General features: G+C 39.5%; 2 protein-coding genes across 3 annotated transcripts; one reads left to right on the forward strand and one right to left on the reverse strand.

Moving 5' to 3' along the window:
• Positions 1-16,192: 16,192 nt before the first annotated feature.
• Positions 16,193-34,706, forward strand: LOC145768744 (heterogeneous nuclear ribonucleoprotein A/B-like). 2 transcript variants are annotated; one of them, XM_082580327.1, is made up of 10 exons: positions 16,193-16,507; positions 25,473-25,513; positions 25,720-25,847; positions 27,337-27,489; positions 28,549-28,680; positions 28,984-29,059; positions 31,295-31,327; positions 32,997-33,148; positions 33,718-33,849; positions 34,422-34,706. In XM_082580327.1, exons 1-9 carry the CDS (start codon positions 16,305-16,307, stop codon positions 33,838-33,840), a joined length of 1,041 nt encoding a protein of 346 aa, XP_082436453.1. In that variant the 5' UTR covers positions 16,193-16,304; the 3' UTR covers positions 33,841-33,849; positions 34,422-34,706. The 2 variants fall into 2 exon arrangements, with proteins under 2 accessions (XP_082436453.1, XP_082436454.1); XM_082580328.1 differs by having other exon boundaries at positions 32,997-33,134.
• Positions 34,707-35,845: 1,139 nt separating this feature from the next.
• LOC145768745 (dnaJ homolog subfamily C member 27-like) lies at positions 35,846-43,212 on the reverse strand. Its single transcript, XM_082580329.1, has 5 exons — positions 43,060-43,212; positions 42,077-42,219; positions 38,056-38,179; positions 36,887-36,972; positions 35,846-36,076 (listed from the first exon to the last, which is right to left on the reverse strand). Exons 1-5 carry the CDS (start codon positions 43,145-43,147, stop codon positions 35,903-35,905), a joined length of 615 nt encoding a protein of 204 aa, XP_082436455.1. The 5' UTR covers positions 43,148-43,212; the 3' UTR covers positions 35,846-35,902.
• Between the last annotated feature and the right edge of the window lie 10,427 nt (positions 43,213-53,639).

The following is a 53,639-nucleotide window of genomic DNA, read 5'->3' on the forward strand; positions in this document are numbered from 1 at the left end:
ATAATTCAGGATACAAAGCTGGTTTATGTGGCCAAAAGTGAAATCCAGTGCGGCGTGGCATCAGTAACAATAGCCTACAGTAGGTAGGCCCAGTGTAGCCTATTGTTACATCAATTAATAAAAATCTAAATTTGAAAAAATGCACTGCGGAGCTCTGCAAGACCAGTCTAACTTACACAGCGATATTATTATAGTTTTGCGTAAGTAGCCTACAATTCAAAGATTTTCTGACTTGTTTTTGTGGGGGGTTAAGCATGGGTCGTGTGAAATCGATTTTAAACATGAAGCCTCTGTAGACTCCATGGACACTGCCTTATAGCGCTATACGGTAAAATCATTTACTGAAATGTTTGTACTGTATAGTGCAGCAGCAGTAGATTACTATGCAGTAACGATCGGTGAGGGAAAGCAAGGAAAGCAGTGCTTACCTGAGCGAAAACTATGCAAAATATAATGACTGAATTCTAGGTTTAACTTCTATTTTTATCACGTCTATTTTAACTTGAAAATTACTGTATTCGTGACTAGAATTACTCGTAACGCTTGTGAGTAGTCTAAAGGTGCGTCTACACGAGAAAGTGTTCTTGCTTAGAAATTCTTGCTTAAGCTAGTGATTAAGGTCGTTTCGTCTACACTGGCAACCTCGACGAAGATTTTGCTCGCTTGAATCGCGGTCACGTGAGTATCTAATCCCCAATGACGTCACGTTTTAAAAAGTTCCCGCCAAAGCATAGCAGTTCGCGCTAAAGTACAGCAGAGTAGACCAAGCAACTGACTGTTCTTTAACCATTTGAAGTTGTTCAAGTTGTTGCAGTCTTTCAGTCATGGCTTCCCAGAAGTTGTGTAAAAAATGCTGCAAAAAGCGAAGGATGCAAACCCGCAATTTACTGCTTATTGAAGCATTCAGACACCTCAGTGAGGTTGAAATGTTGAAAACAGAATTTCGTGTCAGCGTGGGTGACTGGTAACAACCAGCAAGATCATTCCTCCGCTATTTTTATTACCCAGTGTACAATGGCAATGGTTTTCTGCTGAGATCCTGTTTTGGATTTGAAATTGGAAAATATTGTGCTTTCTATGGGCTATTTCGAGTACGGTTACCGCCAGTTCAGCCCACAACATTAATAAGAACGGGTTGGGATCAAAACTTAACGAAATCCTTTAACGATACCGCGCTGCCCTGTCTGGATACTGAGCTGAGAGGAGACCTGAGATTTTGGCGGGAAAAAACATTTCTAAGCAAGAGAACTCACTTAAGCGCCCAGTTTTTCGCTCTGGAGCGTATTTTTTCTCGACGGCTCGCTTACTCGCCCATTTTCTTAAAAGTAAGCGGCACAAACTGCGATTAACTTAAAGAAACAAGAAGTTTGGCTAGCTTAAGCAAGAAAACAGTCGTCGTGTAGACGCACCTTAAGTCCTCACCAAACCGCATGTCTTGCTTATAAATGCCAATTAACGCAAACGCTTCTGTCAGAAACAACCACTGAAGCTCCAGGGAAGCAACTATCAAAGTTGCTTTCCTAGGTTCAAAAATGTCAAAAAACTTCTTCGTTTTATCCAATCCTCACCCGTGTTGCAAAACGTCACCAGCTGCTTAGCCAATCAGATGTGTTAAGGTTAAAGTTGCTTACCCAGTGATGTCAATGCGTACATTCGCTAGAGCGGCTAGACTAACTCGTCAGAATGGTCTCTCGTCACGGTACACAGCACAGCATCATAATGCCAAAAAGCTTGTTGCTGTTTTTTGATGTCTCCTCGCCATGTACTTTAGCCTACTAGCTTTCATAGTCATGCCTTTGCCCTTTTTACAGCGTTGATATTGTTGATGACGTCATATCATTGCGCAACGCAGTATCTGTCTTGAGATCAGTCACTTCGCCTTTTTCTATTCTACGACCACTTGAGCTAATCCGTTACCGTTATTTTGTGACACGCATTCATTCTGTTACTGAAGTGCTTCGTACCAACAACGTTCGCAATAAAGCTCGAGACATAATAAACATGGTCGCTATCGGTGGAATAGACTCCCATTCGGTCTCAAAGTAAGCAGCGAAATTTTTCAAAAAAGATTAATAGAGGCGTTGCAAAACCTAAACGGTGTCTTCGCTGTCGCAGATGACATCATTGTTGTTGGTTGTGGGTCAAATGAAAACCAGGCCATCAATAACCATGACGATAACGATAACCTGAAAGCTTTGCGACAGCGCTGCAAAAATATACCAATTTTGCTCAATGATCAAAAGGCGATCATTAAGAAAACGGAAATCACGTTCATGGGCCACAAGGTAACGAAAAACGGGATCCAAGCCAATCCATCAAAGATAGAAGCAATAAGAAACATGCCCTCACCCACAGATATATCTGGCGTAAAACGATTCTGCGGCATGATTCAGTATCTATCGAGGTTCATGCCAAATCTGGCAAACGACCTCGAGCCCGTACGAAGACTGACCCGAAAAAACGTAGAGTGGGAATGGAGTGAGGAGTGTGAGCAGGCAATACAAAAGGTTAAAAAGAAAATCGAGCAACCCCCAATACCGGCCTATTTTGACGCGCAAAAGCCAGTGATTCTACAGGTGGACAGCAGCAAGGATGGACTTGGTGCTGTTCTCTTGCAGGACGATCAACCTGTCGAATATGCATCTCGCGCCCTCACAAAATCTGAGCGAAATTGGGCACAAATAGAGAAAGAGACATTAGCAGTCGTATTTGGTCTGGAGCGATTTAACCAATACACCTATGGCCGACAAATCACAATACACAACGACCACAAACTCATCGAAACCATACTTAAAAAACCACTAAGCCAGGCCCCCAAACGGATACAGAGCCTGCTGATGCGCATGAATAGATACGATGTTGATTTCAAATACATGCCTGGAGCCAGCCTTGTCATTGCCGACACCCTAAGTAGAGTCTTCCCTGAACTTACCGACTCAGAGAATCAACCGAATCACATAATGAACTTAAACGTCCTAGAGGACATACCAGACGAACGTCTAATTGCAGTAAAACAGGCCATGCAAAGCGATGACGAAGCAAAAACACTGTTGAGGATCATAACAGAAGGTTGGCCAGCTACCAAAAATGATCTCCCAAAAAACATCAAACCTTATTTTTCGCTTCGAGAGTGCCTGACGCAAGAAAAGAACTTAATACTAAAGGGAGAGCGCATATTTATCCCAAAAAATTTGCGCCGCGAGATCAAAGACAATTTACACCTTGCGCATTTAGGTTATGACAGCATGATGCGGCGAGCACGCGAGACCGTGTTTTGGATAGGATTACCAAAAGATCTAAAACAAATGACAGACAATTGTATAATCTGTCAACAAACAAAACCAAGCAACCAGAAAGAGACACTCAAACAACACAACCAGGCGCGGATTTATGGGGGGGCCCAGGGGGGCCGGGCCCCCCGAAATTTTGTGAAAAATTGTAGAAATTGTATGTTTCCGCATCAAATGGTTTGATAAGCTTCTAAACAGCTGATATTAGTCCCTCGGCATCACAATTGATGAAAATGGTTCTTTTAATGTCTATTTTATAGCATATCGTATATGTCGTAGTATCATTGTTCATATCTGTTTAGCCTTTTCTTTCTTTTTAATTGATTTTCAAATTTTCTGCCCCCCCCCCGAAAAAAACTCTTAGATTCGCGCCTGAACACAACGAAGGAACGGCGCCATGGGAAAAAATTGGTATTGATCTGTGTGAGTTTCAAGGAAAGAGTTATTTAATAACGGTTGACCAGTACTCTAATTTCATTGAAATTGACGTGATGACGTCAACCACCACCAGACAAGTTATAAGCTGCTTAAAAAAGCATTTTGCGCGATACGGCATTCCCAAATGTGTGGTATCAGACTGCGGTCCACAGTTTATGTCTGATGGCTTTAACGCATTTTGCAAAAAATGGCAGGTCACCCATACAACTTCCAGCCCAGGCCATCAACGAGAAAACGGGAAAGCAGAGTCAGCGGTTAAATGTGTAAAAACCATGCTTAAGCGCACATTTCTCAACCAAACCGACCAATACCAAGCCCTGCTGGAGATCAGGAACACGCTGCGCCAAGACGTAAACATCAGCCCAGCAGAGATCCTCTTTGGCATAAAACTTAGATCAGTGATACCTCTAATCACCAAACCTAGCAACACCATGCACGCCGAAAAAAGGCTTCATCGCAGAAATGCCACAAAAAAAAATTATGATAAAAACGCTCGTGATATGAGTCCATTTTCAATTGAACAACGAATTTATTTTCAAAGCCCACCCAGTACAAGCTGGGAACGAGGGAGAGTGACCGCAATACCTTCTTCGCGCACCTACATAATCGAGTTCGCTTCTGGCACAAGGTATAAAAGAAACAGGATCCACCTTCGTATCGACAAAAGCGACCTGCTCTTAGATATACCAAACAGTATAACCCCACTTGACAACCATGACGCACCCTCTGAAAGCTACCCCAGAAGTAGCTCTTCAGAACGACCAAAACGGATGCGTAGAGCCCCTGTGTGGTTGAATGATTACCATACTACGTAATTTTCTTAACCTACAACCTGATGACATTTGGCATTTGGGTATGAAGTTATATGTGATATATTTTAACTGCATTAGCCCAGATATCACTGATAACTTTTAGCAGTATGCTTGCATCTCCACCTCTTGAGCATTTACCCTTTCGCTCTAAATATAATTAACTTACCATATCGTAATCACATATGTTACAATACGTTTTGCATTGTGTGTATATCGTAACCATATGCCATATCGTAATCATATGTGTTACCATACGTTTTGTATTATGTAACCAGTGCCGGTCTTTGGGGTGTGCGAACCGTGCGATCGCACAGGGCCCGCAAATTAGGGGGCCCGCAATTTACTCAGAAAATGCAGTAATTTTTGTCATGTCCAATGGAAAAAATTCAATTCGATTCCCAAGCAAGTACCGGTATCCTTGAAGTCAGTTGCGGCTTTAGGGTGAGGCAAGTGCTGAGATTGTCGCGTCGGGCCAATTTTATATGCTTTTAGGCCCCCCCACGACATTTCACCATGTGCCAAATAGTTAACATTGCAGTGTGACAACAGAATTTCGTTTTGTGGCAATTGCATTTAAATAGAATACATGTTACTTTCTATACAAAACCATTGTTATTATGCCATATATATGATATGTAGTTTTTAAACTAATCACTTAAAGGTCCCGGATTTTTAAAACGCCATGTATCAAACCACTCAGGAAACTTCACTCTTGTGAAAATTTAAATGCATGTTACTTCCAGTATTAAACTATCATTATTATGCCTATGAATCCCTGATTATGCCCTATGCATGTAATTTTTAAAATCTAATATTGAGGGGCCCAGGTTTTTTGAAAACGCCATGTACCTAATGTTTGACATTGCTCAGTGACAACAGAAACCAAAATTTTCAATCTTGTGGCAACTGTGTTTAGATACATGTTACTTCCAGTCCAGTAGCCTACACTACTAAAATGTCATTGTTATTCCATGGGTTGAAAAATAACATTTAAGGGGCCCGGATCTTTTCAAATTGTTTCAAGTTGATTACTCTGTAGTACCCAACCTAAACAATTTTTAAATCTTAATATTCTTGTTATTGTATTTAGATATATACAGTTTGTGCAGTAGGCTACATTGTACACTTATTCATTGTTTGGATTTTTTTCATTGAATAGTAATATAATCCTGTGATTGATTGATGATATACCAATGTAATTTTTGTACCAGCAAAGGTTGTTGAACTCAACAATAGAGTTCCATTAGTGATTTATCCATTAGCTATACCTAATCATTGTAAAAGTGGGGCAAAGAAAAAAAGGATTTAAAAAAAGAGTTGTTGAGCAATTATACAAAGCATTCTTCAATTTCTAAGTTTTTAAAATATAACTTACTAGTTGCAGTAAATGCAGTAATGACACCAGTGAATCTACTTCTTTGACAACATCTTAAATGATGTCACTACTGGTGGTAACAGATTAATTCCACTAAATTCTGAGGTCAGCTTTGCCTTATTCAAACTCCATCTGCTTGCAATGATGTTAGATCAATAGCAGAAATGCTCGATTTCCTCTAAATGTGATGTGCTGGCTAATTTTTACCTAGCTGGTACTAATTGGTAAGTACTAATATAACTGGTAAGTACCGGTACTAATATATTTCCTGTTGCTGATTTTCCTGATATGATTTGTGCATTCATATACCTGCAGACAGGCTCCATTGTTTCAACTTCAAGGTCTATTGATCAGTGCACTAAGTCTATATAGGTATAATTTTAACCAGTAGCCTGCCATACTTATTATACAGAATATTGAAGTGGGGTTGTTTTTTATTTGTGGTGTGTAAAACAATATTTGTTACTCCTACCTACTATGCCAAAGTGCAGAAGCATCGAGCAATGCACATTGCACAAGCAAGGTATCTTCAAAGATGAATTCAGTTGTTCTATCTTGATTACTTTGGTAAGAAATTCTAGCTAGCTGGTGATCTTTTTATGTTAGTTTTTCATTGTTATCATGCACCGCATACCGTACATTATATTTGGGAAATTTCTATAAAAGCGTGCAGATTTGGGCAAATCTACGTTCTGCCCCCCCCCCCCCCCCAAAGTGGTTTGGTTTCATACGGCAATGTGTGAGAGTGAGAACTATGCTTCATGAAACTATGCTTTGTGATTGTGTTAGGCCTCGCTTATTCCCCTAGTGGTCCTTACTGTTGATATATATTCCGCAACTTAGTATTGTCAATTGTCACGGGGAGTTTGTAAATGTAACCTTACAGGTTGTTGTTACCCTGAGCTACTAGATGTGGCATGCAAATAGCAAGTGCAGTGGTTTTCATATTTTTATTATGTTATGATATATATTATACTTCATATTTAACTTATTGAGATAGACATCTCAATGTGCTTTTTTCCTTGGATTGAGTAGCTGTATTTATTTTTCAATATGTTTGTACTGTATATAACATGAGGTATTTCACCGCAAAGTATTAAGATGCATGATTGCATGGTTTACGTACTTGATGCATGATGTCTTCAATAATAACACCTTCACTCGTCTTCAAAATTTCCCCTTGTTGTTTTGCCTGTTGTGGCTTAGTTTCATGTACGAATCCATTTCTAGCCTGCTTAATTATGTTTTAACTTGCATTTGCAGGAATGAGGCAAACAATTTAATTAAATTCTGCTCTGCCACTGTATAGAAACTGACTCTGACAGAGAATATTGCCCATCTTCAGTTGCAGGGTTACTTTGAGTTTGGCAGCCAGCAGTTTTAGTAAAAACTTTTTCTAAAGTGAACCTGCTGGACATTTTGCAAGCATTTCAAACAATTTCAATCTAGGTACCTACTTCTGAGTTCAGATGGATTCCGACCAATTTAAGCATAATAAGGAGTCCTTGCTGGTTGCTGTACAGGTACATTTGGTTGGGCTTGTTTCTTTTGCATTGTTGTATTTCATGCTTAAATATTCCCATAAAACAATATGCACACATTTCTTGAAAGTTGAGCATTGTGTTTTTGATGTATTTTCATTCATGCTTTGTATGCATATTTATGCAACCAAGTAAAAGTAAACCGATTTTCTTAAAACAAATTGGATCAGTAGCGTAGCCATGTGAGGGTTTAGGATTTACAACCCCCCCCCCCTCCTCCTTGGAACGCGTGTAGTGTCACGATATTGAAAATTATGCTTTCAGTGTTTTGTGCTTTCTAATCAACACTAAATTAGTATGGTATAGATAGGATCTAGAATGCTCTACAACTGTTTAGTATCCATAGTAGTCTGCAGCTAACTCGTACAGTCCATGGAAACACTGCAATATCCACAGCTGTGAAAAATTGCACTGACCTTTTATATATAGCTGATTACAGTGGTTCGTTATACAAAACTTGAATATATCAGAAATTAAGTAAGTTCACTGTCTTAAAGCTTTTTGTCTGACACTCATCGAGATGTATGACGTCTATTTACATTTTCTAAACTTTGGGTTAACTTTAAAGCATAAAAGTTAGTGGCTTACCGGAATAAGATCGTTATTTGATCAACCAAGGACAAAATTAATCAATAATAAAACTGTAATAATCTGGCAAAAAAGCGATCAACCTATGTCTCTAAAACAAAGTTTGTCTAATTTCAAACGAAACTACATTAAAAGAGCTAGTTTTGCCAATACCAAACATTCAAATATCTCAGCCAGGAATTAGCAACAAGAAAACATAGAGACTTAGCTTTATTTCCGAAAAATGCCCAAGAAAACATGATGTTATCCTTTTGCTATGCCACCGGACAGCACCATTTTACAGTAATATTCATACCCATATTTTTGTTGAACATGCTCTCAGAATGCACCAAATTCAAAGTAATTTTTCAAAATTTTCTGGGGGAGGCCCCCCAGACCCCCCGCCGCTGGGTGTCGCCTTCGGCGAGCATACCGTCAGGCTTCGCCTGCCGGCCGTCAACACCCCCCACCCGTTTCTATATACGTTACTGAATTGGATCATTGTCCTTGGGGCCCGCAAAACATATTCCGCACAGGGCCCGAAAAACCCTAAGACCGGCACTGATGTAACCTAACCCCCAAATGATCTCTCCTTCATACTGTAGTAAACCTGCAATCCTATTCATAACGCCTTTCATTGAAAAGGGGATGTTGATGACGTCATATCATTGCGCAACGCAGTATCTGTCTTGAGATCTGTCACTTCGCCTTTTTCTATTCTACGACCACTTGAGCTAATCCGTTACCGCCATTTTGTGACACGCATTCATTCTGTTACTGAAGTGCTTCGTACCAACAACGTTCGCAATAAAGCTCGAGACATACATTACTTCGCCAATGAGCGTTCAGGTGCGGGTGCAATATTTAGTTTGTTAAGCTTCTATACGCAGGAGGCAAACTTATCCAGCTTTTTGTACAAATTGCTTGCGGTTGTAATGTTTAGGCCTAAGTGTTAGTTTTTGTAGTGTACGCCTAACTGAATATCTGAGATTGAGAATGAACATTCATGATGAATTAAACATTTAGACAACTATTATTCCATGTCTAACACAGGATTTTGGTCCTGCAACGTTAAAATTAAGATTGTTCATGACTTCTAAACATTAAATGGATGTATGATCACGACATTGGCGAAGCACAATTTGACAAATTTTTATTTTTGATTTGTTTTGGAAATGCTCTCAGAGCGCACCAAATTGGAAGCAACACGCCTTCGGGCTTCGCCCGACGGTTACGCCCTTCGTGCCTACTACCTTGCTGCAGCATATTTCCAAGTTGCTTTCCCAACGGTTTAAGCCACCGAACGTCACTGTTACTATGGTTAATCAGTATTCAGCAACGATGTGTAAAAACAAGGTAACTCCCTATTTTACTGAAAATGAAGAAATTTTATCAGCTAATAGTAGTGATACCCAATTACCAGTGTTGTACGCGTCAATGAAATCAATTGACAGCGTCAGCGCGAATTGCCTAAAAACTTTACGGCGTAAAGTATTGCGTAGGCTCTTAAAAAAATTGACGGCGTCAGCGTCAGCGCTAATTTCTAGCGCTATTTTAGCCAGGGTCTTACAAAACAGAAGTATTTCGACCAAGTTTAGACCAGTGGCGTATATTCAGGGTGTTCAAGGTGTGCACTGAACACCCCAAGAAATCCAGAAAAAAAGAAAACTTCCATCGGTTGTCGATGTTCTTTACTTTCATGATATTCTAACATCTTGCTGCATGCTGATTGCTTTCTTTTCAATTGCAAAACTCGTCCCCTTCTAATTTTAATACTCCAACGTGTGAGGTCATTGCCTTTAATTTTTTTCGGTCATTACCTTTAAGCTGGGTGTGCACTGAGGTAGGCACTTTAACATGCAGATATCCAATCCAGCACGAACCAATCAGATGTTACGTTGTCTGTCCAATTGTGACCATTCCAGCATTCAGCCAGAGACTTGAGTATTACTTTGAACTTTGTTCGGTAATTACAGAAGAAAAAAGAGTTATAACAGTGGTGGGAATCAAACCCACGTCAATGAAATGACTAGCCTACCACCGCCCTAACCCTCTGCGCCAAGCCAACCGATGGCGAAGCGATGACTTAATTTAGCTAGAATTTGCGTTTTTCCTTTGTTCCTTCTAAACGCAACCTTGATGACGTCATGAACAGCGTAGCTTCTGATTGGTTCGTGCTGGATTGGATATCTGCATGTTAAAGTGCCTACCGTGCACTGACAGCTTGGCGAGTGCTATTTAAAATAAACAATTAAAAAAAATGACGTCACAAGGCAGCGAAAACAGCAATGGTTTTAGGTAAGCCAGGCTGTGCACTCGCTGATCTGCACACCTTGGCGCGTCATTGGGGGAATCCCAGGCAATAGCAAGTTTTAGCTTGTTGGATTAGAGTTTGAGGTGATCAGAGTTGGAAACAAGATAAGATAAAATGTTTTTTATGTACCAAGTGCCAGTAAATTAGGACTAGCTTGTCTGAATCTGCAACAAAGCTTATGGCAACAGCCAATATCATTGATGCACCATTCTAAAACAACACATCTAATCGTTTTGTAATATTAGAGTGTTTGTATGTTACTGGTATTGTACCTTATTGCTGAAACACCTTAATTATGTAGCAGGTGCCAGCTGACTCAAAGTCGCTTTTTGTGTCTCCTGGTTTGTCTCACATTAATCGTTGCCTATGTTTGTTTCGTCTTGGGTGTACCACCGGTACGGTATATAATATAGCCTATATATTAAAATGTGAAGCTAATGAACAAAATGATACCGGTACTGATAATAAAAAAATTGGCTAGTGGCTAAAGCTGCGTTTAGACTACATCCGTTTTTACTACATGTTTGTTTTTAATTCGCTTGTACATTTCTCAAGGTGTTGCGACCGTGCCTAATCCTTGCATGAAGTAAATCATTTCCATTTCGAGCACGCTTTAACTTTCGCGTTTTTTCAGACTCCTGCTGTGTTATGGCAAGTAATATTGTTCGTTTTGATTGTCGGAAATAAAAAGTGAACTGAAGTATGTGACTTTAGAAATGCAACTTAATGTTTGATATTATTAAGTCTTTCATTCAATAGGCGCTGTCAAATAAATATCTATTTTGTATTCTTCTCCATTCCGACAACATTATTTTTGTCAGTTCTGTTCATGTTCAGAATTTATGCTGAAAATGCTCTCAGAACGCACCAAATTCAATGTTAATTTTAAAAATTTTCTGGGGGAGGCCGCCCAGACCCCCCGCTGTTGCTTTGCCATCACTGAACACCCTGTCAAAGTGGTCACGGTACGCCACTGGTTTAGACCAGTGCTACTCAAACGCCGGTACGCGAGCACTTGGCTGCTGGTACGCGGTCAGGTAGGAGAAATTGTAAATTGAGTAATTTGTTTTATGTTGATCAGAACGACTAATAATTTTTAGGCAACGATAATGTTCAATCTGCTTTCCCAGCTATAGACAGTTTGGTGGCCCACTACTACGACGACTTCCAGTTAGGTCACAAAGAAATGTTATTTCGTAATTGTTATCCATTAATTCAATGCAAGGAAAAAATGCTTCACTTTTTGCAACAGCAGATAAAATTGACGGCATGCAACGAAAGCTGAAAGCATGGAAGATTCGAGTCTCGAATAATTGTTACGACATGTTTCCTAAGTTAGCTACTGTTATTGACGATGCTGGAGACAATTTGGACGTAAAATGTGTTCAAGATACTGGCACAGAACATTTGTCGAATTTGGTGGAACGTATTCAACATTATTTTCCGGAACAAAAAGATCCACGAAGAGGAAATGAATAGATTCGAAACCCATTTGCACCAACTGTAAACGTAGAAGAGTTAAATATAAGTGTCGATTTAGAAGATAAATTAATTATTGGATCTATCTGCTGATGAATCTTTTGAATCAAACTCCCTTGCAAGCTTCTGGGTCCAAATAAAAGCAGAATATCCGAGACTGTGTACCATGGCTATTAAAACACTGCTTCCATTCCCTTCTACATAGCCTATCTATGTGAAGCAGGGAAAACACAGAAACGCGTTGGATATCCATGCTCCTCTTCGAGCAGCATTGTCTTCCATTGAACCGCAATTGGATAAGCTGGTTGCAAATAAGCAAGCGCACACTTCGCATCAAAATTTGAAAGATCATTAATAAAAAGTGTTTTTTACTTGTTTTTTTTTTGTGTATTTGCTACAAAAGTAATAATGGCTTTGCTCTTGTCTTTTTTTCGCAAATTGACCGGGACGCCAAGTGATGGAAAGTGCTCAGCCGGTACACGGCATAAAAAAGTTTGAGTAGCACTGGTTTAGACTAACAATAGCAATAAATAAAGAGCAGGTATTATGTTTTGACTTTTGAGGCTGTATTGTAATTGGCTGCTTAGCTTAATAGGTTTTGCTTTGTAGAAACACAAGCATTTTAAAATATTTGTCCGACAATCTGCTGCGTTTGGGACGCATAATGTCCTTTCCAAGTGAAAACATGCGTTCTACAGCAGCGCTGGATGGTAGGCTATATTGGTGTGTTGTATTTCAAAAACAAGCCTTGAAAACGTTTACTCGGAAAGGTATCACTGTTCCAAGCGTGCTGTGATGGTGTAGCCCAACGGTGGGCAAACTGCGGCTCGACAACATAAATTTTGTGGCTCTTGTATTGAATCGTAATATTACAAAAAACTTAAGATTATACTTTATAAATGTTATCTCGCGCTGTCAACCAAGCAGCGGCGTACCTAGGGTATGGTAGGCATGGCTCGAGCCATGGGCGCCACATTGATAGGGGCGCAAAAATCGGTTGGTAAAAATTAAAATTTGTGACACTTTATTCAAAATTTAATTTGCGCCTAATACAATACAAAAAAACAAAAAGGAGTCTTTCTTTTACTGTAGCCATTATTAATAGAATTGTGACGTTGCAAGTTTACAGGAGCTAAAGCCATGCATTGCATTCCTTGTAAATCCATTCATCATCATTTTATTTTTCGTCATTAACGAGTCCGGGACGAAAAAGACACTAACTACAAAAATCGATATAGACCTACCAGCACGTTCATGAATGGGAAAAAGTGGCAAAACCTTGAAAGGTTTAAAACGTGCGTGAATGGAAAATCATGTAGTAGGCTATATGTCAGTGGTCATTAGTTAGCACGGCCACAAAACTCAAAAAACAAATAGCAAAAAACTTCAACACTTTTTCCAAAAACATGTGTTTCTCGGCAGTCGAGTGTAGCAAGAACTCAGCGATAGACACGTGTTTCGCCCATGAGGCCGGGCTCATGTAGATGTTTTTGGGAAAAGTCTTGATGGTTAGTGTGGAGGCTACACCGGTATGGTTAGCGAAACAAAATGCTCGCTGTTCTATAGTGAGTATAGTCAGGTAGTGCTGACGCCAGGAAGATCGCTCCTTCTCAACAATCCATTCAACGTTAATATAATCAGGGATGGCTGAATTCGCCAACCTTTCGCCATTAACATGTCGAGAACTGACTGACATGCAAGAAAATGTGGTTCTAAAAAATTTCAGTCAGTGCCACTCCACTCTACCGTTGAGTTCTCTCACAGGTTCCAGAGAATAATTATCCAGAACTCAAAAATACCAGTGTACGACTCATTTCTGTTTTATCTACGACTTATTGTTGTAAATCTTTATTCTCTGTAGCCTAATGAACTTTGTAAAATCAAAACATCGTGCAACCTTGACAAATGAACACTTGGAAGAATTAAGTTGCACAGCATTAACAACTTATCGTCCAAATTCTGAGATTAGCGAATCAAGTACAACATTGATATGGATAAGCAATCATTGTGTTTTTATTGCTGATATGTCATTTTGTGTCGATTTTGGGGCTCGCTGGTGTTTATGGTTTATCCGCAAGCGGCTCTTTCTTTGAACAACTGTGTTAGCCTATATACCTGTTAGCCACCCCTGTTAGCCTATATAAATCTTTTAACGAGGTCCACTGTATGCCTACCAACATCGCTCTTTTCAGGGGCATAGCCTAGAGCTCTTGAAATAAAGTATCTTCAACCTCGCGATGACATTCATTGATTTTTCGCTTTCTCTCTCTGATCCCTCGTTCTCGATACCGCTCACGATATGAGTGATCACCATTTAGCGAGCTTCCTCCGCTTTTATTCCAGGTATCCATTCCAACCAACGCGAAAGGCAGTAATTCGGATGAGTCGCGCTGGCCAGAATGCATTGTGAAACTCGCATTGTGAAACTCGCATTGTGAAACGAGATTTTCCATGAAAGCAAAAAAATGACGCATAGCGCTTGACGCTCAAAATCGGCAAAATAGTTGACGGCGCTATCAGTTCCGTCAACTAAAAAATAAATTGACGGCGCTCGTAGACCTACCAATGGCAGCATCAAGATTATAATCAAAATCAGCTTTATATTTATTGAATTACTAGAGTAAATCGATTTCACTTAAATTGTTGGCAACATTCCATTATCAATTAGCCTACCAATAAACAACTTTATGAACATAATGTGCGATTACAGTAAACTTCATTCACTTATTCATTCAACAACAGCTACATATCCCTTCGGCTCTAATATTTTGTTGCAAGTGTTTTCCCTCTACTACAGCTGTAACGAAAATGCACGGCCGATATATAATTTCAATTTCATTAACGTGGAATTATTCTATGTTTTGAACGTTGCCATTCTGTTTGCTTTTATTTTTCTTGTAGGCTACTTTTGCATTAGGCTATCAGCAAAAAAACAACGTTCTGTCTGAAAGTGCCGCCCCCAGACATGCCGCTCTGGGCGCGAAATTTTTTTCCCACGAGATTTCTGTCTCATTGATTCAAGTCACTCTAAAAGTAAGATTTTCCGAAAGTGTTTTGAGAGATTGGTTGATTCAGATTGCGAAATAACTATTTGCCAATGAAATTCTGCAATGATAATAAAATATAAGCTTTCCCTAACCCTACTTTTTTTGAAAAGCTCTTGTGCACCGCAAAAATTAATTTAAAGAAAAAAAAAAGTTTGACTTCGACCGGCGTTGAACCCTCGTTCTCACGAACACTATAGGCAGAGGATGAAACCACTGAACCAACCGTGCCAACGAGAAAATGTTGCATTCACACGGTTTTAATACAAACTTTTACTAAAATACGTAAATGAGACAGAAATCTCTTGGGAAAAAAATTTCGCGCCCGGGGCGGTCCGCTCTCCCCGCCCCTCCTAGCTACGCCACTGCAACCAACCATTCATCACGAGTTATTGTTAGCGACAACTAATCGAGAAAGCACAGCGACAGCTCACTCCAGGGTTGTCAGACAGGTTTTGAGAAAAAGAGCCAAGCAATGTCGAAAAAAGGGCCAAACTGGGTAAAAAAGAGCCAAATTGTTCAATAATGTTAATAACGTTGCTAATAAAACATAATAACGTCAATAACGTTACAACATTACAACAACACAGTCTACATTCTACAAGAACAATTCCAAATCTTCATCTTCTACAGTGTTTCCACTCGAATCTTTGGCATTGGCATAAACATTGTCAGCTAAACACTGTCTAAAAAATCGTAATAACACTTTTCAGTCTCAATTTCCGAAAGACATTTACTTAAATAGCTAGTTTGATAGTATGTGCCAACTGCTTCCAAAAAGAGCCAAATATTGAAAACAAAGGGCCAAGGGGCCAAACAATTTTTTTGGGGGCCAACTACCTCTAAAAAGGGCCAAATTTCACAAATTTGGCCCCAAAAGGGCCAATCTGGCAAGCCTGGCTCACTCCAAAAACTTTTAGTTTTGTTCGTGTATGGTGCGCATGCGCATGTTTTCATCCAATAGCAAAACAAATGAAGCGAAAGCCGCATGGTCACAACAACCAATGAAAATATTCGAAACTGGTGACAAATAAACGTTCTGTCAGAGGAGTTTCCAATTCCGCAAAAAAATAGAATTGGGTTAGTTTTGTTTCGAAGACCCCGGAAAATTTTAGCAGTAACGGGATTTATAGTGATTGATTTTGTGTAGTTTTGTTTTATTTAAAACCAAATTTCACAAAATAAATACCATTTCTAATCCTTTGTGCAATTGTGAAAATTTTGGACTACTTTTGGGCTGGTTTCAACTTGCAAATGGTTAGGCTCCTTTTTTGTGGCAGTTGAGCTGGAAATATGAAATATATCTGGCAACTTTGCTTTCGGTTGTTTTTTCTGTTCTTTGAATTTCAGCAACTTATAGGCTAATAAGTAATAATCCTAGCGTTTGAACGTTTGTGGTTTTAAATTTGTTTTTAGGCAAGTCTTGAATTTTAAATAATTAGAAATGTCTGATAACCAAGAAGCAGAAGCGACCAATGCAACTGTCGAAGAAGCCTCGGCCATGCCCGAGCTTAAAGAAAGTGAATCTCCTGAAAATGTTGATGAAAATCAACCAACTGAAGGTGATGCAAAAGTTGAAGTAAAACCAGAAGAAAATAAACTAGTAGAAGAAGGTGACTTAATCAACGCAACAGAAGATAATGACTCGTAAGTTGTGGTTATAATTGTTTTGTTACAAGTTGATTGATTGTGGGAAACTTTATCCTCGGATCGAGAATGTTAATCTTGAAAGTTTTGAATTGGCTGTGCTAGTTGTAAAGGCTTTAAACTATTGACGCAGGCCTGGTCACCAAGTTTGATAGAGTGAATTTACGGTACTTATTGCTGTTGTCTGTGAATTATTCCATCCACTGGGTGCTGCTGAATAGAGAGCTGTGTTTGATATGTGTTGCCAGTGTTGCCAGCCTTGCGGTTTTCACGCCCAATTGGGCTGGTTTTCGTCCTGAGTTGCGGGATTTTTTTGAAGGTTGCGGGTTGCGGTTTTTTGGGCTGGTTTGAATAATGTGTCTAAAAAAAAACGTGAGATTGCTAAAATTTATCAAAAGGAGAGAATGTAGTCGAAATTCAAATGTACTGTGGTTAGGTTGAGGTAAGTTGTATAGAATGCTGTAAGTTGCTGCCCTAATGCTGTCATGTCAGCCATTAGATTGGTCTCATAAAGAAGGCAAGTTTATTTTGTGCTAGTGAGATGCATAAATTAATGTTTTATTATTTTTCTATTTTCATTTTAAAAGAAAGTTCACATAAAAGTTCACTAGGCCTTCAAAGCTTTACTTAACGCTGTTGTGTTCATAGCAAGGCATTGTTTACCATGAGAAAGTGGGATAAATAACCTCTGAAATTGTTAGATAAGTTTGGCGTGAATATGTATGATCATAAATGTGTAGGTAATGTGTAATTGGACATACTGTGCCTGCTGTGCTGACCTGTGTTTAGTAAAGTTACATATTTGTTATTTTGTTTGCACTGTAATTATCTCTCAATTTTTACACATTGATTGTTCTTTTTTTGCAGGTACATGCTAATTTCAGCGTAAATTATATATAAGATCTAGATATGTTAGACATTAGTATATATGATTGAATTGAGTCTATCAAAAATATTTTGGAAGTTTAGTTGTATTATGACGTCAAAAAAGCGTTTGGGCTGGTTTTGGGCGGGTTCAGTGATCAGTTTGGGCGGGAAATATTTTTAAAGGTTGGCAACCCTGTGTGTTGCTCAAGTGCACACCCTTTGAGTCAAACCAGTGCCACTTGATCTTGAAGTTTCTTTGTACGCACTACGCAGTGGCTATTTTTACCATATATCATTCACTCAAGCATGACATAATTTTTATTTCAGATTTTCAAAACAAAGAATGAGAAAAGTAGTAGTATCCTAGTTTGGATGTAACCTAGTTCGTACCATGAACAGTTCGGACCATCAGTTCGTACCTTGAAAAGATCAAGAAAAAAATAAAAAAAGCCGAAGTCGCTGATTGCAGTTTCCGCAATCATCTTAAAATTTTCCCCCTGAAAAGATCGAGAGAAAAAATAGCTCAAAACCGAAGTCCGCTGGTTGCAGTTTCCGCAAACATTTTTCCACAATTTCTGCTAATTCTAACCATAGAGTAATCTATGCTCTAACCCTAACCCTCGCTGATCGCAGTTTTCGCAAATATTTTTCCGCAGTTTCCGCAAACATTTTTCCGCAGTTTCCACTAATCTTTACCCTAACCATAGAGTAATCTATGCTCTAACCCTTGCTGATTGCAGTTTCCGCAAACATTTTTCCGCAGTTTCTGCTTACCCTAACTCTAACCATAGATACCTAACCCTCGCTGATCGCAGTTTCCGCAAACATTTTTCCGCAGTTTCGCAGTTTCCGCTAACCGCAGTTTCCGCTAACCCTAACCCTCGAGTTTGTTTCAAATTGTTTGGGGAAACTCCGATCAGCGACTTCGGCCTTGTGCTATTAAACTGTGATCAGCGACTTCGGCTTTTTTTAGTTTTTTTTTTCAATCTTTTCAGGGTACGAACTGACTGTACGAATGGTTCAAGGTACGAACTAGGTTGCACCCTCCTAGTTTTAATCAGTGATGTCCCATTGTCCCTGTTATTGAGGATTGCCTGTAATGGTCCAAGAGCTACTGTAACTTTGAATCTGCATGTACGGCGCAGTCGAGAAGTTACTGCCTGACTTAAAGTGCTACTGCACGATGACTTTGACCGCACTTTATCTGAAAGAGCATGTTTCAATCTATAAATACCAACCTCGCCCTTACTTTTTAAGGCTATAATTATCTCAATAAAAATTATCAAAACTATGGTTTTCCACGCGCTTGTATTTTTGGCCACGTTCCGCCTGCATTGCGCAACACGCAGATTATGACGTCAGTTGGAGTCAGTCAGATCGAAGCGACAACTGGTTTTACAAGTCTTTTACTAGTTTTAGTTTAGCTAGTTGTGTTTGTCCTAGACCTAGAGGAAGGAAGTTTTTTTTCGCTGCTTCGATCTTGTTGCACGTGCTTTTTATGTGAAGACAGGTAGTATAGGCTCTTTGCAATCTCGAGTTTGAAAAAAATAAGCCAGGTCTGTTGACTTATCCATTGAAATTGTTGGTGAAGGGACAGACCAAAGCTGTCATAGGCCATGCAAGGAAAGGTACGGTACATCTTAACCAATGTTATGTGACATTCTTGTAAGCTTCAAGTCTTTAGTTCAAATATATAAAACTTTTAAAACAAAACATTTCTCTTGCAACTTCGTTTCTTAGATTATTGTAGTTCTGAGCCAAACATTTAAAATGGTGAAAATTTGCTCTATCTATCACACAACATTTGTTTCTGGTGCAAAGGTGACATTTTTTGCCTTCCCTAACGATTAACGTTTGCGAATTAACTGGTGCAAGTTTGCTCATCAAGTCCGCAAATGGAATGGACCCTTCCCTACCAGTGTTATCTGCTCAAATCACTTTCTTGAGCAGGATTTTGAAAATTATTTTGAAGTTAATATGGGATTTTGCAAACGTTACATTCTGAAGAAATCTGCTGTTCCCACCATAAAATGTACTTCTGCTACCGGTACGCCTGATGCTACTGCATCTAAGCTGGATAGAGATCATCGAATGCAAAAGCGGACAATAGTGAAGGTTTGTAGTTACACAATAGAAGCTATAGGCTGCATATCCTATGTAATGTTTTTAGGCCTACTTGTTTTAAATTTTATGAACACACAATGTGCCATCTGCTCAAAACGATTAAGTAGTTATGTAATACCGGTACCATTGTTATAGTCTAATTACAACAGATCACAACCTTGCAAAACAGCAAGGTTGCAAAACTTACTGTGTTGCTTACGGTACTTACTTTGACATAACACCTTTTATCTCTCAATTGGGATTAACAACTTTTGGCTCAGAATATGTGGCTTAGCAATTTTTTATACAAATTTGATGTCCAGATTGTTTTCTTTCCTAACTTTTACAGAATGTAGCTAGTGGGATTCATAATCTGATCATAATTCAATGTTGCCCAAACTACAATTGTGCTACCCAGGTCTTCATATGTGTTCAGGAGGTGTGTGAGACATACAGTAATCTGATATTAATTGTCAATTTTTTGTAGGCCATGAATGATGAAATGGGTGCGGGTTCGACCAAGAAAAGTAAAACCACTGCATCTCAACAAGCTGTGCCGACTGCTGCTGAAGATTCCATTGACGTTGCTATGCATGATGAGATGACAGTATGTAGCCTTGCATTGTTGTATTGATGAACCAACATAATTAATATAGGCTACAGGTTCAATCTAATGTGCTGCTTGTATTCAGTTACGGGTGATGTCCTCCTCTTTTATCTCTGGTGGTGGCCGAGGGGTTTATCGTTCTATCATATTTCTTTTTTTTTTTGTAAATTACCCAGTAGTCAAAATCACCGCATAATGCTGTTGCATTAATCTCTTATGTACAATTCAAATGCATCTAATACTGGCATGGTACCAATTTCAAAACGTTATAATCTTCAATGGTTGTTAATAAAGCAAAGTGTACTTTACAATACATATTAGGTATTGGAGGTTGCGGAATGCGGATGTTGACAAACAAATGGTTAGCTGCGAGTTTTCAAGTGAGTCATTCGGATGTTTCCACCCGGTGTGAAACAGCATCTTTCCAATCCAAGGCTTGTCAGGTTTCATTTAAACAGGAGCAGACTACAAAGCGATCTGTTGGTGAGTCACCTATCAATAAGTGCTTATCTGCTATCTTTTTTTTAAAGTTTGATTGATTCTGCAGTCAATGTTAAAATGTTTCTTTTTGCTTATTTACAACTACTCATAACAGTCTATTGTGCCACTACTACAGCATTAGTTCTCAACAGGTACCCAAACGTGGTTTGGACGAAATACCGTGGGCACGAACACTGAAACAATGTTGCTTTCCAGTCTGGTTAAGCCAGTTGCATCTTCTACCCCACTTAAAAATAGAGATGCATCTGCTCATTCTTCATTTTTCTATCTGTCATCTGAATATGAACTATCCGAGAAGTCGTGGGACACAACAATTGAAGGGCAGCAATATTTGAAATAAAATAGTCAAAAAGATTGGTGGAGTATTGTAGAGTTACCTTAGTAGTATAACAATTGCATGTTATAACCGGCATATCTAGTATGCTCTTAAAACATATCCATTTGCATATGGGTGGAACCAGTATATGAAGTATATTCCTTCATTGCCTTGTAGGCTATTAGGTTTACATTTCTATTGACATCTCTTTTTCTTATGAGTGCGTTCACTTGAGCTTGTTTACTGTTCATTGTTCAACAGCCTTTCAAGAGCTGGTTGCGTAATTGTTCCATTCATTATTAAACGACTTGCTGTTACATTTCCCAGGCAATTCAGGCTGGTCGCCTATAGGCAGGTGCTGGAGTGGCTGTTAGATGGAGAAGTTCTCGGCAAGTCCAACAGAGTCGTGCTGCCATCCTGCATTGTGTCATTTATCCGCAGAAAGTATCCCAGTGACGATGGAGACTATGCTGGGTTCCAAAGACCAGTGTTAACATTTTAGTCTTGGTTTAACCTGGTTTATTGCAACCGTTTCGTTTATTTTTAGATTTGGTGTTTTTTGGTTTGGTTTGTTTTCGATTTGTGTGTCGTAATGTGATTTGTCATCAGTATTGTATGTTGGTTTATCCTTTTACTTTATTTCTGCTTCAATTTGGCTTATTCTAGTCTTTTTTTAGCTTCATCTAGATTATTTTTATAGAACGGAGATGTCAACACCGCCGAAGACAGTCCCAATGAATGCTAAAGCGTTATCGCATGATAGTCGACTGCACTATGTCCTGCAATACCGTACAATACAACATATTTTCGATATAACCAAGTTTGGCTGTTGTAATCTACGAAACTAGCCTTCGGCGATGGGCTTCGCAAACCACTCCTGGCACACAAGCATGAACAACTAAATTTGTATAATGCTGGCTGAAAGATGCGTCTTCACTATGGATGCCTTATAAATTTGCGCATTCAGTAGCAACCAAGCCTATCTCGGCTAGTTTGGTCTCGACTCCAACTGACGTCATATCGCTAGGTGGCGTTGACGAGTTTGCTACTTCCAGGTAGCGTGAGAGAGAAGCGCTAGAGAGCGTGAGAAAAGGGTCGGTTTCTCGACTGTGGGCCTCAATTGTAAGGAAGTGAGTTATTCAACAGGTTCCAGATGTCTTGGCAATGGATTCTAGCCTATGTTAATTCAATCGTGCAGTTGCACTTTAAAGTGATCAAACAAAAACTGCCAGATTTGATGGTTGTAGCGGATGCAACCTAGTTCGCACCCTGAAAAGATCGAAAGAAAAAATTAAAAAAAGCCGAAGTCACTGATAGCAGTTTTCGCAAACATTTAAAAATTTTTCCTCTGAAAAGATTGAGAGAAAAAAATAGCACAAAGCCGAAGTCGCTGATCGCAGTTTCCTCAAACAAACAAAAACTCACAGGATCATTACCGGAAATTTTAAAATGATTGCGGAAACTCTGATCTCAACCCTAACCCTTTTAAAATGTTTGCGGAAACTGTGATCAGCGACTTCGGCAAACTCTTAGGATCATTACCGGAAATTTTAAAATTGTTTGCGGAAAAACGGAAACTGCAATCAGCGACTTAGGCTTTGTTCTATTTTTCTCTCTCTATCTTTTCAGTTTGTTTGTTTGCGGAAACTCCGATCAGCAACTTCGGCTTTTTTAATTTTTTCTCTCAATCTTTTCTCAACCCTAACCCTTTTAAAATGTTTGCGGAAACTGCGATCAGCGACTTCAGCTTTTTTCAATTTTTTCTCTCCATCTTTTCCTAACCCTAACCCTTTTAAAATGTTTGCGAAAACTGCAATCAGCGACTCCGGCAAACTCTTAGGATCATTACCAGAAATTTAAAAATGTTTGCGGAAACTGCGGAAAAACGGAAACTGCAATCAGCGACTTAGGCTTTGATCTATTTTTTTTCTGTCAATCTTTTCAGTTTGTTTGTTTGTTTGCAGAAACTCCAAACAGCGACTTTGGCTTTTTTGAATTTTTTCTCTTGATCTTTTCAGGGTACGAACTGTTCAGGGTACTAACTAGGTTGCACCCGGTTGTAGCATCTTCAACAAAAATAAAGTAAAAGTTAAAACAAAACCTTGTGACTTTTTGCTTTAGAGCAAACTAGGAAATATAGCCACAGAGGCTATATGGTCATTCCCCTAAACACGAATTTTTTTTCTGAAACACGAAATATTATTCATCACCCACTCTTTAATTCTGAAGATATATATATTTTTTTGGTAGTAATCCACTTCTAGCTACTTGCGTCTACCTTACAAAACAATTTATTTCAGGCGAAAATTCCATCAACTTCGGAAATACGGAAGAAAATCGTGATATAGGAGAAGGATTTTTGTGGAAGGGAAAAAATCCCTAATGCGTAAATGCGCAGTTGGGAAAATTCGTGGATACAACAAATCTTTCAATTGCACGTTTATTTTGGAATAAATTTGCTTCCATTTGACATGGTTAGCTCCTGCATACCTACTGATTATTTTCACATAGTTTCATCCAAAAAAAAAAAAAAACCTTGGCGTAATGGATCCCGAAAACGATGTTGGTCTGTAGGAAAATATGTATAAATTACCACGTATCCGCAATTTTCCTGATTCTTATTTATTTAGTGAAAAAATATCAATCCAAACATTTTAAAGACTTGAGAACACAATAGCAGTGATGACATTACCCATCAATTGATTGATTGAATCTTTATCCTCGGACTGAGAAAGCTTCTAGCAGAGCTTAATCCTGGCAGTTTTGCATACTTGTAGGTAGAAGCTTTGAATCACTGGCGCAGGCCCGGTCGCCGAGATTGACAGAGTGAAGTTTCCGATTGTTGAAGTCTTGTTGCCAGGGAATTATTCCATCCGTTAGATGCCGCTGAATGGAGAGCATTCCTTAACGTGCGTTGCTCAAGCACACACCCCGAGAGTCGAACCAGCGCCGATTGATCTTGAAGTTTCTTTGTTCCAGAAGTCACGCGCTAACCAATTAATATTATCAAAATTCCAGTGTTAGTTGCTACATCTTTAACACATTGACTGCCAAGCCTAATTTCCTTAACGCAGCAGTGGAACTCGAGCATTAGCATCGGCAGTAAAAATAAGGTGAGGGTTAGACATTCCTTCCAGTCGTTATGCCACAGCCATGGATTTGCTCCTTAGTCAACACCCTGATGGAGCTCTGTGAAAGAGGCGTGTGGATGCTGGGTATCAAAGCACAAAAACGTGGACGCTTCATTGCGAACGGTGAAGGTAGTGTAAATTTACAGCTAAGCGATGAGCCTCTTGATGTGTCCGATTCCAGTGATAACGCGACAACCTCATCCTTCGATGCAGCATCTGATGATTCCGATTCTGACAGCTGGTTCTATCAAACAGACTTTGTGTTGCTCGCAGTATCCCAATTGTGAAATTGAAATAAATATTGATATTGAAAAGATATCGTATCGAAAGTTTGATATATCACCCAACACTAATTTCCACGTGTTTGGGAGGTTCTTGCCTTGGAAGACGATCAAGGATGGAAGAGTTTCACCGGCAGCACTGCAAGAGGCTAACACTGTTGTGTCAGCACGACCTGGACCGGAGGAGACCTTGGCATATCCACAGCCTATATTAATATACTTGCATATATCAAACATGTACTATGTTCCTGTTCCTGACAAATAAACCATTGATTGATTGACATTTGTAAATTTGCCTCCGGCTCTGAACACCCTCACACTAGCCTGTATAATATACATGTTTAAATAAGTTTCTACTAGGATGCATATATCTGAATTATATCTGCATCCTAGGCAAAGGCTAACTCTTCATTACACTTCCATACCTTTTCCATGACCAGATCAAAACGGATATAGACGCTCTTGCGCAATGGTAAAATTGCTCGAATGCGCGATAATTACTATCGCCATCTAGCGGTTGCTGTTTTGAACTTTTATTTGCCACATGGCGCTAGAGTATTATTTTCCGATTTCATTGATGTTTCAATGGCAATTCTAGGTTCACCAGAAAAGATTTAACAGCAAAGTTAGTGCAGATGCTCAGAAAGTTTTCAATTTTATTAGGGGAAGGGTTTTGGTACTAGGTCAAACATTTGCTGATTGCTGAAATCTGAAAAGTGGTTTTGGTCTAATTTTTAGTGCAGAAATAGGGATAGCAATCTTCTTGCCTGTGCCATTTCAGTTTTTGAGTTTGAACAAATATTAGCCTGTTTATTTTGAAATTCGTGTTTGGGGTAATTTTACCAAAAATTTGTGTTTGGGGGAATCACTATATTTACTACATATATATGGTAAATATAGCCTCTGTCTTGATTGTAAAGTCAGGCATGTAACCAACTGAGCTATTAGGGTGGAATTGAAAAGAGATTTGTAGGGCTCCTTTTCCTGGGCTATCATAGCATGATCGTGACTGGGGTGGCGTAAGATTTCCTGCAACCCATATCAATAGGAAAACCTTTTGAAAAGGTGGAGTAATCATCAGACAGCCTATTGTGGCTGGTAGATTACTCACTTAGTAGTCTGACGCTTGCTGGATTGTGACATTTCATTTTGTTTTTAGGAAAATGTTTGTTGGTGGATTGTCATGGGACACGGAAGCTTGTGAGTAATGTTTGTATTTTTGCTGTGTTCAATTCAATGTGTGGGCATCAGTTGCCTGACATGACAACGGAATGTCACTCACAGTGACATTTTAAAACAATTTCTCATAGTTTTTATTGAAATATTAACAATGAATGTGTAAATATGACTTAAACTATTACAATTAAATAAAAGTCAGAGTTGCCATTTCATCTATTTTTCAACAGTTGGATTGAAGGACTATTTCTCGAAGTTTGGTGTTGTGAAGGATTGCACAATTAAAAAAGATAGCAAAACAGAACGGTCGAGAGGGTTTGGTTTTGTTTTGTTTGAAGATCCAGCTTCAATACAAAAAGTAGGTTTTCTTCAATTATATCAGCTGAAAGACCTTTGCATTTTCACTATTAGCATCTGATTTTACAAATTATGTTTAAGGGTCGCTATTTAAAGGAAAAAAAAGTACCGTATTGAGGTTCCCTACATGTTACTTTTCAATGACAATATGTAAGTAAATTACATGAAAAGTGTCTGGAACTATCCCATTGTATATATTATTGTTGGTTTTGACGCGGTTATCAGAAAATTATGGTCCACTGCAAACCGCATAAGAACAAAACAAACTAAAACAAATGGCAACCTTTCCCAGTGGGGTTATATGCAAATTGTTCGTAAACAGTTGTTCGTAAAACAATTCTTCGTAAACAGTTGTTTGTAAAACAATTCTTCGTAAACAGTTGTTCGTAAAACAATTCTTCGTAAACAGTTGTTTGTAAAACAATTCTTCGTAAACAGTTGTTTGTAAAACAATTCTTCGTAAACAGTTGTTCGTAAAACAATTCTTCGTAAACAGTTGTTTGTAAAACAATTCTTCGTAAACAGTTGTTTGTAAAACAATTCTTCGTAAACAGTTGTTCGTAAAACAATTCTTTGTAAACAGTTGTTTGTAAAACAATTCTTCGTAAACAGTTGTTCGTAAAACAATTCTTCGTAAACAGTTGTTTGTAAAACAATTCTTCGTAAACAGTTGTTCGTAAAACAATTCTTCGTAAACAGTTGTTTGTAAAACAATTCTTCGTAAACAGTTGTTGGTGAAATGAAATCTGTAAAACAATTTTTCGTAAAGCATTTTTTTATATACATCAAATCTCAATTGCATGCACAAATAAATGCTTTGGGAAGAATTGTTTTACAAAAAATTAATTTTACAAAGAATTGTTTACAAAAAATTGTTTACGAAGAACTGTGTACGAAGAAAACGTTGGACACCACCAATGGGAGATAACAACTCATCCAAGCTGCCCAAAATGCAACACCCTAAATCAGTCCTCAGACCATCTCATATTGAAATCCCCAGTAACCAAGTTTCAAGGAGGATATTCCACAGCCCACCAATGCAGCAACGTCCTCATACATTGGCTGATAGAAAACTGTTTGGACTTAAAGCATCATGCGAAACAACAAATTGTTGGAACTTTTAGCTATGGGACAATGGGACATGCTGTGCATTAATTGTGATGATTTGATTCCAATGCTTACCTGAAATCACAGCCTACATTACTATAAGCGTAATTTTATATATGCATCTTGTAAAATGTTACAATAGGCTGATCTGGCGTAATAGAAGCATTTTAGAAAATATTGTGGAGTGTAAATAGCGTCAGCTTTGATAGAGTCTTCCTTACAATGGAAAAGCATGAATCGATTTGTAAATTGTAGATAATTCTAATGTAGATAATTCATCACAAACATTGTAGATAATTCATCACAACACTACTGCATTTTTCTTTATTTGGCATATATTTCACTTCTAGTTAATGCAATCCAATTGTTTATTTAAAAATTAGGTTTTAGATATCCCGACACATCATCTGGATGGGAGAAAAATTGATCCAAAAAGAGCTCAAGCTCACAAAAAAGATGGCAAGCTCTTTGTTGGTGGAATCAGTCCAGACACTGATAATGATAAAATTAAGGAGCACTTTTCCAAATTCGGAGAGGTACATTGCTAGGATATTAATCCACTGTTCGAATCTTTGAAAACCATTACTCATGGTTCCAGCATTGATGAGGGTACAGACAATACTACTGTCTTTTTTGGGAAAATGATAAATTTACATACACGTTGCGTTATTAAGATCAAGGTCATTGCAATTTGAGCTATGATACTATTTATTCGCTGGCAACACTGTCATCATCTGACTTTCCATCGCCTGCCATTTTGAGCTACAGTAATGTACAGTATGTTTCACTTTCAAATGAAAAGCAAAGCATTAAATGTTCTTCAAACAAAGTTCATTTTATCATGAATTTAGTTGCAAACTTTTCACCCCATGTGAATTTTTTCTATAATTTTACATCATTGTTTAGTTTATCATTCACTAGATCAGTGTCTTTAAAATTTTTATTGGTTGCGGCAGCTCACCCCAAGAATTTTGAGATTTACCTCAGCATGTTTGCTAAATACGTCGATAGTTTTACTCTACATTAGAAAATACTCCCTTGTAAACTAATTTGACCGTTTGTAGCAAGGTTGTAAAATATTTGGAAAAAAATTGGAATTTATTTTTTGGTTTAAGAATAAGTTGACTATCATTCATGCAATATGCATCATGTGAAAAGTCATGCTCCTTGGTTAGGGGGTTGGTGGTTGCTAAGCCTGCTAAATGGAACAAGAATTAAATGGTTAGTTTTTTTTCTTTTTTAGCAGTAGTTGCAACAAAAGTAATGCTAGAAAAGATAACAATCTCGATGAACACCTAAACTTTGTAGTATTTGATTAGTTGTTGAAAGTAAACTTTTAAAAGTTTTAATGAAAAAGCTTTGTTTCGGCATAGGTGTTGCCATGAGTATTTTTCTTGAACAGCTTTAAGGTGTTCTCAAATTGCAGCAGAATTCCTCATCTGGTAACACTATTCTAAATCTAGCTACGTCCTTTAAAAAAACAGCTCACCCTACCCGGGCAGCCACCCACTACAACCCTGGTTTGTAGTGGGTGGCTACCCTGGTTACACATTTTGGGAAATTCTGAATTAGTTTTTATGACCCTGTTATTTCAGATAGAAGTTTTCGAGCGTCCAATAGACAAAGCAACTGGAAAAAAACGAGGTTTTTGTTTTATCACTTTTAAAAAAGATGGTATTTTGAAACTGGTTTGTGCTGAAAGGAATCAAGATGTGGATGGAAGTTCTGTAAGTTTCTCTGCTTGTTATTGCTGTGAGTTGCGGCATTGTTTCTGTGTGCACATGGAATTGCTTCAACCATGTTTCCTGCAATAATTCGGTAATTGCTGTGATTCTTATGTGATGTCGATTTTGTTCATTTACATTTATAAACACTATCCTTTAGCAGCATTTTGGGGTTTCTATAATTTCTGTGAGAAATAACTTGAAAATTTTTTTTTGTCTATCTACCCTTGCAGTGATTTCCAGTGTTATCCTTGCAGTGGTTGGGGACTGGGGAGCTACATAAGATCCATAATTTCTTGCTTTTAGGTGGAAGTCAAAGAAGCCCAAAACCAGGATCGAGGTGGCAGGTTTGCTGGTCGAGGCGGTGGAGGAATGGGGAGAGGTATGTTGCTGGATAGTTTCACTACAATGCAACGGGAGTAGATAATTTGTTGAACCATAAGCATGAAATCAACCAATATAACAACATTATGACGTCACAAAAAAGTGCTTTCAGCCACACGTCATTCAGTCTTCCTCCAGTTTTTTTTTAGTAACATTGATATATAGATGTTGTGTGGCTCATTGCTTTCGTGTCCCTAACTCTGATGAATTGCACTCGGATCACTATCACTCCGGCGATGAATGATGACATTGTCATACAAGTTGTCTTTGGCTGAGACTCTTTTTATTTGGGGAATTGAGCCACTCTCTTTGAACATATTTTGTACCATGATAAATGTAACTGCAATCATTGCCACCTGGAGATGCGGCCTGATTTGTCACATTTTGCAGATTTTGATTATAGCTACTGCTAGTGTTTGACTGACATTTTTTGAGATTTTATTACTTTTTGCTGTCTCCTAATGATTAAAAACTTTTTGTTGCCTTGAGGAAGCATTAGCAAATGAAATGAGAAAAATAAGATGAAAAATGCTGAGTCAGACTGTTATTGAAAAATTAACAGTCGACTAAAATCTTCGAAATCAAATTTTCTATGTTTTTCAACATCTGTGGATGTTACTACCTGTCCTGATGTTCGATTGTGTCATCTGGGGAAAACGGTAAAGAAAGCGTAAAAATACAATTTTTAGAAAAATTTATTTAAACATTCGCCCAAAGTTAACAAAATATGGAAATTTCTGCTAAATGTGACAGGGTTGAGAAAAACCCGGGTTTTTTTAAAAAAGCCCAACCCGCCCGGGTTTTTTTAAAAAAAACCTGGGTTTTTTTGTTTTTTTTAAAAAAAGATGCAAAAAAAGGTAGATTCATGCTTATTTCACCTCAAAACTACTTTTTACGAATGAAGTGCCTTTCACTCACAGTACATGCTTGCATAACTCAATAAAATAATGCACTAAGGCTGTTGTTGCCTTAATGTTGCATCATCCATTAATTTCAAGATCAAGTTGGATGTTGCATATCCACTAATTTTTATACCAAGTTGATGCTACCGTGGTAGAAATCACATTATTGCATCATTTGCTTTAGATTTGAAGGCAAGGAGCATTTATGCCATCATGTTTAAATATTTTTTATCATTTATATATAAATTATATATAGTAATGGATGAGCAATTGAGTGATTGCGTGGCCAATGGCCATTTAGGCAAATGCTCTGAAACAGCCAAGCGTTAGAATCCAGAATCTGCGGTCCACGACATTAAGGCGCGAACAAAACGGCGCAGAGGCAAAACGGCGCAGACAAAACGGCGCCAAAGTCAACGTAACCAGCTCAGAACCTTTTCCTCATTTTGTTAACATGTTTTGGTCAATTCCTCTTTGTCATGAGTTGCCAAGGGTGGTGGGGGGGGGGGGACTTGTATACCAGCTCCAAAAATCCTTATTCACACATAAACTTTCGTTATGGTTGCAGAGTATTATAGTTCTATAAATTGAACTTGTTGCGTTGACTTTGGCGCCGTTATGTCTGCGCCGTTTTGTTCGCGCCTTAATGTCCTGCTTCGCAGAATCTGTAATTGGTAAATAGCCTCCTAAATTGCATTTCACATCATATATACAGACTACAGTAGAGTAGTACTTTCACCAGTTTAACTATAAGGCCTTCTTGCATAAATGGGTTTTAGTGTAGTATACACAAAGGGGCATTACTTGATTTCTGTGTACTGTACAATATCCACTGCGTTTTCAGTTTATTCTTGGAAATTTACTTCACAATCACATCCTTAAGTCCCAATTTAAAGTTTGTTTTAAGTGCCTTGTAGTGTTTTTGTTCATTTTTTCAATTTTCTAATAAAAACTGGACAAATATGATGCTCTGGGTTTTTTTATGGGTTTTTTTAAGTGGGTTTTTTTGAAAAAACCCACCCGGGTTTTTTTGGGTCGGGTAAAATACCGACAACCCTGGAATGTGACAAATCAGGCCGTGTCTTTAGGTAGCCATGCTGCAATATATATCCAAGATACACGCAATAACAATGTCGCTGTAGGTCCAGCTTACTTGTTTTACCTGCCAGTACCTCTCGGCTCTCGCTACTGCTAGAAATTTCTACAATTGTACAATTCAAAGAGTTTGCACCCTGGTGACGCCGACAGTTTGCACGTTTTTATGTCAATTTCTTGCATTGCTTTTTTTCATGGCGACCTCCATTGCTGTTAACTTGTAATTATTTTTACAGGTGGATGGGGGGCGCCTGTTTACGGGGCGGGTGGTAAGAGCAGTTTGGCAATAAGAATAATGTGTTTTTGTATGGCGCTGTTATCCATTGCAAATTACGTTGCTTTCAGCATTCTACAAGGCAAATAGCGGCAGCTCGATGGAATAAAGACGTAGTCTATAGTTCATCACTTTTAACCATATTGTTATTATTTTTTTGAACTGCGTGGTTTGCAAGACTTGTTTTGAAGGAAAACCATTTTGAAAAATCCTTAACTTCTCGAACTAATATAACTTTTGTTCGAACGAGCTCACCAACCGCTTCCGGCCATCAAATCAGTTCCATTTTGAGGTTTATTACCATTTGCAGACGTTAAATCAACGTAAAAAGACGGAAATGTTGGTTTGGGTGCTTAAGAAAGACAAAGAGCTGTTCGTTTTCATGCACTGTGTCAGTGGCCTTGATACCGGGTTCACGTCTTTCAGACGCAGACAGTTAGGCGCCGGTCTAATAGGCGCGCACACTGTGGTGTGGCGTCTGGATATTTAGATGCGGAGTACTGTGGCCCCCGTTCATTTAGGTGCCATTCCTAGTAAAGTCTGCAGATTGTATCAGCTTGGTAGGTAGAGCAATGCTTTTCACACAAAATGTTATATTGAACAGAAAAATATGTTGTTTTGTTAATGCGCGTGTGGAGATGAGGTGCGAGACAACGCTCTACTATTCTTGATATTAACACATCTCCACAGGACATTTGCTATGCATCCTGAACACAGGTTGCAGCCAGATGGAAGGTTATTTAATCTGTTATCTTTCGCAATTACTTTTACTCGGGATTATTAGTCGTGTGGCAAGTTCGTATGAGACAACGCTCTCCTACATTTCTATAGGGCATATGAACCCTGGCTACAAGTTGCAAGCATAATGACCAGTGCGACTTTGCTCGTTATTAAACCTAGTCAGGGTTTTGACGGAAAACTAAGTTACTCTTCACTCAAGCCTACCACCCGCTTGAATATAGGCTACGGTATATTTTTTACTGATGTTTAGTGTAGTTATTATTTGACTTAACTAAAAGTGAACTCAGTCATGTTTGGAAACTTGAAGAATTTATTGATAAAGCTTTCGCCGACACAAACCTGGACTAACAACAAATAAATGCCGAACACGCGCATTAAAATACAATATATTTTTCTGTTTAGCATAACATTTTGTGTGATAAGCATTGTCGGTTTAAGCAGCTTCACGCGCGGAAGCCATGACATATTTTTCTGTTCAATACAACATTTTGTGTGAAAAGCATTGCCCTACCTGCCAAGCTGATACAATCTGCAGACTTTACTAGGAATAGCACCTAAATGAACGGGCGCCACAGTGCTCCGCACCTAAATATCTAGGCGCCACAGTGTTTTGACCGGCGCCTAAAAGACTTGCTCCCCTTGATACCTGGCAACTTACCTTGTTATGTTTAGTCGTGAATTTTAATTGTTTCTGTTGATGTTCTAAATGCCACGACTTCATTCTATTGAACTCGACATAAATGGAGCAATACAACCTAGAAAGCAAAATCTGTAATTTTTAATGTAAAATTTGTAATGTCAACATCTTTAATTTAAAATGACGGATTTTGCTGTCTGGAAATCTGTCAGTAATTTTGCAGCTTACGAAACTGTGGAATGTGGATGATTGTAAACCATTCTCCAAACTTTTTACTTGTTTTCAGGTTATGGTGGCTATGGCAATTACGGATACGACATGCCGTATGGCGGGGGGTACGGAGGGTTTGGTGGGGGGTTTAACCAAGGGGGGTATGGTAATTATGGCAACTACAGTGGGGGTGGTGGAGCATATGGTGGCGGAGGTAAGACCATGAAAGTGAGCCACCCACTTTCTGTATCATTTTGTGTAAATATTTACTACTGGTTACGATTTCTACACTTTTCACTCACTTAACATGCCAACAATGATTTATTTGCTTTTGTTGTAAGGTTTTAAAAGCTGGTAATAGAAACTGGGCTGTTGTTCCCATATTTTTTAGTGGTTGCAATATCAGAATGTATGTGACGACTGACTATGTTCAACATTGTATTGTATTTCTATAAAAAAAGTGCTGCATAAAAAGACTTTCACTTACCGTAACGTTTCCTAATCTGTACTTGTACTCACTTAACGCACAATGTAGTAAATTTTCTTAGAAAGTTTGCGGAGAAAATTATATTCTAAATGCAATGCAAAGAACCTTTTTCTTGGATCTTTAAATTAAAGCAATTTTGAAAACCCGGATTTCACCTCAAAAGATCTAACTGCCGTCATACTTTTGTTTGGAACAATGTTTGTTATAAGGAGTGTGGAACAGCTGTAAATTTGTCAAGGTCATGTCCATGGACTTCAGATTAAGTGCCAGTACCTTCAGTCATGTAATAAACCTGCTTTGTGTTTTTCAGCTCAGGGAGGGTTCGGGAAAGCCCCGCGGAGGGGCACGAGGGGACAATCGTACAAGCCATACTAGCGGGTACGGTAGCCGTGGAAACTTCCACGGCGCCTATCAGGGTTACCATTACTACTAATGCTCCGAGGTATGTTGCAGTGCAACCCCATAAATCTTGATGTTTCATCAAAATATCAGCAATTCCATGTCGGATTTCTTGCTTGTAAGAATGATCGATGATGTGAACAGATATTAGCTTACTGGTTCTGTATGCTGTGATTGTCAGTTTAGCTTTTCTAATACAGTACTGTACCACGAACATATCAAGCAGCATCGTATGTTGAAGTGGCGACAATGTGGTTGATTGCTCGAAGCTTTTCGTCCGTCTGCAAGAACTTTATTGTGATACGTTCCTGAAGAGAACAGGACGAAAACATTTGGCTGAGAACTGCCTGCCACATGGTCGAGCGATGAGAACCCTGGTTCGACACCGCTCAGGAGCATGCGGCTGTGTCTTCGGCCGCTTGCAGACATGCCTGAAGATTGGTTTGTCTTCCCGTTTCCCTTAAACTAAATATTCAACTACAGGGCGTAAGCCTGGATATGACATTACCGAGAACTCAACAAATACTGCACTGTGAGCATTTGTTTCGTTAAAATAAGACGAACGTTCGTTTACTATAAAAAGATTCAATTACAGTAGCTGTTGTTTTATTGCAGTCGAATGGAATACATTGAAGATTTGTTGGTCGAAGTTGACTTATAGTGCAAAGCACGAGAGATGCAGCTCCTGTCGAGGCTTCATTGTCACGTCCTCTTCCCTGTTTGTTCTCTTGCGATATTTTCATTGCTGTTTTTGTTGTGATTCGAGTGCGTTTTGTGCACCAGAAACATCTCGGGCGAGTTGTTTGTAATTTGAATGAGACGAACTTGTCGTGGTGAGATATGCTGGCGCTACATCGCACACTTGCATCTTCACTGTAATAATATACTCGGCTGCGCTAACACTGTCTGCTTTCCGCAGCGTTGTATGAGAATTGAGAACGCATTTAGTCCAGTTGAGGTACCGCACAATACTGTTGCTCATTGGCTTAGTCAGTGTTTCTTAACCTTTATGCATTATCGGCGCCCCCATGAAATCAAGAACCACCTCTCGCAATCCTTTCTAGAATTGGCTGAAACTTAAGACACCTACGTCCTGCAGTTCAGAACGTTTTTTGAAGCCCGATTCAGTATTTTCCTGGGAACAGGTCTCGAATCCCTGGCTTAGATCACGTCTTTAACAGCCTGTGCGTGTCGAACTACGGGTGGAACAATAAGTAGGCCTCTGAGCACGGATCCAGTTTACATCTAATACATAGACGCAACGGCAGAAATGATGTCATATCTTTGGAGATCATGACGCTTTTAAGGTTGTAGGTCAATTTCTTGGAGTAAAATAAACTTTCATATTTGACGCTTTTCGTTAATTGTCCGTGCAGCTGATCGATTCCAACAACTCTCCCAAAAGAATCGTCGTAACCGCGAAACTTTACATCAGAATGTACAAAAAACTGCTCGTGGAAGTTTCTTGGAACAGTGTCAGACGACTTCTATATTTCACACAGCAAAAGAGCAAACACAGTGTGCGGTGTAAACTGAGGTAAAAGCAATAGGCCTACCTATACGGTGCATAAAACACGTTCAGACGAATAATTGATAAACATCACATTCACATGATGCTACTGTAGCTACCCATTCTCTTGTTTTCCATCGTTACGACGTTACATGCATCACGAAATTTGCGGGTTTGACAACTATTCAAGCGCAAAAAAATCTAATCTGGTACAAATCATGTCAGGAATTGCGCCACTAGATCGCTCCAAGACACAGACTTGCATAAATCGTAAATAAGCGCAAAGGGAACGTTCAAATATTACGTAACGCTTTTTTTTCGAATTTTTGACCCCCCTCCCCCATGTAACGCCAACGTAACGCTTTTTTTCAACCCCCCTCCCCCATGTAACACTTTTTCACTACAAATTTAGCACAAAAAACTACCATTCCGTACTCGAAAGCGTTACGTAACGTTTTGCTTGAACCCCCTCCCCCCCGATGTGACGCTAACGTAACGCTTTGCATAACCCCCCCTCCCCCTCGAAGGCGTTACGTAATATTTGAACGTTCCCAAAGGCGAAATTCTTGAGTCGAATTCAGAAGGATCATGACGTAGTTGAGGGCCGGATGGTGTTTAATTTCTTTGACGTCACGACAGTCGTCAGCAATTCCTCGAAGACCTTCACCACGCCATCACCGCTCAATGCTGAAGTTTCGAAGTAAGGTAATTTATGAGAACTCGCCCATTTTCTTGCGTCCGACATCGAAACGCAGTTTTTCTGAAACAAAATTTCACGTGAACAAGATGCTTGTAGGCAGGGTTGCCATCGATATGGATTACAAAATAAGGACAACCGAAAAACTAAATGTTCACATGAAACAACCGTTTTGAACAAATCTTTGCATTTATAGACAGCAGCAGACGTTGAATCAACGTAAAAATGACGGATTTTGCTGTTTGGGCAGTTAGCAATACCAACTACGGTACCTTCAACCAAGTTGCTTATAGTAATTTTTTTGCAACATCAATGATTAAAAACTTTGTTTTCTCAAGTACAGAATAGTGACCTTGATCTTCAAAATCACCGAAACTGGTGATCTTGCCCATCTCTGCCTGTATTGAATGCATTATTTTATTACCGCATGCTTTTTTTCTTGATTTTCAAACATTACTGGACGCACAATTGGACTTAGTTGACTGCTTGCATTTGGTGAAAGTTACGTCTGACCCGTTAGCTTCGTGGTTACGCATCCGGCTCAAAATCACGTGGCACAAGTTCGGCTCTCGGGGTGTGCGCTTGAGCAACGCATTTCAGGACTGCTCTCCACTCAGCGGCACCTAGCGAATGGAATAATTCCCCGGCAACAACACTTCAACAATCGGAAAACTTCACTATACCAATCTCGGTAACCGGCCCTGTGTCAAAAGCCTCTACATGTATGCGAAACTACCAGGAATAACTTATCAAGGCTTTGTCAGTCCGAGGATAAAGATTTAAAACCAAACAGTGAGCCTTTCTACTATAATTTCAATTCTGTTTTCTGTGACTATTAAGTAAACAAAAATAAGTAACAGACACTGTAGTTACATTTCCTCGTAGATCTGCTTTGTTTCCAACCACGACAATGGTTGAGCTGAGAGCACCACATTTGCCTATCTCTCTCATCCAGTTGTCTGCAATGTTGCATCAATCCACAGTTAGATTACGGTTACAGTTAGATTACGCTACACAAGAGCAATATGTCGACGTTGAAACATTTGATCCTACATCAAGACCGCCAGGTGATGTCAGATATGAGGATGCCCAATCACAGTAGGCTACCGGTAATTATAAAATGGTATTAAAAGCTCTGACGTGGTCACTGAGATTTTAGCCTACATCTTAGATCGTGAGTGATTGTTTAGCCATTATAGAAGGGAGTGCGAGATATGATTGATTTCAGTGGTGCCAATATGGAGAAAATGTTAAGAACTACTGTTGTACAGGGAGCGCAGCGAGATGAAATGCGTTGGAATGGCTGTTTTGAGTGTATTGGCTGGAATGGCTGTTTTCAGTGTATTGTCAATTCATGTAAAACATCAGGGATCTCACTTGGATGACCATTTGTTTTTTCGATGTCTCCAAGTATATCTTCAATAGTTTTTTGAAGGTTGGTGGAGCGTAGGAGCGGCTACGTTCATGTGTTCTGTTTTCGCGGTGACCTATGTCCTGGGTGTGTTTATTACGGGGCAAGCATAGGCTACTTTCTATTCTATCGGTTAAGTTTTATTTATATTTGTGGGGGTGCCTTGTCTTAGATAGCCGCATGTTTTTTTTGGTGCCTCTCTAAGATGTAGCTTCGATATGGCTAAAAAGTTAGGCTATGTGTTTGATACAGCCTCCTATTTTTTTCAAGTGTACTTTACTGTTATGTGAAGCTGTATATACTAAAATAAATTTGATTGATTAATTAATTATTATCACAGTTTGTGTTTTGGCGCTTTGGTTTTCAAAGTGTTCTGCTTGCTGCCACACAATGTTATTGTTTCTCAGACTGTTTCATTGAATGTTCACGTTTTCATACAAATGATGCAAGAACGATGTAGTGCATTTACAGTAAACGACTGAAGTGAAACTATGCTACTCACGAGGATACTTGTCTGTATTGTTGACTTCTCGAACAACCATCGCGTTGGTTTAATACGAACCGATAATCGAATTATTTCAGTTTTGAGCATAATAATACGTGCTTCAATACCTACGACCGCATTGCTTACCCAAGTTATGGAAGGAAGCAGGATTAGTGACGTCAAACACCAGAAAGCATGCGTCTGTTCCGCCATAAAGTTCCGACCTTACGTCATAGTACTGAGTGTCGCCGGACAAGTCCCAAAGGTGAACCTTGTTTCATAAAAGATTGATAATAATCAACAACGAAATCTTCAGACTTAAAATTAAGATTCTGTATGCAAACCATCAGAAACAAACCTAAATGGTCATAAGTAAGGTCTCAACATTTTGAACAAAGTTATACAAATCACCAACAACACATAGATCAATATCCAAACCTTAGGGTCCACAAACGTCTGGCTGTTTTCACTTATATCTAAGCCAGTGGTTTTTAACCCTTTTGTTGCTACAGATTCCTCTGAAAGAATTATCAAATCTGTTAATTAAGGAGTTATCTCGATTGAAAGGATGCAAAAAGAATTCTTAAATTTATGAATTGTAGTCCTTAAATTTTAGTACTTTTTCTTACAATCAATGCATTCATGCGTCCCCATAAAACCTTCAATGGATCCCCTATGAGTCTCGTGTTCTTTAGGTGAGGAACTACTGTAGTATACACAAAGATGAATTTTACGTCGGTGATGATAGAAGCTAATTATTTAAGCTATTTCCTTATGATATAATTATCTTGCTTTGATATGAAAACCGTATTTGAGACTGGGGGGTAGGGTGGAGTGAAAATTTTTTTTTCTTTCAAATCAAAAAGTCTAGTTTACCAAAATTCGGAGTTGACCCCAAAAACACCTTCAAACACAATTTTGGGTCGGTGCCCCCCAGGGGGTGCAGGCACATCCCCCCTAAAGTTCGAAAACCCCCAATTTTATAAAAAAAATAATATCTCATTAACCACAGACGATAGAAAGTCGGTTGATGGCTCAAAATCATCAGAAGGTACAAGTTTATATTACTTTTAAGAGAAGTGTTTTTACTAAAAGCACTACAAAGTGGTCATTTTTGCAATAATGTAATTTTAGTCGTAAATTTACATCAAATTTGGTTGATTTTGTAAATTAAGTTAATCTTTGTGCTTAGTATGTGTCATAGAAGTGAAAAATCAAGCAGATTCATTGTCATTTAACAATATGAATATCATAAAATGCTAACTGTAATGCAGTGTTCGCTCTAAGGTGCAAAGTTGAGAAATTATTTGAGCAAGTTTTTCCTTGATTTGAAAAATGTGAAGATAGATTTGTGTGAAATTTTGGCATATCACTTAAAAAATTCGTGTGTTAAAGTAAAAGTATGGGCAAAATTTTTCTAAAGCAGAAAAAAATACGTTGGGCAAACTTGTACTTTAGTCTACTTTGGGCAAACACTTACTTTACAATTTTCTTAGCGAAGAAAACTGCTGTAAGAAATGCACTTAACTACAGTGAGCTGATGTAAAAATGTTCAATTACGTGTAAGTTATACGACCAAGTTCAAATTTATCATAAATCAAATTTCAGCAAATTGTTCATCAGACATTGATTTTTGGTATTGAAGCACGGCATTAGCATACAAGACTTAATTTTTTGTCTGATCATGCCATCTCGTCTGTGAAAACCTTCAACGCTTGCAGCAGCTTCACTTACCAAGTGCACATGCCTTTCCACTGCCTGGTTATGGCAGGGATGGTTTAGCTCAAGTTTATCTGTCATAATTTGTTGCACAGCTTCATTCATCATGTTCCTGACTGCAGGCGGCTCGTGAAAATCGGAAAGGTCTAAACTTGACATATCGTAATAGGCTTTGGCTCCCGCATCTAACTTTGGAAGAATGAACATTCGTATCTTAGCAGAACCACCTTCTTGATGGATGCTTTGACTTCTGCTTTGAAGAATTTTGTTTGTTGCAGTGATACGAACGCCTCGGTCATCATCTCCCAGCATTGCCAAAATTATGTTTTCATGGTGGGCAAAAAAAGCATTGTTTTGCAAAACTTTAAGTCCAACGTTGTTTACCAGTACATTTGGAAAATGAGAAATGGCATTTAGCATAAAGAAAATTTTTTTGGACCCGTCTGTAATTCCATGATGATATTTGATGCGGAACCAACAGGGAAAATAGACTCGAACAAGGTATTCAGTCAAAGTGCGCAAATTCTTTGAAGGCCTCTTCTTTGAAACGTAATAATGTAGGATTCGACATCCTAAGGTCAACCAACGCGAATGGCATAATCCACCAACTTCAAGGGATTTCAAATCCTGTGTAACAACGCCTGTCATAACACCTTGACACATTTGCATAGCATAATACTGATCACTACTGAGACTTTCAATTACTTCATCAGGAAGAATAGGAAATTCGTCATTTAAGATAGGCAGAAAATTCGCCACAGCCCAAGCTGACACTTTTCCATTCAATTGCTTGCCAATTGTTCCAGAAAACGATTCTGGACCACTTGTTGAACCATCTAATTCTTGAAATATATGCCTTAGAGGGAGCTCATTGAGATGCAGCAAGAACAACACCCATTGCAATGGACGCCCAAGCTTTATTTCAAGGGAAGTAATGAAACCAGATTTTTTCCCTGTCATAGTTGCTGTTCCGTCTGTCCCAATGATGTTTAGCTTGCTTTCCATTGCTGTGCCTTCAATTGCACCATACACGGCTTGAGCAATTTGTTGACCAGTTTCATTTTCTGGTGTGATATGCGTGATGTAAAATTCAAAGGGTTCACCGACAACTACATAGTGCTCTTCAATGATTCTGGTTCGATGATAGTTGCTCCTTTGTTTCACACTGGTAATGGTGGCATCCTTTCGCCCATCAACATAAAGTCCATCCACAATATGGAACTGCAATTCTTCTTCCTTCTGAATTTCTTCTCTGTACTTTTGTCGTTCTCTCCTTAATTTACTTCGGTCAATAACTTGTGATTTATCAACGTCAGTTACTATATCAAATGCTTTGAGAGTGGCAGTAGCAATAGCAGCACCTGCTCTATCCGTCATTAACAATGCGGTTTTGTAGCCAAGCGCCACTGTACGCATTTACACCGTACTAAGCATAAAATATCAACTGAATATACAAAAATCGACCAAATTTGACGTAAATTACATTATTGCAAAAATGACCACTTTGTAGTGCTTTTAGTAAAAATACTTCTCTTAAAGGTAATATAAACTTGTACCTTCTAAAGATTTTGAGCCATCAACCGACTTTCTATCGTCTGTGGTTAATGAGATATTATTTTTTTTACAAAATTGGGTTTTTTTGAACTTTAGGGGGGGTGTGCCTGCACCCCCTTGGGGGCACCGACCCAAAATTGTGTTTGAAGGTGTTTTTGGGGTCAACTCCGAATTTTGGTAAACTAGACTTTTTGATTTGAAAGAAAAAAAATTTTCACTCCACCCTACTGGGGGGCTGTGGCAACGGCTTTATATTTCAACAGGGTAATAAAGAAGTTGCATAAAAATGATGAACACAACCACATAGAGCAGTGTTTCTCAAACGTTTTTTTGCTGTGCCCCAAATTTTATTTATTCTTGCTGAAATAACTTTCACAGACGATCTCACCTTGCTATTAGGTTTCCCACACAGCCTAAGTTTAGGTTGCAGTTCATGGTTTAAGGACCATTGACATGGAGAATGAATTAATAGTAGGCTAATAATATACTACCATGTCAAAATTTTAGCCAATGCAATAGCTAGGAAAGTTTAGCAGGTTTTCCTATTGAACAAATCAACATTTTCATGAGAAGCTAGTGAGCAATGCTGCATTATGGTAAAGTTAACACGATTCCACTTAACAACCTTTACATAATATCAAGAAAAAATGTAATAAAACTTTTCTTGGTACTAAAAACTAAACAAAGCAAAGATTCTGTGCAAAGTGTTCAACTGACTGATGTCGAGAAGCAAAATCGCAGAAGATTATAACTTTAAAAAAACAATTTTGCCGTATTTAAAATGGATGGTGGACAGTTGGGTTGCATGAGGCTACTAAATACAGTTGCTTGTGTCCTGATCATTTCTTTATAACAATAAATAAAAGCCTTGTAGTGGTTTAATTAGAAGACTTGCCCGCAGTGGAATCCCTTTGATTGTTTGAACTTTAAAGCCGTAGTCAACACCCACAGTTGCATGGTAGCAGTTACTGAACTTGCTCTCACAAAAATGCTTGATGAGACAAGTCTTGCCAGTCCCAGCATCTCCAAGTGCCACAACTAACACAGTCAGCAAAGTCATTATTACCAAACCTTAGTTATGATATTTGATTCAACAATCATATGAAAGATGATAATTACTTTAAGTCAAACTATCTTGATGTTCATGTAAGTAGTATACTGATTAATAGTCTTGTATGGCGTGTCTGACACCAGCAATCATATATTATATATTACCGTATGTTATGTATATCGTTAATATTACGGCAGTAGCTATATTTACCGTAATAGTGTTGCCAGATAAAGAATGCTGCTCTAATTTAAGAAAATTTTGAAGCCGCTGAAAACAAAAACTTGTAATTTGGAAAATTTTGAAGTCCTGCACTGAGAACAAAACCGTAACCTTAACCCTCTCTAACTTTAATCTTAACTCTGGCAACACCTGCCACGAAACAATGTTTTTTGCAACAAGTGGGTAAAAATATCCAATTTGTAATATTAATCATACAAGACAATCACTGCATCATATTTTATCTGAAGTTCATATCCCCTTTTGGCACTATGATAAAAACAAATTGCGATAAATTTCACTTTTCAGCAGTAATTTGTTATTTAAGTATATGGGTTTGCTTTCTGTATTTAACAGACACTTCATTAGATTGATTGTTGTGGTTACAAAAATGGGAGCTGATATACAAGCCCCCCCCACCCCCCTTGGCAACTCATGACAAAGAAGAATTGACCAAAACATGTGGATTGAAGTGTATGAACAGTAAAGCAAAGGTAAAGCAGTTTTACCTTATGATATTATATATGTTTGGTTGAGTCCTGTCTTTGTCATGAGTTACCAAGGGGGGAGGGAGGGACTTGTATACCAGCTCCCAAAAATGAATTGCATACCTTTTGTCCAAACTATTCCTTCAACTATTTTTCTCACTCTGTTTTCTAAGTTGGTAGGATTCCATTTCATAAGTTCTTCAGTACCCATGCCATTAAATGGAGTAAATAAATTTAGAAAACTGACATCTCTGAAGTACAAAACAAAAAATTGTAGTAACTATATCTGTAACATTTTGTGAAAAACAAGTGTACTAGTGATAACTAAAATTTGTACACAACACCATAAAGGGCCGCAACCTCTAGTTTAGGAAGCCCTGGTCAACATTTAAAATCTCTCTCAAAGTTTTAACATAACGTTTTTGAGTTTCAATTTCAAGAAAGAAAATCCGTTTACAACAACTTTTGTGCATCTACAGATCAAAAGCACATTGTTGAGAAAACACAGTAGACAGATATTGCTACTTTAGCAGTGCTAATTAATATGACTACTACTACTATAGCCTAGTATCATAGCTGATGCGGCCTTTGATGAACTACGTAGATGCTCAGTTCGTAAATTCTTCCAATGTTCCCTTTGTCGTTCAGTGTCCCAAAGTGTTCTTGGTTGGCTGATTGATGTATTTCGTTGAAAATTAGATATAAATGTTGTTCGTTGCCTGCCACGAGCACGTCTCCCGAGAAGGCGGCCGCTTAGAATTATGACTACACTTAGAATAAAAATTGATGTGGCAGAAAAATAGACTGCATAATCGCCATACTAGTGACTGAGTGATCGGCCATGTGCGGCAAATATTTGGAATAGATGTCTCAAACTGTCATCTGATTTCTGCATGCTGAAGATGATTGAATAGGCCTACTGCAATTTTTTGTTTTTGGTTTCTTTGGTAGACAGCGTTTCCATTAAAAATTATAAAACTAAAACCTTAAAAAATAAACCTGTGACATGCCTTACAACGAGAAAGGACCGCATTGAACTAAGAATTGAATTCATCAATTTAGCGTGCTACTTTTTTTTACTACGATGTGATATTGTGTGTCGATATGTTTTCAGGCAATTATTATAAAAGGCAAAGTTCTAAAAACAATTAAATCAAGAAAATTGAAATATTTTGGCCACATGATTCGCAATAATTCTATTCAAAGACAATTACTGAAAGGAAAAATGAACGGCAAACGAAATATGGGCAGACCACCAAGAATTTGGATTAATGATATTGAAGACTGGTCAGGACTTAATTACAAAACTGCAGTAGAAAAAACTCACTACAGAAAAACTTCTCATTGCCTCCCACCCTCAACGAGAGGAAGGAACTTAATGATGATCGTCGTCGTCGTCTGAGCTTCTGGGGCCGAGGGTCTATCCTTTTACCACCCCAGATTCACGATGTTCCCGGACTACACTGGAAGGCTGCTAGAGAGCAGCCAGTCTTTAGTTTCATCATCCATGACGCGCAGACCTTCCACTCCGTTAGGTGGCTTGAAGATGGTACAGTCATTGATGATGTGGTCTGCGGTCTGTTCCTCGGCACCACATTCACAGGAGGAGGAAGAAGCCATTCCCCATTGGTGCATGGTTGAGCGGAAAAGCCCGACGCCCGTACGGAGACGGTTGAGGCGCACCCATGCCTGTCTCTGTAGTGTCAGGCCGATGGGGCGTGTGTCGGCGTCGGGGATGAATGAATGGAGTCTGGTGGTGCTTGACCTCCATTCAGAATGCCATTTATGGTCCGCCCAAGTAGCCGCAGAGATGTCTTGTTCGTCAGCTTCGTTGATCAGAAGCCGAGCGGCTGGCACGAATGGGTGTCTTGATTTAAGTCGGCGGGGGTGCCCGTTTGGAAAGGCAGAGATCTTGTGGTGGAGAAGATGATTAGGCTCCAGTGCCCGTCGACCGAGGGACAGAGTGGCTTCTTCGCGACGAAGCTCAGCAGGTTGGATGCCAGCGAGAATGGGGAGATTGTCCAATGGTGTGGGACGCAGGCATCCGGTCACTGTGCGCAGGGCGCTGTTTATGGCAGTGTCGATGTTGTGGCAGTGAGCACTGCGGCACCAGACAGGTGCACAGTACTCTGCTGAAGAGTAGACAAGGGCTAAGGCTGCTATTCGCAAAGTGTCAGCCCTCGCCCCCCAGCTAGAGCCTGCCAGGCGCTTCAGTAATGCAGCGCGGGATGTCAGTTTCTTGCGCAGTGACACCAAATGGTGGCGGTATGTGAGCGATCTGTCTAATGTCACACCAAGATACCTTGGCTCGGGGCAGAAGGACAGAGGTTTTCCGTTGTTGTGGACATGTAGCTCACGATCAGCTTCCCGATTGTGTAGGTGGAAAGCTGCCGCCACAGTTTTGGTTTCGCTGAGTTTCAGTCGCCAGTTCTGGAGATAAGCTGAGATGGTTTGCATGTCCTGGCTCAAGGTGTCTTCTAGATTTTCCCACGACTTTGTGGAGTGGAGAATTGCCAGATCGTCCGCATAAGCGTATTTTGCGGAGACCGTGGTTGGCAGGTCGTGGGTGTAGATGTTGAAAAGAAGTGGAGCCAGGACCGATCCCTGTGGGACGCCGTTTTTCAGGCGTCTCAGTCTGCTTCGCCGTGAGTTGCCGGTGGTGAGGGTGAAGCTTCGATTCCTGACAAGTTCCATGATCATATGGACCATATGTCGGTCAGGAAGCAGGCGAAGCAGCTTGTAAGTAAGGCCGCGATGCCATACAGTATCGTAGGCAGCTGTGAGATCTAGAAAGACAGCGCCGGCCTTCTTTTTTGCCTCAAAGCAGTCCTCGATGTCCTGGGTCAACAGTGTGACCTGATCTACAGTGGATTTTCCGCGCCGAAACCCAGCTTGCTCTTTTGGAAGGAGCGGGTCGATGATTGGGTTGACGCGGGCATAGATCAGTCTTTCGAGGATCTTGAAAGGAACACAGAGGAGGGATATCGGACGATAGCTCTTTGGGTCCTCTGGTGGCTTGTGAGGCTTAGGGATCGCAACTACTAAAGCTCTTCTCCAGATTTTTGGGATTGTGAGGTGGTGCAGGCAGGAAGAGAGGAATCTACGTAACCAGGACTTTAGGGCATGGCCAGCATGGAGCACAAGCTCAGGGCAGATCTTATCGGGCCCTGGAGACTTGTGTGGTTTCACTAGGCGGAGGGCGGTGGCGAATTCCTCTGGAGTGAAATCTCCAGAGATTGTTTCTTCTGGTGGTGTTTCCACTCGCCATAGGGCAGATACTTCCTTGGCAACAAGGCGGGATGTCTTGCGGTCCTTTGTCTTGTACACCCCGTTCTGCACTAGCTGGGAAGCGATGGCATTAGCAGAAACGGGGCACTGACGAGGGGAGTTTGCTGAGCGCCCAGTGAGGTTGTTGATGATGCTCCATGCTTTGCGGCTTGAGTGTGAGAAGTCGATGGTTTGGACAGCTTCGTTCCACCGCTCAAGCTTCTTTGTGTCCAGCCGCTCAAGTAGTCTGGTGGCGGCGGTGTTAGAAGCAGCACCACTTGTGGCGGCTAGGTATGAGCGGTAGAGAGCTTCACACTCAGAGTCCCAGCATGGTTTATAGCTGGTTCGATGACCACGTGGTATTGTGGCCTTTGCCGCAGTTATTATGGCATTGCAGAAGTCCTGGTATGCCTCGTCTGCGTTGCATGTTTCAGTCGGTGGTAACTTTGCAGCAGACTCATTGGTCAGGAGGCTGTATTGATTCCAATCGGCTTTTTTGAAGTTCCATCGCTTCACCGGTGAACTCGGGACAGGAGCCACAAGTTTTGGGGCGATGATGAGGGACGGCCGGTGTTGGGACCGCGGGAACTTCTCAAGCACACGTCTGTCTGGAAGAGAGCTGTCGACACTCGCGAAGGCCAAGTCAGGGTTTGTCCCTGTTCCCCAGCGGCCGGAGTGAAAATTGGCTGGTTCCTTTGGATTGAATAGGAGGGCAAGATGGTTTGTAGAGGCCCAGTCAGCCAGCAATTCTCCGTCGCTGCTTGTGTTGTTGTAGCCCCAGTCGATGTGCTGGCAGTTGAAGTCGCCAGCGTAGAGACTGGGGGAGGGGAACGTTGGAAGGGATGATGGCAACATTCGCGAGGGTGGGGGCTTGTAGATGTTGACGATGTTGTAGTCTGAGATACATATGCACACCCACTCAATCTCGGCATCAGTTGGAGATTGGTCGACAAACGTCCACTTAAGGCTCTCATGCACAAACGTGGCAATGCCGTGCTTCCTGCTTAAGGTAGACCCGGCTAGCGTGTAGTTGGGAATGGCTAGCCTATCTGCAGAAGTGCAGTGGGTCTCCTGGAGGAGGATGACGAGTGCCCGGTTGGTATGGGCAAGCTGCTCCACAACTTTGGTCTTGCTTGTTGTGTAGCCTTCTATGTTGAGCTGCAGAATGGTGGGGCGTCTGAACTTATCAATTGCCCCTTGCAGCTGTGCCGTCCGGGTGGAGGCTCTTTGTTGACAAATTTCGTTTCTCATCTGGTTGAAAGCAGATGGTACTCACAGGATGGGGCACGAGGAGCCATTTGTCGTCCATCATCGTTAATGATGATGATGATTATGAATGGCTTTGCTCAGCATTGTCAAGCACTTTTTGCAATAAAAGCACGAGTAAAAGTGTCTTCAAACACTGTTTTGAGGTAAATTTGTGACAAGCAGCCTACCAGTACAAAAACAGGCTAATGGACAAAGGCATATAGGCCTAAACGCTTTTACACAAGGCCGAAACACTTAGGCTACATTGACAGTTGTAACCTACTAAAACCAAATTTTTAACAAAGATTGATTCAGGAAATTTATTTACCTGTTAAGACTGACCGATGTTAATTGACCACAGCGGCTGAAGTCATCGGCTGCATTTAAAATTAAGCACCAAGTAGCCAGGGGCGCTGGAAGCAGGGGGGCAATGCTGCCCTAATGGTCATATATAAGCTACTGCACATTTTGCAATGCGATATAACGATTTCAGCTATGCGCTTTTGACCTAATTTTAATCTTTCATTTCTGCCTCAAAATAATATTCACGACACAAAATTCTGTATCACAGTAGGTTAGCCAATGTTGTAGGGAAAGAGCGGGACCTGTGAACAGGGGTGACCTACGAACCACCCCCCTTAACTTTTTTTTATACAATTCTTTAATGCCAAATGTGGATATTATTGGCTTTGACACGCTTCGTTAGGTTTTCCTAGGGAGTAACGTCACTTTTTGAGCTGATTTGTGGACAGGAGACCTCATTGCTGATTTTGACATAATTTTGTAAATTTTTGAGGTTGTACAACATGTTTTCTAGTTGTTTAACTTAAGGGATGTCATGGCTTTCAGTGATAAGTGATTAATGTGCGATAAATTAGCATTGTTTTTAGCTATGTTGAGTGAGACTAAAAGTTCAGGTTTTAGGCTTGGAGCAAAAAAATTACTGATCATGTGGTGCGTGACCTGTGAACCTCCCTGTTGGAGCGACCGGCGAACCATTTTGTTTTGGGTCAACAACACGATCTAAAGAAATTAATTGATACCTGTTGACTTGTTTATGTACAATTTTGAATAAACAAGTTTGTAGTGATGAAGTACAGTCATGTTTGTCCAATTTGCTGATTGCGAATTAAACGTTGTGTGCGGACTATTTTGTGCTGATAGTAAAATCATCTGTGTTCTTAACAGAGGGATTTTCCGATGAGCGCATACATTTATTGTTTCCCATTTGACATTTCTTGTAGTAGCATGACAACAGCACAACATAAAACTGTTAAATAAATGGAAAATCGAAAATACTGCATATTTTTTCAAGCGGCTTAGAGGACCTTCCACATATGGTCGTAGGACCCTCACTTGCGGGTCGTATGAACCACTTTGGAGGACGCTACATTTTTCGCTCTAGAGACTTCCGCTTCCACCGGAACATGCTTGAAATCCATGAAAGTATGGAGACTGTAGGTAGGAAGATATACGTAAACTTTGAGACGAATTTTAGACACTAAACAAAAAATATATGAGATTTTGTAAAAATCGGCTCGTAGGTCCCGCCCTTCCCCTACGTTGACGGTTTGTACTGTAGCCTATATGCTAAGCCATCACAGTACGCTTGGAACAGTGATGCCTTTCCGAGTAGGCTTAAACGTTTTCAAGACTTGCTTTTGAAATACAACACACCAATACCATCCAGAGCTGCTTTTGAACGCATGTTTTCGCTTGGAAAGGACATTATGCGTCCCAAACGCAGCAGATTGTCAGACAAACGTTTTGAAATGCTCGTGTTTCTACAAGGAAATAAATAACTAATAAGCTAAGCAGCTAATTAAAATACAGTCTCAAAACATAATAGGCCTACCTGCTCTTTATTTATAGCTATTGTCAGCCTAAACTTGTTTGAAAGACTCCCGTTATGTGAGATCTTGGCTAAAACAGCGCTATAGAAATAAGCGCTGACGCTGTCAATTTCTTTAAAAGCTGACGCAGTAGGCTACTTGACGCCGTAAAGTTTTTAGGCAATTCGGGCTGACGCCGTCAATTTATTTCATTGATGCGTAGCCTACAACACTGGGTTAGCCTACTGTATTATAACATAGCATGATGCCCTTCCGTGCCACTGTTCTTTGTATACTGGACACTTGTATCATTACTCGATGATGCGCTGATGCATGAGCATTGTCTCTATATCTTATCTTAAAACTTCAAAAAAGATTGGCCTTTCAGCAACAAAAGTGCCCTTTTTTCATAATCCTGCACCCCCAGTCAAAAATCGTTCCGGCGCCCTGGCAAGTAGATTTCACAATTTTGTAAGTGTAGGTGATTGGCTTAAATGCAGAAATCTTTATTCTCTGCGAAAAAACGTCTTGCGCTTGGCACTTCCATAGGCTACAGCCTACTTGCGGAAGTTCTAAACTAGGCCTACAGCTGCATGTGGAAATTAGTTTTTTTTCGTACGGTAGGTTTCCTACTTATTATATTTGTAGCCAACTATTATCATCATAGACAAATTAAAATATTTTTCTCTTTCTAGTAAGGCAGGCCGGTCACTAAGATCGAAAACAGAAGTGTCCACTTGTTTGTTAACTAATACCATTCACTAGATGCCACTGAATGAAGAGCTAACCTTGAACTCTATTGCTCTAGCGCAGTGGTTCTTAAACTTTTTGAGATACGCCTCCCTTTTACAATTCTAACAAACTTCGCGCCCCACCTTGTTTCAAAATCAAAAAACATTAAGCAGAACAACAATTCGTTTCCAGGTAAGTTGCATTAATGCGAAGGATGTAGGCTAACTGTTTTTTTGGATTCTAAATGTTTAATTCGAGGATTAGTAGCAGAAAATGCACATCTCAGATCGGCTTCACAGTCAAGTTTGTGTCTAGATTTTGTCTTTATTTTCATAAGAGTAGAAAAAACATTTCCGCACAAGTAAGTGGATGAAAATGAAAGAAGTGTGCATCTTGCCACAGCACCCACACTCTTGTAAATGTCTGTATATACATGTTCACCTAAAACTCAGTTAGTGGCATTGCTTTAAAGTCGTCCCTTTCAGTAGAATTTCATGCTAGCTCCAAGACTTTCTCTTGTAGGCTAAATTGTTTGTGGGTTTTTTTCTCCCGAGCTATCATGTGAGCAATTCCGAAAGACACTTCTACAATTTCCGCCGACGACGATTGGCGAAAGCACTCGCTACTTGCAATCTTTACTATTTTAAAAGAGTCTTTCTTGCATCGGAAAAAAGCTAAAGGTTTATTTTGATGGTCAAGGTGTTTTTTTTTCAAGATGACGCTGCTGACGAGTTGGTCTCAAAGCGTCATTGCTCAGATTTTGAAAACATATGACGCATTGTGGTAGGCTACAACTTGGTCATTTACTTATTTACTATGGCATCCATAAAGTCAAAATTCAGATAATTTTCGTCATACTTTCTCTTTTTTCCACTCATTTTATGTCAATAGAATTGATTGATTAAAAATAAACCTAATTAAATCAATGTTAAAAAAAAGTTTACGCATGCTACTGTTGTAGGCTAGAGTTCGGAATACTGCTCCACTTCCAGCCGCTGTCACTTGTCAGTCAGTCGTTGCCATTATTATTACAATTAGACAGGGTATGGGATGGAATGAAAGACGTTTTTTTCCGTCTTCCATCCTGAGATTTTCTTCCATTCCATTTTAGAAATCTTCCATTCCATCTCAGAAATCTCTTCCATTCCATCTTTACATTTTGTGATCTCCGCATTGAATATGCCACAAATAAACCTAAAAACCATACGTTAATTTTAAGCTAAAAATTTAACAGCAGTATTTTCCTAAGGATTACGTACCGTTTGGTGTTAGAACTAGACGCGTAGATTGGTTCTATAAATACCGTACAGAAAGAAACAACACATAGCAAAGTTAAAGAAACTGTAGGGGAGACTCAGGTAAGTTGGCCCAGTAGGCAAGTTGGCCCACTCTAAATAATTTTTTAACTAAAATAGTTATTGTTACGTATCGTACGCATACTGAGAAAGTGCTGTTGAAACTATCTTATCACCAGGTTGGGAGGCTCTAGCAAGCAGTATAAACATGTGAGCACGATTTTTGTATGAAAAATTATGATTTTTGAAATTTTTGGATTTTAGAATTTTTTAGATGTCGAGTGATTTTTTTCTTACTATATAAGAAAGGTTATTATTTAGTGAGTGCAGCGCTAGAGTGGTTATTAAGGCTCACTTTGACTGTGAAACCGTTGTTAGAAGCTCGATAGTTTGACATAAATTTTAGTTTTTGCAATGTGGTTGCCATGCAGGGAAGTTGGCCCATTTCGTGGGTGGGTACGTTGGCCACCATGGCCAACTTGCCTTCATGAGGTATTACATAGAATGATAATAATTGACTAATTAATACGATGACTTATTTTTGCAAGATTGAAGTAGCCTATCATCAAGTATCCAAAGTAAGTAAATCGCGGCTTTACATCAGCATTAAGCGATCAATAACAATAATACACTTCCTAACATCGTTTTTATGCCACAAATTATTCCTAACCCATATGGTAATAATAGTAGGCTAAGTAGCCTAATCAAGAAAACCAATCGCGGAAATGTGTATCAACCACTTCTCAAGCGACGGTCTAAAACGTACCTCGTTTCGGAGATACATTAAAAAATGTTCCGATATTGGTACCCATGCAAAAATGGGGTTTGTAGCCTATTGCAAACAAGGTCCCACCTATCAGTATCGTTAAGGTGACCAGATCGTTAGGAATAAAGGCATGCCGTTCCAACTACATGATGTTTGATACAACCTTTGTTATTTTCGAAAGCTTATTTGGTGTAGGCTACTCATGTAAAAAAAGTTTACTGAGGTAAAATACAGCATTATAGCCTAATAGTAGATTTTATTATAAACCATACATGAATGCATACATAGAATAATTTATGTACGGTATGTATGCCTCTATAAAACCAAGAAATAATTAGAAAGAAAATCAAATTGGGGAGAAAGAGAACTTTTCCACTGTTTAATATACCGTAGATGGACATGTTTCCCACGTGGCCAACTTACCTTCCATGGTGGGCCAAATTACCCGCACATGAAGGCAAGATGGTCCATTTTATTTTTTTCGGAAAACTTGAAAAATTATATACCTAAGAATGTTTGTTTGATGCAAGAATATGTCCACTTTTAGAGTGATGAATTCTCTACTCTTCAATAGCATTCGCTTTAACATATGTTTTGTTATCAGCTCACAAATTCAAATTTTCATTTTGCTGGGCCAACTTACCCGAGTCTCCCCTACTAGTAGTCTACGTTGGAGAAGATAAAAAAGTAACGAAAATACTTGAGAAGCAACATTACTTTTGTTCAGGTTGCAAATACTTTCCAACGTTTACTTTTGAGCATGGGCGCCGATCGCTCTCTAAGATTGGTGGGGACATTTACTAGGAAAGAAAGGGCAGACGAGCGAAGCGAGCTGAAAGATTGGGGTCTGTTCAACAAACAAACAAATAGGCCTACAGTAGATAGGCTACAAGTCTAATGCGATGTATTTTAATTGTCAGTGTCAGCATTGGACAGCAGAAGTCCAAACACTGCAACTCGGAAACGAGTCTCCGGCGAATTAAAAACGAAGTCCTTGGTTGATCCTTGGCTTGTAATGAAGGTTGATCGAATTCAAAACTTTATTGTGCACATAGCAGACCATTGCATGATTTGGCCGTTTCTGTGTCATGGTAGATCGTAACAAAGTTTTGATACGTCGCAAAGTTGAAAATGAGCGTTCAGCTGAACATGAGCGGGCTGGTGATATGAGCAAAAGTTCCACTTGCGGAAACATTTGCCGAACAGCGAATGGTATCTTCTTGAATATCATTCGAAAATCTTGTGCAAGGGACTCTGTGTCAAAGAACTGAAGATAATCGTCTACCAAATGTGATTGTAGCTTTCCACTAAAAAGTGATTCTTGTAGAATTTTGTAGTGCTCAAGATCGGTCGACTTGAAATAGTCAGTAAGATTTTGCTGCGAGCTGTCAATGACTGCAAAATACTCTGACCGATCGATCTTGAAGTTTAGGAGGTTGACCATGGCCATGTCCATACTGAAGACGATTTGGAACGTGACAAGTCTTTTAAAAATTGGGTAGGGTAAGAGTTTTTTCAATTGAAAAAAAGCTGCCTGCCAGCCTTCCAACTGCTGATTTTCCT

The sequence above is a fragment of the Aplidium turbinatum genome, chromosome 4, assembly GCF_918807975.1.
Source record: "Aplidium turbinatum chromosome 4, kaAplTurb1.1, whole genome shotgun sequence".
Classification (NCBI taxonomy): domain Eukaryota; kingdom Metazoa; phylum Chordata; class Ascidiacea; order Aplousobranchia; family Polyclinidae; genus Aplidium; species Aplidium turbinatum.

Coding starts and splice junctions, on each gene's coding strand:
- LOC145768745 (XM_082580329.1), bottom strand. CDS start 43,147: ATGGGTACTGAAGAACTTATGAAATGGAATCCTACCAACTTAGAAAAC. Junction 42,220..43,059: donor AGGAATAGTTTGGACAAAAG/GTATGCAATTCA, acceptor TGACTGTGTTAG/TTGTGGCACTTGGAGATGCT. Junction 36,973..38,055: donor TGCTTCCTTCCATAACTTGG/GTAAGCAATGCG, acceptor GCAACATTGCAG/ACAACTGGATGAGAGAGATA.
- LOC145768744 (XM_082580327.1), top strand. CDS start 16,305: ATGTCTGATAACCAAGAAGCAGAAGCGACCAATGCAACTGTCGAAGAA. Junction 25,848..27,336: donor ATCCAGCTTCAATACAAAAA/GTAGGTTTTCTT, acceptor TTTAAAAATTAG/GTTTTAGATATCCCGACACA. Junction 28,681..28,983: donor AAGATGTGGATGGAAGTTCT/GTAAGTTTCTCT, acceptor TCTTGCTTTTAG/GTGGAAGTCAAAGAAGCCCA.